The sequence below is a fragment of the Xiphophorus maculatus genome, chromosome 16 (genome assembly GCF_002775205.1).
Source record: "Xiphophorus maculatus strain JP 163 A chromosome 16, X_maculatus-5.0-male, whole genome shotgun sequence".
Lineage (NCBI taxonomy): Eukaryota > Metazoa > Chordata > Actinopteri > Cyprinodontiformes > Poeciliidae > Xiphophorus > Xiphophorus maculatus.
Genome location: NC_036458.1, coordinates 229,219 through 299,271, shown reverse-complemented (window position 1 = coordinate 299,271; position 70,053 = coordinate 229,219). Strand labels below are relative to the sequence as shown.

The window sequence follows — 70,053 nt, the reverse complement described above, 5'->3', positions numbered from 1 at the left end:
CCATGCTGGGGAGGAGGAGACCATCAGAACCAGAACCTGGACCGGGACCAGGACCATGACCAGAACCTCACCTTGTATAGCCGCTTCCATGAAACTCGGTGCTGTTAAAGCTCTTGATGACCGTTTGCTGCAAACACAAAGAGGAGGAGCTTCAGCTGCTGATCCAGAACCAGAACCAGAACCAGAACCGACCCACCTCAATGTTTCCACATGTCTGGAAAGCTGTGAACATGAACATGAAGCCGAAGCCGAGGATGACGATGTTCAGCAGCTTCTTCCCGTCTGGACCCATCCTGGAGGATCTTCCAAGCCCAAATTAGGAAAACTTCCTGCAGAGGACAGGAAGTAGAGACAAACAGGCTGCATCAGAACCATCAGAAAGGTGGGCCGGGTCGTTAATGGTAGGTTCAGAACTGGGCTGCAGCCTCACTGCTCTCACCTTACAAGCTAGCGATGGAAGTAGCATCAGGCTCTCCATGCCGTAACAAAGCTACAGTTTGATGCCGCTGGCTACAGCTTTGATGCCGCTGGCTACAGCTTTGATGCCGCTGGCTACAGCTTTGATGCCGTTGGCTACAGCTTTGATGCCGCTGGCTACAGCTTTGATGCCACTGGCTACAGCTTTTATGCCGCTGGCTACAGCTTTTATGCCGCTGGCTACAGCTTTGATGCCGCTGGCTACAGCTTTGATGCCACTGGCTACAGCTTTGATGCCGCTGGCTACAGTTTTGATGCCACTGGCTACAGTTTTGATGCCACTGGCTACAGTTTTGATGCCGCTGGCTACAGCTTTGATGCCGCTGGCTACAGCTTTGATGCCACTGGCTACAGCTTTGATGCCACTGGCTACAGTTTTGATGCCGCTGGCTACAGTTTTGATGCCGCTGGCTACAGCTTTGATGCCGCTGGCTACAGTTTTGATGCCGCTGGCTACAGCTTTGATGCCGCTGGCTACAGCTTTGATGCCGCTGGCTACAGCTTTGATGCCGCTGGCTACAGCTTTGATGCCGCTGGCTACAGCTTTGATGCCACTGGCTACAGTTTTGATGCCGCTGGCTACAGCTTTGATGCTGCTAGCTGCAGGTTTAGAAACTGGTCATGGAGATGTTAGGAAGGCCCAGCTAGAATTCCCACCTGAAGCAGTTTCTCTAGTAGAGAGCAGGTGAGCAGGAACAACTTCCATTTACACGGAAAAAGTAGTTTTACTACAACGTACTGTAGTTTTTCTTTAATTGAAAAATATTATCTTGAAGTATCTCTACGATTACTGAATCCTCTGACCACTGGCTAACTTCACTGAATGAAGAACAAACATGCTTTGATGAATACAGCTCTCATCTGGTCTAGTTAAAGCACAATTAAAGGGACAGACCAGCAGTTGGTCCCTGAACCCACACCTGACCGAACTGGACCAACGAAGATCCTGTCTGCCTAGGGAGATATTCATAAATGTTCTGATCCATATTAGAGTCAGAGAGGTCCAAACCCCCCGGAACAGCAGAAGGTTCTGTTCAGCTAAGATGACCCAGATGGGAAACCTCTGGAGCTGCAGATGTTTCTCTTTCATCGTTTTAATAACCAGAAAAGCGGCTCTATGTCATGATTAAGGCGGATGTAGCTTCCAGTCAGGTGATCTAAAGATATAATAATAAGCAGCAGGAAATGACTCACCGCCCGAACCAGAACCAGAACCAGGCTCGGCTCGCTTGTTGAATCCAGCAGCTTCTCACTGGGTCTCCAGCTTCATGCCTCCCTGCTGCGGGTAGTTCGAGGAGAAATGGAGATACTCTCAGGTGGGAACCGGACCGACCGGGAGTCACATGATCAGTCAGCTGACCAACACGCAGCTGGAGAAGCTAATGCTGCTAGCCGCTTCCGGCCGAACCGCAGGAACCCAGTTTAAAATCTTTTTTTTTTTTTTTTTTTTTTTTTAATGGATCTTTATTGAGATACAAAATACATAACAGTACAAACACAGAAATGTCTGCCAGGTGTCACCGACACATACGGTACATCACCATGACGTTACATGAACACATTTTTTTTAAAACAAATTAATCAGAAACAAATGAGGCAATTACAGTAGTGGAATTCTGTATAAGGCACATATAGAAGAGGCATATTTAAAATGGAATACAGAGTAATATTGATAATAGAAAATTAGTATTACAATAAGTAATAGTGAAACAATAACTAAAAAAAAAAACGGCAAAGGGGGATTCATGTATTAGGATTAATATACATCAGTGGGCAATTCCATTAATATTTCAGCCAGGGATTCATACGGTTCAATACATTTCAAGGATTTCAAATATAACTGGAATTCAGATAAGAAGATGTTAAAAACTGGGGATGATCTCAGCAGTCTTTGTTTATGAATAAAGAATTTTGCCAAACAAAATATTAAGTTACAACAGAGTTCTGTAGTTTTGTTTATTAATAACACTCCAAAAGTTATCATATCTCTAGAAATAGATTCAGGAAGTGTGATTTTTAAACTGATCCACCTTTCTAAGCAATTCCAGAATGTTTTGGTTTGGTTGCATTCATAGAAGATATGGTCTATCGTTTCAATATCACGTTCACAAAATGAGCTCTTATTGTCATCGATATTAAAGCCATTTCTTAATAGTTCTTTTGCAGGGTAAATTGCATTTAAAATTTTAAAGTGTGTTTCTTTAGCTTTTGGTTGTATGGGGAGTTTAAAACAAAGAGTTCTTAAAGTTTCAATTGATTTATTATCAAACTTGGAAAGAATGTTATTTCTATTAATTTTCCCAGGGAACAGAGTTTCGTTAAGACAGTTTCTAATTGTGTGGTTATTGAATTTTTGGTCAGTCAATGAAATTCCATTAATTAATAAATTTGGTAATTGTGGGATCATCGGATTTTTTATTATCACGTTTTTTACCTGATTAATAAATTGTTTCAGAAAGGCATTAAATAATTTGGTAAATTCAGCTCTTGGGGGAAAGAATTGATATTGTGCACATAATTGTTCGTAGTTTAACAGGCAACCATTAGCATCCATTAAGTGTATAATAGACCAAATATTCTTCTCCATCCAATCTTTGTAAAATAAGGATTTATTGCGATGTAATATGAATCTGTTATTCCATATGATAGAGGAGTGAGGCGAGTAGTTATGTACATAGAGCATTTTCCAGTATAGTAATACTTGTTTATGGAACTCTGATAGTTTAATGGGCAATTTATTTATATTGAAATCAAGTTTTAAACCACCTATTTTGTTAAATACATAATTAGGGACACAATACCAAAATAACTGAGAATTTTTAACCCAGGATTTCAACCAATTAATCTTAAGGGTTCCGTTAAGACATTCAAAGTCAATTCCTTTCAGACCGCCATCTTTGAATTGTTTCACCATATGACTTTTCCGTAGGTAGTGTGGCCTGTTCCTCCAAATAAAGTTCATGTTCATTTGGTTAATAGTTTTAGTTAAACTATTTGGGATAGCAGTGCTACAAGTTGAGTAAATTAATCTTGATAAACTTTCCATTTTTGTTAAATAAATGCGTCCTAAAATAAAGAGGTCTCTTTGGAGCCATGAGTTAAGTTTGGATTTACATTCTTTGATCTTGTTTTCAATAGTTAAGGTTGATTCTTGGTTTTTGGTTATAACATTTCCTACGTATTTAATTTCAGATTTAATTGGAATGCTAGATATTTCTTTTAGGGGAGTGTCATGAATGGCTATAAGCTCACATTATTTTAAATTTAGTGTTAGTCCTGAAGCCTCAGAAAATGTTTTAATTTTATCAATTACAATTGAAACCTGCTTGTGATTTTTTAAGAAAACGGTGGTGTCATCTGCTAACTGGCTAATGATTAATTCTGTACCAAAAACATCTAATTTCTCAATGACTACACAGTTTTTAAGATAGATTGCTAACATTTCTGCAACCAAATAAAGAGATATGGGGAGATGGGACACCCTTGAGGAATTCCAACATTAATGTTAAATCTGGCTGTGGTGCCCTCAGGTAGTATTACACAACTATTAATGTTTTGATATAAACCTCTAATTAAGTTAATAAAATTGGCTCCAAAACCAAAATGTTCAAGAACTGAGAATAAGAATTGATGTTCCACCGAGTCAAAGGCTTTATAAAAGTCAAGGAAAAGAATGAAGCTGTTGTCTTGGATCATATCCCTATATTCAATCAGGTCCTTCTCCAGTCTGATATTGTTGTGGATTGACCTTCCTTTTAAGAAGCCAGATTGTGATTCTGCAATAATGTTTGAGATTCCTGTTTGGAGACGCATGGTAAATATGTATGTTAGTAATTTATAATCAGAATTTCTGAGTGTAATAGGTCTTCTATTCTCAATAAATCTAGGGTCCTTGTCTGGTTTGGGGATACATATAATAATTCCTTGATTCATTGTGGTAGGTTTAGAATAATTTTTAAAAATTTCTGTAAAAACTTGATGCAGTAATATTTTTATGTCTTCCCAAAAATGTTTATAAAAGTTTCCTGTAAGTCCATCTGGACCTGGTGCTTTATTTATTGATAAGCGATTAACAGCCTTATCAAGTTCTTCTATTGTAATTTTGTTGTCACAAGTTTTTTTGTAGTCATTCTCTATTTTAGGGATAAATGTTTCAATTTGTTTTAAAAAGTTGTGAGATTTTTGTTCTGAGAATTTGGAGGTATATAATTTGTTATAGAATTTAAAAATTTCAATTGATATTAATTTTTCATTGTTGGTTTCTACATTATTTATTATTAAGGATTTGATAGAATTTTGTTGTTGTCTTCTTCTTTCCAGATTACAAAAGTCGGCCGTGTTTTTTTCTCCTTCTTCCATCCATTTTGCTCTTGATCTAATAAAAGCTCTTTGGCTCTCTGGATATACATTTCATCCAGTTTGGGTTGGAAGATTCGTATTTTTTCTTTGTCTTCCATTGAAGAATTGGGCTTATTGCAATATAAATTTAGTTGTTGTACAATATCTAGTTCTTTTTTTGGAGTTCTTTTTTAATTTGTTTACTGAATGAGATAGAAAATTGTCTGATCTTGTACTTCAGGAATTCCCATTTTTGGACAGGGCTACTTAATTCTTCAGAGTCCTTAATATTTTGGATTAAATCTTTGATTTTTTGGCAGTAGGTATTGTGCTGCCTTTTGTAAATTAAGCTGGACCAGCAAGGTTGAAAACTAGAACGCCCCCTGGTGGATATTTTGTTATGTTTTGATGACGCTAAAAAAGAATATAGATCCAAGATGGTGGAACGCGTCACCGAACAGTTCACGATTTAAGCTGATTATCATCCTAATACGTTGTGTTTCAGACAAGATTTGTTCGTAAGTGTTGGTTAATTGTAAAAGCAATAATTGTCTCTTTGTTTTATGTAACTGGTGTAAATAATTGTACGCTGGAGTCAGTTAGGAAAAGTTTTTATTTTTAGCTAGCAGCTAGAATAGCTAATTTGCTATGTTCGTTGGCTAATACTCAGTTTTGTATGTTTCAGTTTACGATGGCCAAAGTGATGGCAGGGGTCAGAGGTCACTCTTCAATAAACAAGTAGAAAATAAACAAGTTTGGTTATTGGAGCGTCGTTGACTGGCTGTCTAGCTGCTGAAAACTGGAAATCTCAGGGCGAGGACAGCGCAGGTATCATTTTTAAGGAGACTGCAGTTAAATTTCCAATATTTACTTGTACCTGATTTCCAGTTTTGAGGTTTCATTTGTAAAGAAATAAGGCTATGGTCAGTCAAAGGTGCTGCAGAGATGTCTGAGTTAATTTTATTGGACAATAATTCATTTGTTATAAGCCAATAATCAAGTCTTGACTTGCTATTTGAACCAAACCATGAAAATTGATTACAGTTGGGATTAAGATGTCGCCATACGTCAACTAGATTTTGTTCACTGCAGAAATTGTAAAATATTTTGTTAAGGTAACTTGAGTTATGTTTAGAGGGCCATTTATCAAAAAATTCATCATGAACAAGGTTGAGATCCCCACCAATTATAATATTGTTTGTTGAATAAAAAGATATTAGGTGATCTAAGTTTAGGGTTATTTCTTCAAGTAATAATTTGTTCTGGGTTTGATTGTTATAACCATATATATTTAATAAAATAAAAATTACGTTATCCAAACATACAGTGAGAAATAGCCAGTGACCATTTTCATCCATTTTACTTGATATTATCTGACCCTGGAAGTTTTTAAGAAGAATAGCGACCCCTGCTGATCTTGAAGAGCCATGACAGAAATAAGTTTCATCTCCCCATTGTTTAGACCAAAAGATGCTATCTTCTTGTTTAGAATGAGTTTCCTGTAAGAATATTAAATTAGCATTTTTCCCTTTACAAAATAAAAAGAAAGTTTTCCTTTTAGTTAAATCTCTTAGGCCCCTTGCATTAATAGAAATTAACGAAAGTTCACTTTTCAAGTTAAACATAAAAAATTAAAAAAACAAAATAAAAGGCTGAACAGTATTTGAATAGGTTTACCTGAGAATAAATTGAACTGTAGGCAGCAAAAACTCCTGAACTGATCAAATTATCTGGAGTCAGAAATGTTGTGTAGATCTATTGTGACGTTAAGGAGCAACTCGTTGTCCATTGATAAAGGCATATGGGCCTTTGAACCGCCTTTATCCCAGCTCTCCGTGCTTGTTCTACTTTGGGCCACACAGCCAGTCGTGCTTCTCGGTCTTCTTTGCTGAGGTCCTCGGAGAACCGGATGTTGAGCTCCCTGCAGATGGGGTGTTGCTTAGTGGATCTCCAGAGTTCATCCCTGAAGATCCGACCAGTAAACTGGACAATAATCTGCAGTGGGCGGTTGGTGTCGTTCGGGCCGAGGCGGTGTACAGTGTCGAGAATGAAGTCCATCTTCTCTTTCCATTGTGGCAAAATCTGCTTAATAACATTCGCGACTTTCTGTCTTGTGTCTTCCTCCTTCTCCTCTTTTAAGCCGTTAATGCGCAGATTCCATCTTCTTTTGTAGCGCTCTGATTCTGCCGCTTTTCTTTCAATCTCTTGAATCTTCTTTGTCAGCTTGGCATTTGTGGTTTTAAGTTGTGTAATCTCATTTTCCTGCTTCTCGTTTGTATTTTTACAATCTTGAATTTCAGCGCTGTTGAACTCCACCGCTTTAGCAATATTTGCAATGGAGAGCGTGTTCCGTTTCATTTCTTCTCCAAAGTTCAGCATCATTTTCTGTAGATTTTCAACTGCTTCTAAAATCTTGGCATTGGATGCATTTAAACTAACCTCCTGGTCTCCTTTTGTCTTCTTCTGTGGTACCGGAGGCTTGCATGGTGATGATGGGGCGTTTTTAGTCCCTTTGGCATCCCAGTATGTCCAGCCCCTCTCAAGGAGACTGAGAGGGGCTGGACATACTGGGATGTCCCTATCAAAAACTAAAAGACTAAAAACGCCCTATCAATATCATCTGCCCCAAGTGGAGGAGTTTAAGTATCTCGGGATCTTGTTCACGAATGGGGGAAGAAGGGAGCGGGAGATCGACAGGCGGATTGGCGCAGCGTCTGCTGTCAAGCGGGCGCTGTACCGGTCCGTCGTGGTGAAGAGAGAGCTGAGCCAAAAAGCGAAGCTCTCGATTTACCGGTCGATCTACGTTCCCACCCTCATCTATGGTCATGAGCTTTGGGTCATGACCGAAAGAACGAGATCGCGGATACAAGCGGCCGAAATGGGTTTTCTCCGTAGGGTGGCTGGGCTCTCCCTTAGAGATAGGGTGAGAAGCTCAGTCATCCGGGAGGGACTCAGAGTAGAGCCGCTACTCCTTCACATCGAGAGGAGCCAGTTGAGGTGGCTTGGGCATCTGGTCAGGATGCCTCCTGGACGCCTCCCTGGTGAGGTGTTCCGGGCACGTCCCACCGGGAGGAGGCCCCGGGGAAGACCCAGGACACGCTGGAGAGACTATGTCTCTCGGCTGGCCTGGGAACGCCTCGGGATTCCCCCGGAAGAGCTGGAAGAAGTGGCCGGGGAGAGGGAAGTCTGGGCCTCCCTTCTGAAGCTGCTACCCCCGCGACCCGACCTCGGATAAGCGGAAGAAGATGGATGGATGGATGGATGGCATCCCAGTTTAAAATCATCCCGAGGTGACCACCAGGTGGAGACGTTTCAACTGCAGCCGGAAACTACGTCATAAAGAAGCTACAACTTTCTGTTTTTAAAGAAACACTCCATGTTCAACTGACCTTAATGTTGTTTAAAAACACTAATAATGCTTTAACTATCAAACTGAGTCATCAGTGGGAAAATCTGCTTTTCACAGGAGAAAGAAAGAGAAACGCGCTGCTGGTTCCAGGAAATGATCATTTCCTGTCCATATATAACATCTTATTAGAGCCGTTCAAAAACTGGATGATCCCCCATAAATATTTAACTGTAAACAAGGTGAACAAGGGTTCTAGTGTTCAGGTCACAAGCAGCAAAAATGTGAGAATTGGGACACAAGGATTCTGTGTCACAACTTCGATATCCATATTTGTGCTGCTAAAAAGTACAGCTACAACAAAAAGCGATTTTAAATGTGCAGTAGACATATTTTTGCTTCCCAAAGTCATTGCAAGAGATGTTTGGCTGTTCAAATGTGCTTTGTTACGACTTGTTGAATATGGAGCAAAATTAGATGGAATCACATGTTCAGTGGAGTGAAACAAAAGTTATTTTAATACTTTACATTTGAATTTTTTTTGCAGCAGCAGCAGACACAGATTGCTCTGTGAACATTGCTGTATTTCCAAGATGATAAAGAATACACACTCAAACGTTCTTCAATTTAATAGTCTTAAAGGCAATTCCCTCTGCAACTCTGCAGACATGATTACATATTCAGTCATTACTCAAACAAAACAAACAGACAAATAAAAAAGACACACAATCTCTGATTATGAATGTTGTGACTTTGTAGACCAAAAATCTACCAGAAATTCATCAGGAACTTTGACATCAATGTTCTTCCTCTATGAAGAAAACGTTTAAAAATTATGATGATCTCTAAAGAAAAAAGAAACCAAATATCTTTCTATTCCACTCCCACAAAAAATTACGGTATTAATTTTATAACTATGTGTGAAATTTTCCCTGTACCTAATGACTTTCTGGATAAAAACAAAAAAATTCAATTTATGCATTTTAATAACAATAAACATTTTTTCAAGGTTTCAGAAGTGGATCTTGTACAAGAAGTCTATTCCATCTTTAAGTTTTAATATAATAAAACTGAGTCTAACAAAGATGAAGAGTTAAATTATGATATATTTAAACCTCTGGTGACATTGCAACATCACAAAAGCCCAATATTTATACCAATATGTCATTTAAGATTTGAAGTTCCTCTTTTATTAACAGGTTTTCCTCAGTTAGCTTGTGACTTTTCTTTTTTCTGCTCAGTTTATCATATCAGACTCTTTTGATACTGATGAGTGCCTTGTCATGCTATTGTCTTTGAATTTTAAAGAAAAGTGAAAAAACACATTGCCATAATTCTGCTTTATAACTGAAAATGTCACATGCAGCAATGACTTCGGCGCCTGGATGTGGGTTTAGCAGAGGGGCGGAAATAGGACCCAAAATGTTCATTATTAAGGGTGGTTTACTGTTAGTGCGTTGCCTTAATTATTATTTTTAATACAAGAGGAATTCTGTTCAAAGTAACTCAAGTCCACTTTTTTCCTCTGTTACGTTTTCATTTTTTCTGCATTACAAATAGCATTAAAATTTAACATTATACTCAGAACTTGTAAAAACACTCCTTGAGTATATTACATTTATGTTTTGAAATTTCATATCTACATGTTTTTATCTGCAAGAACATTCTGTGGTTTTATTTTTACTTAATACAGATCACTAAACTTTTTTTACTTGTTTTTTAAACCACAAAAACAATTATATATATATATATATATATATGTATATAAAATTCCCTTCTCACCCACCGCGGGTGGTTCTTATCCTCTGAGCTCGGGTCCTCTACCAGAGGCCTGGGAGCTTGAGGGTTCTGCACATTTCTGGACTGAGATGTGTGATGTTGTTCCTGGGATCTGTTGTAGCCATTGGTCCAGTTTGGGGGTGACTGCCCCGAGGGCCCCGATGACCACAGGCACCACTGTGGTCTTCACCTTCCAGGCCCTCTCCAGTTCCTCCCTGAGGGAGGAACTCGATATATATATATATATATATATATTAGATAAATGGCTTGGTCTTAGATGAATGTATATATTTTATAAATGATATGGCTCTTTGAAATGAATGAATCCTGAAGATTCACTTCCTTTCAAACAGCAATAAGTGCCATAACTAGTAACATTAGAATATTATTTTAAGCATAAATATTCCAATGAGATGTATTTCTGTAAACATGTCAAGTATTACCAGCAGTACTTAGACTAATCAGTAATTCAGTAGTTATTGTGATCATTATATGCAGTAATCTTCATAGTTTTCAGTAGTAATAGTAACCAATAGTTACAATAATTTAAACTTATAGTAAGTAGTCAATAAGTATGTTTTTGTCTCCTTGTGATGATGACTTCACGTTCACAGAAAATGACGTCATCTTTCCAGTAATGTGGAGAAACCTTCTCGGGGCGGGGCACGACAGTTACGCGTTGACGTCAGTTTCGGGGCGTGTCTATAAAGCCTTGTTTTCGCAGCTCTTGTCTCCATTTTGTGAGAGCTGGTGAGAACGAGCCGACCGGGCGTCCCAGCGAGCAGAACCCACTAAAACAAGCAGAACAGGAGAGAAAAGAGACAGTCAGCAGCCGAACCGCCCTAGAACCAAGTTATTATCCGAAAGGAAAGCAAATCTTATCGTATGTCCGCTATCCAGAACCTCCAAACTTTTGGTGAGTGCTTTTCTGTCGACGCAGAAGGTGGGGGAAGGGCGGGAGGATTTTGTTGTTTTTTGAACCGGTTTCTTTTAATTCTGTCTTTATTAAGTTGATATGAGCGGTTTGTTAAAGAGTAGAACTCTAAAAACGTTTTGTTGTCGGGTTTTATTCTCTATGGGGATTGAGGCCTTCAGGCCAACATCCGCCATTACTGGGCCTAAAGAAGCTAACGGTCCCGGCTACTGAGGCTGTTAGCTTCCCTAACCGGGACCGCTCTGATCCCCCGGTCAATGAATAGGGCCAGTTATTATATAAATGTATAGATTCTGCGGAGTAAGTTTGAAATATGATCCCTCTCATAAAAACGGATATGTCTGTTATTGTTCCGGAAGTTGGACCAGGTCCAGACCCGATTCTGATCGTCTTGCTCTTTCAGACCCCTTTGCTGATGCAACTAAGGGTGATGACCGCCTCCCAGCCGGGACTGAGGACTACATCCACATAAGAATCCAGCAGAGGAACGGCAGGAAGACCCTCACCACTGTCCAGGGCATCTCGGCCGACTATGACAAGAAGAAGCTAGTCAAGGCCTTCAAGAAGGTAACATGTGGCAGCACATCTGGAGCAGCCTGAGCTGGAGCCGTTTCTCCCCTGATGGTGCAGTGAGCTGACCTGCAGCTTGTTTCTGTTAACAGAAGTTCGCCTGCAATGGGACAGTGATTGAGCATCCGGAGTATGGTGAAGTGATCCAACTTCAGGGAGATCAGCGCAAGAATATCTGCCAGTTCCTGATTGAGGTAGTTAGTCCCTCTGTGGAGGTATTTTGCCTCAGGTCTTCATGGCTCTCTCTCTCTGCAGATTGATCTGGCCAAGGAGGAGCAGCTCAAAGTCCACGGCTTCTAGACGCGGCCGGCGCCCCCCCACCCCCCTCTCTCCTGGACGGCCATCGCGACCCCTGCAACCCTGACCCCCTCCTCTATGTGCTGCTGTTGCCCTTCCTCCCTCTCCTCCCTCCTCTGCGACCCCACCAACTCTTAGCCAGCGTGCGAATTACCTCTGAAGAACATGGGACTCTGTACCTCCACTACCGCCCTACGACACCAGGGGGCAGCCTTGCTCTCACAAAGACACACGGCTGCAGCTCCACACATCAGGGATGAGTGGTGACGACCCTCCCTCACACACTTCCTCCTTCCATGTCCCTCTGGTTTTTCTTTTAGGTGCCACAAGGAGGCGCTGCTTCATGTAACGTTTTTGTTTTGTACTTTAAGGTGTTTCAATAAAACGATGAGTCTCCATTTGCTGGGTGGAGTGTTGTCCTGGGGGGGTCGGGTCAGAGCCGTCTGATTGACCAAAAGGTTTTAGTTTGCAGCAAATGGTTTGGCTGTAGCGATCCAAGCCGGTTCACTGTGATGGAGCGGTTCTGGTGCTGACCCGCTTTCCGGTTCGATCTTGACTAAATGTGCTTCTGGATGAGCTTCTTGTCCTCAAATGCAATAATTTATGCAGAAGTATTAAAGCCATGCTGACTGAGATGGAAGGTTTCAATAAAGCTTTTACAGCCGATTCTGTGTGGATGGTTCTGATCAATCTGGAGGGAAAACCCGATCTGCTCTACATGCTTCCTGTAACTTATCAGAACCAGGAAGATCCAATCTGGGTTTAATTCAATAGTTTTCTCATCTAATCAGAACTTTTCTGGGCCCAGTTAAAATACTGAAGTTAATTTCAATTAAACAGATCAAATATTAAACATTTTCAGACCTGATGAAAACTGGTTCTGTACCTGACAAACGGGCCTCACCAGAACCAGACTGGTGTACTGAATCTGTTTCTTTCCAGCTGTAAAAATAGGATTCAATCCTGGCAGGACTGTTAGCAGAAGGTTCTGGTTCTGGAGCCTGTTGACCTCCTGACCCCAGTTTAACTCCAGAGAGCAGAGTCTGCTTTAAGACGGTGGTTCTGGTCTGGCCGTGTTCAGAACCAGCATCTGGTTTCCTTTCAAATAAAGGTTTAAACAAAACCACTTTTTTTTTTTTTTTTTTTTACAGACCTTCTAAATTTATTACAAGTTTATGCTTTGAAAAACAAAGTAAATTAAAGGGGAATAATGCTAGATTTATGAATTGTCTGACAAATTACTTTAACTTGCTTTTTCTTCACGGAGTCTCACATATTAAATTGTTTCCAACACTTAAAATTTGGTTACATTTTAGAATATTTGCACCTATGAATAAAAATTGCCCCATTAAAATTCAAATCATTCAAAACCCCCTCTTGTTTCTGTAAAGTAGAGGGGCCCACAGTGGGCCCTGGAGGGCCGGTTTCCTGCATGGTTTAGTTCTCTCCCTGGTACCAACAACCTTTTCAGCAGGTCAATGTTCTTTGGCCATCATTTGATCCAGGTGCGTTAAACCAGGGAGAGACTAAAACGTGCAGGATGCCGGGCCTCCAGGACCCAGTCTGGGCCCCTCTGGTTTAAAGTAAAAGGGCAAAAAGGAAATTTCGCTAAATGAAATAGGGATCAAGACTGATATTTATTTAAGAAATACATATAACAATTATCTTAAAATTTATACAGATGGTTCTAAGAATTTAAAAAGATATGTGGGAATAGGAATATATATATCAGTTTAAAAAATTTATTTCTAAAAGAATATCAGATCAATTGTCGGTTTTTACAGCAGAAATGGTGGCAGTTATATTAAGCTTGCAATGGGTTGAGGAGGTCCGACCAGACAGGGTGGTGGTGTGCACAGATTCCAAAGCAGTAGTAGAAAGTATTAAGGGAGAAGGAAACGATAGAAAAGATTTAGTATTAGAAATTCATCATATTTTATTTAGATTATATAGGGGTGGCATTGATGTTTGGTTTTGTTGGGTGCCAGCACATGAAGGAGTAAAAGGCAATGAAAAGGCAGATAAATTAGCTAAAAGGGTTTTAGAGGGGGAAATAACAATTTCAATTCCTTTTGGGAAAGGGGAAGGGAAATCACTTATTAAAAGTAAAGAAATGGCAAAAAATGTGGAATGAAGATAAGAAAGGAAGATTATATGAAGTACAAAAGTCAGTTCGAATTCGAAGCATTAATGAAAGAAACAGAAGAGAAGAAATAATAATTAGTAGATTAAGAGTAGGTCATACCTACTTAAATGACATGCTTTATACAATAGGGAGGAAAAATAATGATAAATGTGAGAGATGTGGAGAGAAAGAAAATGTAGAACACATATTGATGAACTGTAAGTCATATGAACCCGAAAGGGAAGAATTAAAGAGAATAGTTAGAAATATAGGGTATGAATGGAATCTTAAAAGTATATTAGGAAATGAAGGAAACATAACAGATATTCACAAATTAAGGAAAGCATTGTTTATTTATCTTAAGAATACAAAATTAAAAAATAGAATTTAATAGATATGAAGTAATGCTGCTACACACTCATGTACAGTAGGTGGCGGTATGCACCTTAAAGTTGCTTGTGATCCGCCATAATAGAAAAGAAGAAGAAGAAGAAATTTCGCTCTCGCTTCTTCGGTCCCTCGCAGGCACCCATCGGTCTCCATGGTAACGCTTCTGATGCCGCCATTGATCGTTTGTTTTCGCTCTTCCTGCTTTTCTTCGATATTTCAGGATGAGGAAGAGGAAAAGCGACTTTACTTGGTTTCTGTTAGACTTGAAGTGTTTCACTCACTGAGCAGTGAGTCTAAATTGTTTCCAGAAAAGGTTCGGTACCTCCGGTTCTGTTCATGTGGACCAGGTCCGGTTCTTTTTAGGGTTCTAGATTAGCTTTTCATGCTAACAGACTCCGGAGTCTGGAGTTGAAGTTGGCCTCTGATTGGGAGACTAAAGGGTTATTTCTCTGAATTTAAGGTAAAACATCTAAAACAGGGGAAACATGTTGTCCCTGAATGCATCATCGATTGTGATAAATAACCAAACATTGATGATCTGGCGGTGATTGCTGTTTCAGGCTCAGGAATCTGTTGAAGGTTCTGCTCCAGACGCAGCATGCAGGTCAGCATCTAGAAAAGAAACATCTAGACTGAGCAGACCTGAGCATCTAGAATTTTTGGATCTATACTAACAGATGTGTTTGGTGCCGCCCTGCAGGTGCTGCCGCCCTGGGGCCTCGCCCTCCCTCTCCCTGCAGTGATGCTGATCGCTGTCAGTCTCTACATGATGGTTCTGGTGGTCGGGCTGTGGATCCGCTACTGCCTCAAGGTCGGTTCTGATGACCTGTTAGATCAGGGTTGGTTCTGATGGTGCCCTGCTTTAGTAGTCACACCCTGAACAACCAACGGCTTCATAAGGTTCTGTTGGGTTTTCATCTGAGGAACCAGAAAATAATTTTTGGTTTTCGACAATTTCACAAGTAAAAGCCTGAAAAGTGCGGCAGGCATGCGTCTTCTGCACTTCTCTCCCCTGGTGTTTCCATGGCAACCGTTGGTCTGAACCCATCCAGCTGGTCTGATCAGGAACGTGACTCAGGATGCAGCGCTAATGAAGAATGATCAGACATTAACTAGACACTTGTCCCTCCTGGACACCAGGGGCCTCATGTATAAAACAGCGCGCAGTTTTCACACTAAAACTTGGCCTACGGAAAAATTTAGAAAAGTGTGGCACACATATATATATATATATATAATGCGTGCGCACCGTTCCTTTATAGATCCTGGTTTAGGGGAAACAGAGCAGCTGCTGCTCCGCCTGTCGCCTCCATAAAAACATCTTAATATTAATTAGTATAAATACCAGGAAATCTGCCGCCACGTGAAGCAGTAACCATGGCAACGACCTTGTTCGTAGCAGACTAGGTATTTATGATCATTATTATTATATATTTTATTTAAAAGGTGCTTTCAGGACACATAAGGTCAGCTCATAAAACTAAAAATAATAAATTTAAAAACCTCCAAATATATCCTGTGTGTGTGTGTGTGTTAGGTTATTGTCTGAGGATAAATTAGGTTCAGTTTAATCGTTTAAACAATAAAATATTAAAATCACGATAAACACTGTAGTCAGGTTTCAGTGTGTTTAGGTGAGTTTTGACTCGTTGTAGTTTCTTATTGTCCACAGATAAAGTTTGTGTTTCTGCAGCACATTTTCACGCCAGAGAAAAAGTCTGTGTATATTTACCAAACTTTGACGAAAAGTTCATTTTTATACATGCCGACTTGTGTGTAAAATATTTCTTGTGCGTACGCCGCTTTAAGGTGAGGCCCCAGGTGTCCCTGGGACTAAATGCTTACCCCGCTCTCTGTGTGTGATGTCCCCTCAGGACTTCTGTCCCCCTTGTCCCAGCTGTCCCTGCTGTCCCAGTGTCTCCGTCTGCGACCAATGCTTCAGACTCGCTGAGATGTGTGACTGCCGTCTGCCAGGCGTCAGCGCCTTCCTGCCAGACTCATGTTCCAACGCTCCGGTGAGACGGATGGATGATGGATGAATGATGGATGGATGATGGATGGATGATGGATGGATGCAGAGGCCACAGCTGGGCCTCCAGTGTGCTCTGTGGTCAGTCTGACCTCTGACCTCTGACCTCAGTGCTTCAGCATGGACTGCGCCTGCACCTGCCAGCCTCCAGAGTGTGACTCCTGCAACTGCCTCTGCTTCGAGATCCGGATCAAGTAGAACCGAGGACCGGTTCCGACTCGCTCAGAGGAACGACATGGAGCCGGCCCAGTTCTGCTGAACAAAACCGACCCGACCCATCTGTGGTTCCGACCCGTCTTCTGAGCCGTTGTGTTTGGACGCAGCGCCAGTCTGACCACCAGATGGTGCTGCCACTCCACTCTCTGGGTTTTGAGATGAAGCGACGGCGACAGTGGGAACCGTTCCAGGAACCCGGCCGGTTCGGACCCTCCTCCGCTAAAGTCTTCACACCCTGACTTTGCCGTGTCGTCCTCAGTCTGTTATGTTGCTCATCTGGTTACTGATTGTTTGTGACGGGTCGGTAAGAAAGAAGCAAAGAAGCTTTAGCTGTTCCCACCCGGACCAGCGGTCTCCAACATGTGGCTCCTGGGCCACATGTGGCCCTTTGGCCTCTTCACTGTGGCCTTTATGAAACAGACTAAAAACAGGTTTTATTCTGAAAGCAAAAAGAAGGGCTGGTTTGACCAGTTCAGCTTTTATACATCAATGCTTTGTTTTTGAATATAATTGAATGTTTTTACGCTTCACACTGTGTGCTCCGTCTTTTGGGTGGGCTGCGAATCTTGAACAAATTTAAGCGTTAGGGTAAAACTTAATTTGTTTGGAAATCTGAACATAACATTGAATTTTGTTTAATTCCCTTGTTTATAAAGCTTTTAATGCAGAAGAGGGGCAGGAACGAGAAGGTTGCTGACCTCTGACCTGACAGGTTGGAGGACGGGAGCATCGATAAAAGAAGCAGCCTGGTGGCTCTGGAGGAGTTGCAGCTCAGGTGGGAAACGCTTTGCTCTCTCAGTATGATGTCCCTGTACTAGAAGAAGCCGTGCAACTTGGAGCGAGTCATAAAGAGAAGGTCCGTTCAGGTCGCACCACCTTTACTTCAGCAGGCGAAACCGACCACAGGAACAGCAAGCAACACGTCTTCACAGTTTAGAGAAAAACAAATTTATTTCTGAATACAGTTTTACAGTAAAGTGCAATCAAAGCATGAGAGAGCCGTTGATTGGATCAGATGAAGCTCGCTTCTTACAATCATTTCAGTGCAAACATTCATGTAAACATTAGGAAGGTCGTAGCTTCAGGTGGAAACGTCCATCGCAGCGCAGTGAGGTAGTTCAGTCCGGCTGACATCTGCTAGCAGGTTCTGCTGCATCAAACTAACCAAACATGACTCAGCAAAAACAACGTCTTCCTGAGGATGGAGAGGCTGATGGAGCTCCTCCAGAACCAGAACCAGACTGGGTGCCCCCTGAGCAGCAGCTTACATTCGATTGTGCGCCACATCATGTAAAGGTGGAGGTGGACGTCTATGAGAGGAGGTGGAGGCACGGCGCCAGGAGGAGCAGGTGCAGGCAGAGCACCGAGGCAAAGGGGTTCTGGGTCGCTCTGCTCGTCGTCATGGCGACAGTTGCAGCGGCAGTGGTGCTGTTGGTGCCGTTGATGCCGTTTCTGATGACTGGAGTCAGAAACGACCCCAGAGAGCGAATCAGAAAGTTCTGGAAGCGGTCCAGTTTCTCGAAGGACATGAAGGGAGCCTGGCGCTTATATCTGGTAGAGATTTCAGCGGACGAGAGCACGACCACCTGGAACCAAGACCCTTCCTGCTGACACATGAGCGGGTCGCCAGAATAACCCTGAATGAAAATAGCAGAGGTCAGAGGTCATTAAACACCTTTACATCAGGGTTTCCCACAGTGTATTATAAGCCTGGCGGCCCGCCATGCTTTACTAGCCCCCCCACCAGGCCAAACATTGCTTATTTTTGTTTTTCCAAAAATTAATAATCCAAAAAAAAAAGTTTTTTTTATTTATTTATTTTTTTATCTGGATTGAAAGCGTCTCTGTTGCTCTGAGCGATTCACTGGTGGAGAAAATTTATTTCTAAAAGAAGTTTATAATTGATTATTATTTAAATCCAGCAGAGCTGACCAATCACAGCGCGCAGCAGAGCTGACCAATCACAGCGCGCAGCAGAGCTGACCAATCACAGCGCGCAGCAGAGCGGACCAATCACAGCGCGCAGCAGAGCGGACCAATCACAGCGCGCAGCAGAGCTGACCAATCACAGCGCGCAGCAGAGCGGACCAATCACAGCGCGCTACAGAGCGGACCAATCACAGCGCGCAGCAGAGCGGACCAATCACAGCGCGCTGCAGAGCGGACCAATCACAGCGCGCAGCAGAGCGGACCAATCACAGCGCGCAGCAGAGCTGACCAATCACAGCGCGCAGCAGAGCGGACCAATCACAGCGCGCTACAGAGCGGACCAATCACAGCGCGCAGCAGAGCGGACCAATCACAGCGCGCAGCAGAGCTGACCAATCACAGCGCGCAGCAGAGCGGACCAATCACAGCGCGCAGCAGAGCGGACCAATCACAGCGCGCTGCGGCTGCTCGATCTTTTAAGTTGACCTCAGCAGGGGTCGCGCTCCTCCTTCCACTCAAACTGGACACAGGCTGACCTGTATGGATATTTACATCAACCTCCTGTGAGGAATCATGTTTCTTTAGAGAACTCTACATCAAGGTCAGAGTTCAAACCCGCCGTGTTAGCTCTGGTTGTGCAGCTCTATGAACCGCAGGAATAACTTGTAGTAGTGAATTCAGAGGAGCGTTGAGGAGAGGTGAGAATGATTTATCTTTGTGAACAAAGAATGATGTGGGGCTTTTCCATCTCAACTCGCTGCCCAGCGTGTGGCGCTGTCTTCCCTGTAGCGGTTATCGAACCAGCGCTAACCTCATCATGCAGGTTCAGCCGGTGAGGAGCTTTCACTCTGGTTTTATATTATTTTATTTTTATTTCTATTATTATTTTTCCGGTTACACAAAGCATCAAACCGTATCAAATACTTTGTCCACTTAGTCAGACAGAGTTAATGAGCGCAGAGATCTGAGAAACTAAAACAGTTTCTGTGACTTATTAAAAACTCAACAGAAATGTTAGAGCTGCTAAAGCCACATCAGCAGGATTAAATTAAATCTCCATTTGTTGCTCATCTCTGCTCAGTGCAGCAGATTTAACTCATGTTGCAGGGCCGGTCAAAGCCTGCATGAGGCCTGGAGCAGTTTCTGACTTAAGGGCCCCTCTTGCTGCTAAAAACATCAGCACCTCTAACAGCTTCTGTGTTTGATTTAATTTGGGAGAGGGGAGTAGTTTAATTGGCCAACCTAAAAAGCAATAAGTTATAATTATAGTTTACTCATTTGTATTTGTGAACAAACGGAGCTCAAAGGTTTTATCTGCATGTGTAATACTAATGTGAAGTTTTTCACCTGTTGCTGTGTAAACACTCCGGTACAGAAGGTGTTGTTTCCTGAATCAATCCCACAACTTAAAACTTCGGTCTGGAACTTCAGAAGAACTTTATCAGCTACATGGCAGAGAGGAAACTTTAGTTTAACAACCGTATGTTTATGTCTGACTGTTGATGTTAACATTGCTGTGTGTTTGATTCACCTCCTCCATTCACAGAGCTCCAGCCAGCAGCCCAGCAGGTGGATCCCTCTGGGAAGGTTCTTCCGTTGTCCAGGCAGATGGGCCGGACGTAGTCGGTCAGTTTGGGTTTATCTGACAGCTGAAGCAATGCGATGTTGGAACCTGTTAGGTTGCTCCGAGTGACGTTTCCCACAGCAACAGGCTGTTCAGAAGGGTTCGATCCGTTCTGCTTCAGACGACCCAACACCACGGTGTATTCAGACCCATCAGAATCTCTGATGGAGAGAATGGAGTCAAGATGAAGAACTGCTGAAATACAGCAGGTCAAGAAGCACTTCTCTAATTATTCATAGAAAAATGGGTTGGCATTACAACAGAGGCTGACATTTGAGGTTTTCAAACAAATTTTTAAATAGTGAAGAATAAATCACAATTGACCCCAAATCATGGTACAACTAGTGAGATCAGGCTGAACAGTGTCCTCAACTGGAGCTCACTCTGGAATGCAGATGGCATTGGTCAGAACCTTGTCCTCAGACACCAGCGTCCCTCCACAGACATGCTTTCCTCCCTTCTGCAAACTCGCCATCCACGGCCATTCGCCTTCTGATGACAAACTTCCATCCGGAGAACCGGAGTTTAACGGGGCTTCGCCACAGGCTACAGCTGGAGAGGGAGCGGTCAAACAGTCAATAAAACTCTGGGGTTCATCAAATGGGTTCATACTCAGTTTCTCCAAGTCTAAGGTTGAACACAAACCTTTCCAGTCTACGCGTGATCAATACTTACGCCTGGGTGTGGATGTGGTTGTTGTGGTCGTTGTAGGAGACGGTGCTGAGGTACTTGTAGCTTTTGTTGTTGGTTTGATGATGTTGGTTGTTGTGAGTTTTATTGCTGCTGAGGCCGTAGTAGTCAGTGGTTTTGTTGTTGGCTTTGTAGTGCTTGTTGTAGTGGTAGTATTAGCTGTAGTGGTAGGAGTAGTGGTAGCAGTAGTAGTAGTAGTAGTAGTAGTGGGAGTGGTAGTAGTGGTAGTAGTAGTACTGGGAGTGGTAGTAGTGGTAGTAGTGGTGGTTGGGGACACAATTGGTGGCACGCCAGTGCAGGAGACGCTGAGGTCGCTGTTGGTTCCGGTTGATGTGTAGGTCATGAAGCCCGGCTGGTTGGTGGCGATCTGGGCTTTGATCCAGCTCTCATACTGGGAGACTCTGGCATAGACTCCTGGGTAATTTGGCTGAGCACAGCCAATGCCAAAACTCACAATTCCTGACTGAATCCAGCGGCCATTTTGTTTGCTGACCATCGGACCTCCTGAGTCTCCCTTTAAAATGAGAAACATTTTGGATGATCTGCTGGATGAAGCCAGATTCTAACAAGCAAAGATAATCACCTGACAGGAGTCCTTTCCTCCCTCCAGTAATCCCGCACAGATCATGTTGTCAGTGATGTCGGTCGTTTTATAACCGCTACATTTACACCGTCTGTTGCCCACAACCGGTATCTTCACCTCCATGAGGTTTTGAGGAGATGGAAGAGAAACTGAGGAGACACACATTCACATTAGGGTTATTAAACGTGAAGCATGAAAAAGTAAACCTAAAGGCACCGGCAGTGCCATTCTGTGGAGTTTCAGTCAGGGCCTTCAATAGACGTCACACCTGAACAACACGCACGTTGTGCAGGACAATGCATCACACCAAGAACAGGCATCCAGAAATATGCAAATAAATAAAAATATACAAAGTAAAGCAACAATGCAATATATCAATGTTTAACAAAATGCACAAGCAATAGCTTGTTGTGCTCAGTGTAGCACCGGTATCACACCACTAACTGCGCCACTGGACCAGTTCCAGGCTCGAAGGAGTGGGGAGCCAGAATAATAACACCAGAGACCGCTGCTTTAAGTGAAAAAGGCCGGCAATTTACTGAACGCAAAACACACATATAAAATACAATACATGAAACCAAAAATAGCCTGCAGATTCTTAATAATGATGTAAATATAAATGGGGAGGAAAAGGGGAAAAAAGAATGTATATCACTCTTTTTGCTCTTTAGTTAGGTTATTTTAATCAGACTAATTTGAGTTAATTAGACCGGTCTCTTTTTCCTAGGTTGCACCTATTTTAAGATTTCTATTTTTCTCCTGAGTTAACTCATTTTCCTTTCTTTTACAGGTAGGGAAATACCTTCAAACACAATTAAATCACAGTGGACCACAATTACTCAAATCACATTCAGAGACATAACATATGAAAATCAAAGTATGGCACTTTAAATTCAAGTTCAGGTCCAAATGTAAATCCAGGTACTCAGTTCAATGAAAAGTCTGTTTGATTCAGTTCAAATAGATAATAATTCAATTGGTTCTCAGTTCTGTTCAGTTCAGTTCGAACTAGTTCCTGATATTCCTACCGCTCCGGCAGCGGATTACCACATGCGGGGTCTTGACAGGTTGAACACTCTTGACACCGTGTATCTCTGCTATCACAGCCTTTGGGAACAGAAAACTCACTACATCAGAAAAGATAATTTAACCAAACAGTTTGAAGATGAAGAACTGCAAGATATTGAATTTGACAGCATGAACTTTAAAAATAAACTGGCTTCGGTCATTTCTAACAAATCAAAATGAATTATGGTTCCATATTCCAAGTAAAATATTTTCAAATCTGGGTGGAGTTAATTTTCTTCTTAGATGTGACTTTGACCTTAAAAAACTGCCTGTTAAACTTTCCTTCTTTCACCAGCAAGTTTTATTATATTGGAGATTAATCTATAAACATAACTATAGCCCACACAATACTCCCTAAGGAACTGTTGTTACATAAAAATTAATAATAAATCCATCTTTGCACATAATGGGCTAAAACAAGGTGTTCGGTCTGTGATGCATTTATTAAATAATGGAGGGATTCAGTGTTAAATATAACCTGCAAATTAATAAAAGTGAATTTCAAAACATTATTAGAGCTATTCCCCCAAATATTTTATGCACAGCTAAATGTTTTAATGAGAACCGAGATTACAGAACCCCTGATCTACCTGGACTTCTGATTAATGGACCCAATATCACAGACAATAAACTAAAAAACTCAAAAATTAGGGAATGCTTTACTAGGACTTTGTTTCCTTTTGTATCAAATCCACATTTTATATCGCATTTCTTTTCAAAGGTTCAAATAGTTAAAATTACAACAAATTACTTAAATCTTCCTCTTCCTCCAAAACCCAAGGAAGTGTCAGGTTTTGTGGTGTGAGTGGTGGTGAGGCAGAGGCAGCAAACCCAGGTAGCGATAAAGTAGATGATTTAATAGATGCAAATCCAGAATCCAAAAGTCCAGAACACAGAGAAGCAGAGAGCAATGATCACAACAGGTGACAACTGGAAACTAGACAGACACGATGAGGACCTGACAAGGAACAAAGAACACAGGTGGGGTTAAATACACAGAGGGTAATCAAGGAGACAAGAAACACCTGGAAACAATCAAGGGGAGACAGGACAACAGGGAGAAACTCAAAATAAACACAGATAAGGAACAGATCCCGACAGGAAGTCCACTTAAAATCTTTTCAGGTGTTTTTCCCTCTAAGGAACCTTTAGACTTCGATTTGCTGTTGATGATAAAACTTGTTTATTTTGTGACATCGAGTCGACTGAACATCTTTTCTATTAATGTGTTTATTGCAAAGTTTTCTGTTATAATGTTCATCACTGGCTTTTCCCTAAAACTCCAAACTTACCTGAATTTTCTCAGAAACATTTTTGGGACTCTGAGAAAAGAAAAGAAATTTGAAAGGCTACTGAATGTAATAATTATCAAGTTTTTCATTCACAAATGTGGTTTTCTTAAAGCCAAACCATCTTTCCTCACTTTTCACAAGGAACTCTGCCTCCTTTTCTTATCTCTAAAATTCATGGACAGAGAACAAGATGCAGATCTGGATAATATGATAAACTATTTGAAACTGATGGAAAACCCCTGATGGGTTTTTTTGTTTCATCCTCTCTGTAAGTGGAAGCAACCTGGTTCGGCTTCTTCAAGTTTTTCAGGTTTGTGTTCATCTGATGCCGATACCAAGTTTGTTGTGTAAGATGATAATAAAATAAAAATAAAAAAAACTGACAGCCAGGCGGACCGTCACTGGACATCAGCTCTGATTGGCTGATCATTCTGTCTGTCATACCAACTGTGGCCTGTTGCTCGGCGTTTCTGACCAAAGAATAGCTGGATTAGTACAGCAGGTCCTGAGGCGGAGCTGCTCGCCAGATGCGTTTAAGGCACTTTTTAAAGTAGGAAATTAAAGTGAAACCTCAATAATACTAATAAGCAGCTAGTTTTGCAGAATAAAAATTAAATTATAGATAAAATTAAGTATGATTAAAACATTTTACAGTTTCTCTTTTCAATTTTCTAGGGCTAGCAGAGAAGGCCATGCTGGCCCTGACAGCCCACCACTGTCAGGGACACTGGTACTATGAAGTGACCATCACTGTTTACAAAGACTTTAGAAACTATTATTTCCATCTGTGTGACAATAAATCACTCTAAATGTTTCCTGTTTCAGGTCAGTTAAGATCACCACTGTTACATTTTTTGCTGAGTGTTGGAAAAGTCAAGAGTTTTACTCAGATATTAAGATAAAGCTGTAAAAAAGGAGGGACACGGCACCTTCTAATGTTTTGACAAATATTGATTTGAAATCTGCTCTACAGGATTCAGCCAGCTCTCTTTCTGCTTGTTCTGTCATGGTGCATCTGATTGTTTTACAATATCCTCCAGCTTAGGCATAAGTTGAACAGAGTAGCTCTGTTCTGTAGTGAGACCTACCACCAGATCCAATGTTGCCCCAGCCGGTGACCCAGGAGTCGACGCCGCTGTAGAAGGTGCTGTTCGCCGCCGCCAGGCAGACCGGCGAGATGTAGCTGTTGAACGTTACGGCTGAGGAGAGCTTTATCAGGGCGATGTCGTTGTCCTGAGTAGAAATGCTGAAACCAGGGTGACGGATAACCAGTGCTACTGTCCGGGTGACTTTGTTTGGATTGGTTCCTGTCAGACTCTGAAGACCCAGAACCAGTTTTGCCGAACCTATGTTGCTGGAAGAATTGCCAGAAGAGACAAACACAGAAGACTGTAAACCTTCCTGAAGCTTTGAGTTAATCCACTTAAACTTGATCCACTGGTTGTCAGATCTCTCATCCATCAAACTAATCAACCGTTTTGCCTTCTGTGCTCACCTGATAATGCAGTGAGCTGCAGTCAGCACCCATTCGCTGTTGATCAGAGATCCTCCACAGAAGTGAGACGAGGTCTGTAGACTGACCTGCCAGGGCCACGACCCTTCAGGAGCCACCGCTCCTCCAACGATCCTGGTGTTTAGTTTTGGTTGACCACAATCTGAGGACACATGGACATCTACATTCCTACATCTCACCTCCTGTCATGTGAATGCTTTTAGCTGGATCTACTTTGCATTCAGGGCCTGACTAAAACATCCCAATATGAAAAACATAATCAGATTTACTTACCAGAGAGTTGTGACTCCGACTCTGAAAAACAGGAAACAAACTATTAGAGGTAGAGCTCTGGTTCTGAGGTCCATTCCCTGCAGAGCCGTGATGGCTGGACGTTCCCATCATGTCGTTGATAGAACCTTCTGGTGTCTGGACCAGGAATGAACCAACAGGTTCTGATATCTGGGCTGATTCCTTTCTATGATGTCACTGGAAGCAATGCGCTTTAGGAGCTGCTTTAAAACAGAAGCATGTTGTGGATTAACCAATCAGAAGCGTCCAATAGAGCTCAGCCATGTTGTAGGTCATGAAGATGTTCTCATTAGGAACGTTTCGTTATCAGAACAGCAGCTGTGGCCAGATGTGAGTTTATAAATGAAGTTTTTTCCAAATACCTGGAAACACTCACTGTCTGAGTCCAGAGACCCCACAGACTTGAAAACACACTGGAATAGATTTGTCATCAATTGTTTGCTGGTGGTGGTGAGGATGACACAGTGGACCCAGGTTATGTTGAAGAAATAATTGTTTTAATGACGATCACAGGTGAGTACAGAAATCCAGGTGAACAATGAGGCTAGTTACTCAGACACACAGGTAGTGCTGCGAAAACACAGGACTACTGACATCTGGGACAGGATGTAGACGCACAACAAGAACCCGACAGGGAGCAGGAGACACAGGTGGGTATAAATACACAGGGAAGGTAATCAGGGGAAAACGAGGGACAGCTGGGAACAATCAAGGGGCAGCCGGGACAGCACAGGAACTAAATAAACACAGAAAACCCAAATCCTCACAAGATTTGCTCATCATGTTGCTATGGCAACACCACTAGCATCTTTGTGCAGACCTAAAATCCACCCAAAGTTAATAATGAAAGTAAATGGGAATATTTTCTGTTCCTTTCACCCTCTAGACCAGTTTTTCCAGTTTGAGTTTTTTCCATCAGAGCACCTGAACCTGCTGGTAGTCGGAGGCAGGGGGCGCTGCTGTTCTCCTGGGACACACTGACACAGTACCAGAGGAGTGGAGCGCAGCGTCTCAGACCGGTTTGGCTGCTTCGTCTCAAAGAAATGTAAACACACATTTTCCAGCATACTTTCAGTCTCTGACCCTGATGACAGACAGTGAACATAACGTACAAATGACTGTTTGTGTCTTTTGTTAGAATCAGTGAGTGGCTTTATAATAGAGATGCATTCACTGACTGTCTGGACAAACAAACCACTCCCTCCACACAAAGCCTTCAGTCTAAAAGCCAGAACTCTGTGTTGAGTAAACAGAATAAAAACTAGAAGTAGAGTCTGTATTTATAAATGTTTTTCTCATCCAGGAGTCTCTGGAGTCAAATGACGTTAGAAACACGGTGAGTGTTCCTAACACTGTCGGCGTCCAGAAACAGCGACTGTGAACGCAGTGCTAGCTGGTTTAACCTCCGACCTCTGGCTAAGGTTTCAGTTCATTCTGATCCTTAGCAGTTTGTACCTCAGAGTTTAATCAGCCGTCTGTTTAGTCCTCGCCCGCCCGCCCACCGGCCCTGTGGAGAGTCTCTGCTAAAGGTCTTTTTGTTTCTATAGCACATTTTCAGCAACAAGGCAATACGAAGAGCTTTACAGGAATTAAAAGGAAATACACTGCTCAAAAAAATAAAGGGAACACTTAAACAACACAATATAACTCCAAGTAAATCAAACTTCTGTGAAATCAAACTGTCCACTTAGGAAGCAACACTGATTGACAATCAATTTCACCTGCTGTTGTGCAAATGGAATAGACAACAGGTGGAAATTATTGGCTATTAGCAAGACACACTCAATAAAGGAGTGGTTCTGCAGTTGGGACCACAGACCACATCTCAGTACCTATGCTGTCTGGCTGATGTTTTGGTCAGTTTTGAATGTTGGTGGTGCTTTCACACTCGTGGTAGCATGAGACAGACTCCACAACCCACACAAGTGGCTCAGGTAGTGCAGCTCATCCAGGATGGCACATCAATGCGAGCTGTGGCAAGAAGGTTTGCTGTGTCTGTCAGCGTAGTGTCCAGAGGCTGGAGGCGCTACCAGGAGGGTTGTGCTCACAGCCCAACACCGTGCAGGACGCTTGGCATTTGCCAGAGAACACCAGGATTGGCAAATTCGCCACTGGCGCCTTGTGCTCTTCACAGATGAAAGCAGGTTCACACTGAGCACATGTGACAGATGTGACAGAGTCTGGAGACGCCGTGGAGAGCGGTCTGCTGCCTGCAACATCCTTCAGCATGACCGGTTTGGCAGTGGGTCAGTAATGGTGTGGGGTGGCATTTCTTTGGAGGGCCGCACAACCCTCCATGTGCTCACCAGAGGTAGCCTGACTGCCATTAGGTACCGAGATGAGATCCTCAGACCCCTTGTGAGACCATATGCTGGTGCGGTTGGCCCTGGGTTCCTCCTAATGCAGGACAATGCTAGACCTCATGTGGCTGGAGTGTGTCAGCAGTTCCTGCAAGATGAAGGCATTGAAGCTATGGACTGGCCAGCCCGTTCCCCAGACCTGAATCCGATTGAGCACATCTGGGACATCATGTCTCGCTCCATCCACCAACGTCACGTTGCACCACAGACTGTCCAGGAGTTGGCGGATGCTTTAGTCCAGGTCTGGGAGGAGATCCCTCAGGAGACCATCCGCCACCTCATCAGGAGCATGCCCAGGCGTTGTAGGGAGGTCATACAGGCACGTGGAGGCCACACACAATACTGAGCCTCATTTTGACTTGTTTTAAGGACATTACATTAAAGTTGGATCAGCGTGTAGTGTTATTTCACTTTAATTTTGTGTGTGGCTCCAAATCCAGGCCTCCATTGGTTAATACATTTGATTTCCATTGATGATTTTTGTGTGATTTTGTTGTCAGCACATTCAACTTTGTACAGAACAAAGTATTCAATGAGAATATTTCTTTCATTCAGATCTAGGATGTGTTATTTGAGTGTTCCCTTTATTTTTTTTAGCAGTGTACAAACAAAATAACAAACCAAAGGAAAGAGCAGAAGAAGAAAAATAATCTAATGTTGATCTAAAGCACAGGTGTCAAACTCCAGTCCTGGAGGCCCGCTGTCCTGAAACTTGTAGACGAGCCTCTGCTGCAGCACCTGAACAGAATAATCAGGTCATTAAGGCTCTGGAGAACTGATCCACACCAGGAGGAGGTCAAGAAGCCGTTTCATTCCAGTGTTTTGTACCTGTGGCACATCTAAAACCTGCAGGACAGCGCCCCTACAGGCCTGGAGTTTTATACCCCTGGTCTAAAGATTGTTGGTGCTTCTGTTCTGGGATGCTAGATAAGTAGAAGTCAGTATTCTCTGTACACCCTAAATTTGTAAAAGTAATGAGTACTCCTCAGTTTCTAAGTAATAATAAAAACTAAATGTTCCTGTTCTGGAATTATTTTTCTGGATTCTAAGTTTGTTCTAATTCTAAGGCCCTGTTGACGCGACAGTTTCTGGTGAAAATGGAAGTTTTGTTGGGTGTGTTCTGTACATTTACATGAAACCACCGAAAGTTTCCTCTGAAACGGCACAGATTGAAAACGGGTTCCAGAGTGCCATGGTTCTGAAACGTACCGGTACCGTTGTCTTGTAAACGGAGTAAATGGATCTTTTCTTCCAGGGAATCTCTAGCTCATGCATAGCATGACGCAAAACACGGCTGCTTTCTACAATCCACAGAAGAAGAAGAAACTACTGACAATGCTGGTGTTACTACAATTAATGTTCCCCCATCAGATACGGTTTGTTCCCTCAGTGTCTCTTTACCGCTCCTCACCGCCCAGGTGGTAAAATACACACCTGCTTGTTCAGCTCTTCTCTAGAGAACTACAGACACCATGAAAACTCAAACAACGTGTTTCAGCGAAGTTATTTTTTCCATCTGCGCCAATATCTGGGGGAACACGAATCCACGTGCCTTCAAGTAGAACTTTTTTTTTTTAAACACATGCGCACTTACAGTAGTTTCAAAGAACCTAGCACCAACTAGTGGCGCGGCGAGAGCATTACACCTTTCCGATGTACTGTTACTGTGTGAACAAAGATTGTAATTAGAACGTCTTCATGTAAATGTAATAACAGAAACGGAGCAAAACTCCATTCTCGTTGGATCATTATTGTGTAAATAATAATGATCCAACAGCAGCAGATTGTCTGAGAGCAAGAGAATCTGTTTTGGTGCTGGAACCAGGAAGACGTGGAGAGAGAAACTCTGGATTGAAGGGTTATTCTTCGGGGACTGGAACCAGAATGGGACCAGTAAACTGTGGCCCAATCGAGCTCTGGTTCCCAACCAGATTTTAAATTTCAGTCTTTAAAATACGTAACTGTTGGCATCTGGATCTCCCTGTTCATTCATCTCACTAGAACCTTTATCTGTTTGTGAGTCGCACAGAAATTCCCCATGGTTGGAAAAAGCAAAGGACGTTTCTATTTCTATATTTCTATCTCCATGCAGCTGAGCATTTCAGACGGTTTGGTTTGATCTGAAGGATCTGGGTTTGAGGTTTAGCCGCTTCTCCAACTTTGATTATTCGATTAATGAAGCCGTGAAATTACATTTTCATCTATATTTTTTCACTAGTTTCTCTGAAGATTTTCTCCTTTCTATTACTGTCTGAATTGTTTTTTATGATGCCATTATTTAACTGTTATGATCAAATCTAAACTCACCAGCAAGAAAACAGCTTTCAAGTTTGTTTCTGTCCAGAGATCAAGAATAAAACCTGCAGAGGAATGAATCTTATAGAGTATCAACTATTAGTCATTAATCTCATGTATTTAGTTTCCCTTCGTTGCATCTTTATATGTAATTATTTTCAACATGAGAGTTTGGACCTGATATTAACCTCACCATGTTTGGATTTTGAAGATCTAACCTTATTTTCTTTCTTCAGATCATAATTTCCCTCCTAATAACCAGATGCAGCCCAAATTAGACCTGATATTAACTTTAATATAAACACTTTAAAGTCAAAATAATCACAGCAATTTTTTTTAGCTTCTGTAATATAAATAAACAAAAAAATAAAGATCTGATTCACCCTGAACATCTCTGTGTTTCATATCTGAATAAGTTTGACCTTTGACCCTGCAGGTGATAAAGGTCAGCAGGTTCCTACCTGGAGTCATCAGAGTCAGCAGAACCGACGCACCGATCAGCTGGTAGAGACCCATCGCTCAGAAACCATCTGCCTCTTCCAGCTGCTGCTCCAGCATATACCTGGCTGAGGCCACGCCCACTCTCCACCTGGCTGAGGCCACGCCCATTCTCCGACTGGCTGAGGCCACGCCCACTTTCCGACTGGCTGAGGCCACGCCCACTCTCCGGCTGGCTGAGGCTACGCCATCTGACACACTTATCACCCTCCTGTCTGTGTGTGTGTGTGCGTGTGTGTGTGTGTGTGTGTGTGCGTGTGTGTGTGCATAATCCTGTGTATTTGACATGAATTAAAATGTTCCAAATCCGTCTGGATCTGAGGGGAGATTAGAACCAGCCCAGTTCTGCTGCTGGGTCAGAACAGAACCAGCTGGTCCAGTGGCTCTTTCTCACTGGACCTGGAGACAGTTGGATGCTGGTATGGTTGGATGCTGGTTCAGTTGGACGCTGGTTCGGTTGGATGCTGGTATGTTTGGATGCTGGTTCGGTTGGATGCTGGTTCGGTTGGATGCTGGTTCGGTTGGATGCTGGTATGGTTGGATGCTGGTTCAGTTGGACGCTGGTTCGGTTGGATGCTGGTATGTTTGGATGCTGGTTCGGTTGGATGCTGGTTCGGTTGGATGCTGGTTCGGTTGGATGCTGGTATGGTTGGATGCTGGTTCAGTTGGACGCTGGTTCGGTTGGATGCTGGTATGTTTGGATGCTGGTTCGGTTGGATGCTGGTTCGGTTGGATGCTGGTATGTTTGAATGCTGGTTCGGTTGGATGCTGGTTCGGTTGGATGCTGGTTCGGTTGGACGCTGGTTCGGTTGGATGCTGGTATGTTTGGATGCTGATTCGGTTGGATGCTGGTTCGGTTGGACGCTGGTTCGGTTGGATGCTGGTATGGTTGGATGCTGGTTCGGTTGGATGCTGGTTCGGTTGGATGCTGGTATGTTTGGATGCTGGTTCGGTTGGATGCTGGTTCGGTTGGACGCTGGTTCGGTTGGATGCTGGTATGTTTGGATGCTGATTCAGTTGGATGCTGGTTCGGTTGGACGCTGGTTCGGTTGGATGCTGGTTCGATTGGATGCTGGTTCGGTTGGATGCTGGTTCGGTTGGATGCTGGTATGGTTGGATGCTGGTATGTTTGGATGCTGGTTCGGTTGGATGCTGGTTCGGTTGGATGCTGGTATGTTTGGATGCTGGTTCGGTTGGATGCTGGTTCGATTGGATGCTGGTTCGGTTGGATGCTGGTTCGATTGGATGCTGGTTTGGTTGGATGCTGGTATGTTTGGATGCTGGTTCGGTTGGATGCTGGTTCGGTTGGATGCTGGTTCGGTTGGATGCTGGTATGGTTGGATGCTGGTTCGGTTGGATGCTGGTATGGTTGGATGCTGGTATGGTTGGATGCTGGTTTGGTTGAATGCTGGTTCGGTTGGATGCTGGTTCGGTTGGATGCTGGTATGGTTGGATGCTGGTATGTTTGAATGCTGGTTCGGTTGGATGCTGGTTCGGTTGGATGCTGGTTCGGTTGGATGCTGGTTCGGTTGGATGCTGGTTCGCTTGGATGCTGATTCGGTTGGATGCTGGTATGTTTGAATGCTGGTTCGGTTGGATGCTGGTTCGGTTGGACGCTGGTTCGGTTGGATGCTGGTATGTTTGAATGCTGGTTCGGTTGGATGCTGGTATGTTTGAATGCTGGTTCGGTTGGATGCTGGTTCGGTTGGATGCTGGTTCGGTTGGATGCTGGTTCGGTTGGATGCTGGTTCGATTGGATGCTGGTTCGGTTGGATGCTGGTTCGGTTGGATGCTGGTTCGATTGGATGCTGGTATGTTTGGATGCTGGTTCGGTTGGATGCTGGTTCGGTTGGATGCTGGTTCGATTGGATGCTGGTATGGTTGGATGCTGGTTCGGTTGGACGCTGGTATGTTTGGATGCTGGTTCGGTTGGATGCTGGTATGTTTGGATGCTGGTTCGGTTGGATGCTGGTATGGTTGGATGCTGGTTCGATTGGATGCTGGTATGGTTGGATGCTGGTTCGGTTGGATGCTGGTATGTTTGGATGCTGGTTCGGTTGGATGCTGGTTTGGTTGGATGCTGGTATGGTTGGACGCTGGTTCGGTTGGATGCTGGTATGTTTGGATGCTGGTTCGGTTGGATGCTGGTATGGTTGGATGCTGGTTCGGTTGGATGCTGGTATGGTTGGATGCTGGTTCGATTGGATGCTGGTATGTTTGGATGCTGGTTCGGTTGGATGCTGGTTCGATTGGATGCTGGTTCGGTTGGATGCTGGTTCGGTTGGATGCTGGTTCGATTGGATGCTGGTATGTTTGGATGCTGGTTCGGTTGGATGCTGGTTCGATTGGATGCTGGTATGGTTGGATGCTGGTTCGGTTGGACGCTGGTTCGGTTGGATGCTGGTTCGGTTGGATGCTGGTTCGGTTGGATGCTGGTTCGGTTGGATGCTGGTTCGATTGGATGCTGGTATGTTTGGATGCTGGTTCGGTTGGATGCTGGTTCGATTGGATGCTGGTATGGTTGGATGCTGGTTCGGTTGGACGCTGGTTCGGTTGGATGCTGGTTCGGTTGGATACTGGTATGTTTGGATGCTGGTTCGGTTGGATGCTGGTATGTTTGGATGCTGGTTCGGTTGGATGCTGGTTCGGTTGGATGCTGGTTTGGTTGGATGCTGGTTTGGTTGGATGCTGGTTCGGTTGGATGCTGGTATGGTTGGACGCTGGTTCGGTTGGATGCTGGTATGTTTGGATGCTGGTTCGGTTGGATGCTGGTATGGTTGGATGCTGGTTCGGTTGGATGCTGGTATGGTTGGATGCTGGTTCGGTTGGATGCTGGTATGGTTGGATGCTGGTTCGGTTGGATGCTGGTATGTTTGGATGCTGGTTCGGTTGGATGCTGGTATGGTTGGATGCTGGTTCGGTTGGATGCTGGTATGGTTGGATGCTGGTTCGGTTGGATGCTGGTTCGGTTGGATGCTGGTTCGGTTGGATGCTGGTTCGGTTGGATGCTGGTTCGGTTGGATGCTGGTATGTTTGGATGCTGGTTCGGTTGGATGCTGGTATGTTTGGATGCTGGTTCGGTTGGATGCTGGTTCGGTTGGATGCTGGTATGTTTGGATGCTGGTTCGGTTGGATGCTGGTTCGGTTGGATGCTGGTTCGGTTGGATGCTGGTATGTTTGGATGCTGGTTCGGTTGGATGCTGGTTCGGTTGGATGCTGGTATGTTTGGATGCTGGTTCGGTTGGATGCTGGTTCGGTTGGATGCTGGTTCGGTTGGATGCTGGTTCGGTTGGATGCTGGTTCGGTTGGATGCTGGTATGGTTGGATGCTGGTTCGGTTGGATGCTGGTATGTTTGGATGCTGGTTCGGTTGGATGCTGGTTCGGTTGGATGCTGGTTCGGTTGGATGCTGGTTCGGTTGGATGCTGGTTCGATTGGATGCTGGTTCGGTTGGATGCTGGTTCGGTTGGATGCTGGTTCGATTGGATGCTGGTATGTTGGATGCTGGTTCGGTTGGATGCTGGTTCGGTTGGATGCTGGTTCGATTGGATGCTGGTATGGTTGGATGCTGGTTCGGTTGGACGCTGGTATGTTTGGATGCTGGTTCGGTTGGATGCTGGTATGTTTGGATGCTGGTTCGGTTGGATGCTGGTATGGTTGGATGCTGGTTCGATTGGATGCTGGTATGGTTGGATGCTGGTTCGGTTGGACGCTGGTATGTTTGGATGCTGGTTCGATTGGATGCTGGTATGTTTGGATGCTGGTTCGGTTGGATGCTGGTTCGATTGGATGCTGGTTCGGTTGGATGCTGGTTCGGTTGGATGCTGGTTCGATTGGATGCTGGTATGTTTGGATGCTGGTTCGGTTGGATGCTGGTTCGATTGGATGCTGGTATGGTTGGATGCTGGTTCGGTTGGACGCTGGTTCGGTTGGATGCTGGTTCGGTTGGATACTGGTATGTTTGGATGCTGGTTCGGTTGGATGCTGGTATGTTTGGATGCTGGTTCGGTTGGATGCTGGTTCGGTTGGATGCTGGTTTGGTTGGATGCTGGTTTGGTTGGATGCTGGTTCGGTTGGATGCTGGTATGGTTGGACGCTGGTTCGGTTGGATGCTGGTATGTTTGGATGCTGGTTCGGTTGGATGCTGGTATGGTTGGACGCTGGTTCGGTTGGATGCTGGTATGTTTGGACGCTGGTTCGGTTGGATGCTGGTATGTTTGGATGCTGGTTCGGTTGGATGCTGGTATGGTTGGATGCTGGTTCGGTTGGATGCTGGTATGGTTGGATGCTGGTTCGGTTGGATGCTGGTATGGTTGGATGCTGGTTCGGTTGGATGCTGGTATGTTTGGATGCTGGTTCGGTTGGATGCTGGTATGGTTGGATGCTGGTTCGGTTGGATGCTGGTATGGTTGGATGCTGGTTCGGTTGGATGCTGGTTCGGTTGGATGCTGGTTCGGTTGGATGCTGGTTCGGTTGGATGCTGGTTCGGTTGGATGCTGGTATGTTTGGATGCTGGTTCGGTTGGATGCTGGTATGTTTGGATGCTGGTTCGGTTGGATGCTGGTTCGGTTGGATGCTGGTATGTTTGGATGCTGGTTCGGTTGGATGCTGGTTCGGTTGGATGCTGGTTCGGTTGGATGCTGGTATGTTTGGATGCTGGTTCGGTTGGATGCTGGTTCGGTTGGATGCTGGTATGTTTGGATGCTGGTTCGGTTGGATGCTGGTTCGGTTGGATGCTGGTTCGGTTGGATGCTGGTTCGGTTGGATGCTGGTTCGGTTGGATGCTGGTTCGGTTGGATGCTGGTTCGGTTGGATGCTGGTATGGTTGGATGCTGGTTCGGTTGGATGCTGGTATGTTTGGATGTTGGTTCGGTTGGATGCTGGTTCGGTTGGATGCTGGTTCGGTTGGATGCTGGTTCGGTTGGATGCTGGCCCATCTACAGATTGCTTAATAAATCAAATTATTATTGAAAGTTTATTTCCCTGTTGGACGTTTTCCAGCTTTTATTTCTATTTCTGTGATTTTCTGCTTACAGTTCATAAATGATGACATGAAAATATCAGATAAATAAAAACCTATTTTTTTGTGGGTTGGGGTTTTATTCCTGGAAATGGTTCTTCAGGACGATTCTTCTGATTTATTGGATCTGACTATCAGGTCGGTTGGGACTCAAAGGTTTCTCCTCCAGAACTTTGTTATCTGGACTTTATCTTCTTCCTGTTCCATCAGCAGGAAAATGATTCTGATTGTTTTTTCCTCCAGAAATGAAGACAAACATATCAGATGACTGGATTTAGTTTCCTGAAGGGTTCTGGCCCGGAAAACCGGTTCCAGCTGTCGGTAAACGGATCTCCATGAAGAAACTTAAACCTGAGTTACATCACAGACCAATAATCCTCTGAAGGAGGTCTCACTCTGACTCATATTCCAGAGACCAAATATTTAACTCTGTCGGTCCTCTGAGTCCACTTCTGGTTCTTTATCTGAGTTAAAGATAAATTCTACTTTCTAAAATCCTTATATGGTGCCGCTTTAAAGAGAAAAACATTGAATTGAGTGTTGTTGAAATAATACCAGACAAACAATAATAGATTATAGAAATAAGCTGAGTGACGAGTGGAAACTACAGAAGACAAAGCAGAAGCAGGAAGTGGAGTAAATCCGACCCGACGACATTCCTCAGCGTTTGATCTGCCGCACTCATCAGTTTTAAAAAGTTTCTGTGAAGTTTTTCTCTCTGGTTCATCTCAACCCACAGAACCTTCATGGACGACTTCTGAAACAAAGTTCTGACCCAAAGCTTCAGAGAAAACAAGCAACTGGAACCAGATGCTTCCATCCACTCCAGCTTTTATTTCTGTCTGACCTGAAATCGGACCAAATGGTTCCTGTTTTGGTTCTGTTTGGATCTGCTAGATTTGTTCTGCTGAACTCTAGACTAGTTTCCAGTTCCTTAATAATGATTAAACTGACCTGGATCCGATGTTCTGGGTTCAATCAGCTTCTTTCAACAGTCAGATGGAGTTCTGATGTCTTAGTCCTGACAGTACCAGTAGAACCGGGTCAGACTTCCTCACTCACACAGAACCTATTAGCTGTGGGACTGAGATCAGAACTTTTGGATAAACCCTCCAGAACTCGGACCTTGTTGTCCTGAAGACACTTCAGAACCACTGTGGCTGCTGAGGGACATCAACCATCTGGACCAATCCGGACCAGTCTGGACCCTTTTGGACCTGAGCTTCAACTTCCTTTAGCTGTCTTTAGATGTTGCCAGACCTAACCCGTAAAGACGGCAGGACGATGAAGATCTTGGTCCCTGTGGATTTCTGGAAACTTATGTGACTTTATTGTTTCCGGTGAGTCGTGGCTTCCTCCTCGCTGAGCGGCCTTTCAGTCCCAGTCGGTTCAGGAAACGTTTCTCTGTGGCAACGTGGCAGCCACGACACCATGCTGCCATGTTGCCACATTGCCATCCTCACCAGATTCAGCGGCCCGAAAGAGTCCGGAAACCCCAATCTTGAAAAAGTCTATAATTGCCCCCAGAGAAATCATGAAGGAAACCCTTGTATTTAAACAATATCAATAAGAAAAGGCAAAAGAAAGAAAAAATAAGAATGAGTTTTTTAGGTCACCCCCATTATTAGAACAATGGTTCAGTCCAAAGTGTGGGAGGAGCAACAGCAGCTGAACGGTACCGGCTCCGTCAGAGAGGAGCTAGCTGTTAGCTGCTAGCTGCTAGCATGGCTCTGCAGCACAAACATAAACCCTCCAGTAAAAATACTTAAAGCAAAAGACATGAAGCACATTTGATTTCCTTTCACTGCTCAATAGGAAGAAACACATTAACAACAAAAATCAGCCCAGTTTGTTATTTCATTAATTTGACTGAATCTTGATAAACTGCCTCGTTACGCCTTAAATCAAAACTAGCCGAACTGCTACATTGCTTTGGTAGACTTAGTTTTTTTTGTTAAAGGCAGCAAATACCTAATTACCTTTAGCTCTTTAACTCTTACATTAAGAAGAAGAGATTGAAACGGGAGCTGCTGAGCGTTAGCGCTAGCCCACAGCGGAGAGGCTACTGCAGAGCAGCTGGCAGTAAAAAAAGAAACTATGCCTTTATTTCTTATCATCTTCAACGTAGAGCCTTTAAAACCACTAAACCAATAAAATCTGAATATGTTTCCATAAAGTCCCTGGTGCTCTGAACGTTGAGCTGAAGTTATGATTCTCCCAGATATTCACCTTCCAGGTTCTCAGCCACCAGGATAGGAAAACCAGAACAGGTTTAAAATCAAGCAACTTAATAGAATAGAATAGAATAGAAGTACTTTATTCATCCCAGCAGGGAAATTACTTCACAGTTACAGCATAGAGACAAGACACAATAACAACCACCACTGAGTAATAGTTGTAGATAAAATAAAAATAAAATATAAAATGCTATAAATTGTAAAAATATGAATGCTGTTAATATAAAAAGCAGCTTAGAGCAGTCCTTGCAAAGATTCAAAAAATGCAGATATGTATATGTAAATATATGTACAGCAAGTGTGCCACAGTGCAGTTGTGCAAAATCAGACTGATTAGAGCAGAACAATGATTTAGCTTTTATTGTACAGTGAGATGGCATGTGGCAGGAAGGATTTCCTGTATCTGTCCCTACGACAGCGGAGCTGCAGATACAGATCTCTAACAAGTTATAACTTAAATAACACATAACTTGTATTGAGAGCCACTGCAATAAATCAATGTTTATGAGGAATTTTATTAAGCGGAGTCACTCATTAAAACTTGTTTTTATTTAGTCTTAATTTTTGTGAAGGTGTAGCAGAGATTAGATCAGTGACTCTGAACCAAATCAAATCTAAACAACATTTGATTCTTAGTTTGACTCTCCGGGTCTCAACAGTTAATTTACTGAGAAAAACTCGTTTGTTGGTCATTTTGGTCCTGCAGCTTGAACTCATTAAGAACTTTTTAAACATCGTTACCTTTCACTGTAACCTTTCTGACCCCCAAATTTTAAAAGTCAATGTGGCCCCTGAGCCTAAAGGTTTGCCCACTGCTGCTCCACACGGTCACTGATGTTCTGATGATGACATAATGAGTGGACCCAAACCAGGCAGCAGAGGTTCTGGTTCTGGTTCCTTTCTTTTCATTCAGGGATGAGAACTGACTGTGTTCTGCAGTTCTACCATCTGTTAACCCTTTTAAAGGTTTAATGTTTTATTATGAACCATAAAAATGGCGTCTGATGCTGATTTTTGTTGCCAGTGGGTATTTCTAGGCAGTTTTTGACGACAATGCCATAGTTTCCCCTGAATGCGTCAGAGCTGAGCTATCAGGTAATCTAGACAGATTTGGTGCCAGCAGCTTACAGTAAGGAAGAGAAACTTTCTGAAAACTGGCTGGACAAGGAGCAGGAAATGCTCTCAACACAAAAGGTTCAGCGATGTGTTAAATGAAACTGTCTGCATGTCACAAGACGGGAACTGAAGATCATTTTTTCACCTTTTCTTTAAAGTTTAGATATAACTGGAAGAAAACAAATTCCTGTAAACATGAAGAAAGCTAAACGTTCTCAGGTTTTCCATCAACAAACTGCTGGTGCTTCATTTATTCGCTGTGATTCATCCTGAGATGGAAGTTGCCAGATCTGTCAGTTTCCTGCCAGAGCCCGTCGACCAGACAGGTCGGACAGCGTCTCATAAAAACCGACTCGTTGTTTCACCGTCGATGACGTCAGGCGGCTCAAATCCGATCTGACAGACGGGTCGGACAGTTCGCCTGATAAATGATCAACAAGATTAAATCAGCCAATCAGGAGGCTGGAGCATCTGGAGGCCTGCTAGAGTTCAACGTGAGCATTAGAGGGAGAGCCATGTTGCCACGTTGCCATAATTCATAGGAATGGGGAAACTGATTGATGTAATGTGGCAGTAAATGGATAAAATGATATTTAAACACATTGTTATCTTGACTGTATTTATGTTTCCCTTCAGAGTCTGGATCGATCTATCTATCTATCTATCTATCTATCTATCTATCTATCTATCTATCTATCTATCTATCTATCTATCTATCTATCTATCTATCTATCTATCTATCTATCTTCATATATTTGTCACTTTTGATGTGCATTTCATTAGAGGAAATCTGAGTTTGGTTTGGAGGTCTATGTGTTTTCTGCTTTGTTTTAGCTGGAAACTGTCAGTCAGATCTGGCAACCTCGCTCTGGAAATAAAAGAAATAACCTTTGACCTTTACTGTTCCTCAGTGGTCAGGAGGTGTCTAGTATGGAAAGCCGAAAGGGTCACATTCCTACTGGTGAAATACCGGACACAGCCTCACAGTGCCACCTGGTGGTGTAGCAGGCTCATTGCAGGTCCATTATTTTACAGCAGCCAGTTTAGTAAGTAAAGTTTATTAATAACACGCTTTATACAGACATAAAACCACAAAAATAAAAATCAACATTAAATGACACAAAGAATAGAACAAAGCATAAGAATCATGACATAAAAATAAGTTTATTCAGAACCAACATTTCAGTTTTCATTTATTTCTCAGTCCTGAGGAGCTTCTATTGCTGTGTGGTGGAGAGCGTTCTCTGCACCTGCATCAGCGTGTGGCACAGGACGGCTCTGCAGAGGTTAGGGTCAAGGCTGCACAGAGGACTGTGGGGAGCTGCCTTCCCTCCACCTCTGACCTCCAATCAGCACGATGCAGGAGGAAGGCGTTCCTCATCATGAAGGACTGAGACTGAATTTCGTACCACAATCAAGGCTGGTATGAAAATAAAGAAATCCTTGAATCCTTTAATAAAAATAAACCCTTCCACTAATCACTGTGTGTGGAGATGACATGAAATAATCGGTGGGTCACCATGACGACAGGAATGCTGTGGTCCAAACCTGGTAAGTGTCATTGGATGTGATCAGCTGATCGGCAGCAGAGCAGCTGTACGATCTGCCGTAGTAATGACGAAAAGCGGCTCTCGACTTCCTGGAAGGTTTCAAACTTGATTTATTAAAAACTTTCTGCGAACGACGGCGATCTTCCAGAAACTCTGCCACAGGCGGTCCACTCACTGGACGGAAATTCATTTATTTCACATTTTTAATTCAAAAAGGTGAAATCCAGTATAATGTTCAGTTTGTTAGAACATCACAAACGGATAAAATGAGTTTAATACAGAAATGTTCTACTGTGTCCAAGTCCTGACCCCTGACCTCTGACCCCCAATGGTTCTGAGTCCAGAGGACATTAGTGGGTGGAGCTTCAAGGTTCTGTGAGGAGGAACGGGTCAGAACTCCAACTGACTGTTGGAGAAGCTGGCTGAACACAAAACAGTTCAAAGGTCAATTCTAGCAAATCCTGAAGGTTTTTTCAGGCTTCATAGAAAGAAAAAATAATTTGAACAAATAAGAAATAATTTATTGAATCAGAGAACCTGACCCGTCTGCGACCCGTTACTGAGCAGCACACGGACAGGTGCCGGTCCACGCCCCAGTGTTTGGGGATGTTACACAGTAAATACTGTTGAGAAAAAATGATTATTTTTAGTGCTTAATACAGTTAATCTTATGGCATGTGTAAAAGGTATAGTCAACACTCTTAGTCTGAACAGGGTTGTGTTAAGCATTCAAAAATTAAGCCAGATGGGCAAGCACCCACAGCACAGGAGGCCATAAAATTAGCATTTTCCTGCAGGGCAATAAATTGAGCTTGGGAGAGAGACTTTAGATTTCACAGGTATCTGTGAGATTTATCTCAGGTTGTTCTGTACCCAGAATGACCGTGGGAGCCACAGGGGGTCAGGGCGCAGCGGTTCGCTCTTTTGTTTTACCAGAGACCAGATGGCCCTTTGATCTCTGCAGTAAATTAGGGGGAGTTCCAAGTTTCTCTGAGTGCTTAAGGGAGTTTCCAGTTGGTCAACTAGAGGAACGCCTTGAGTGCATATATTAAATAGAAAAAACACCCCCTTACTATAAGATTTCGTGTCAGCACAAAAAATTCAGAGAGCGTCCAACATTTTGCTTTTTTCCATCGGCTCTCTCCAAAGACGCGTCTTTGCTTTTTGTTCGTCTTTGTTTTGTTTTTTTGTCTGTCTTTGTTTCTATAAGGTAAACAATGCATATCTCTGTTCCTCTGCAGCTTTGTTGTTGATTCATGCGTTGCTGTGTATGGAATTAAACTCTGTGATTCTGTGACGTCAACACGCATTGTTGTTGTTTCACTTTAGCAGCACGCCGCCCACTGAGAGGATCCGGGAGTTTTAAGGAAGAAAGAGCCAAACGTTTTGTCCAAAGTTAATTTTAAATTATACTTCCTTTAATAATACTCAACATATATTTATTTTCATTTTATAGATAATTATGTAAACAACTGTAATATGAAACAGAAACAGACATAAAATCAATCAGTTAATTTAAAACATTTTCCTGTGAAGACAAAGAATCAACACAGAATAATAATAATTATTATTATGATTATTATCAATACTATTATTAGTTATTAGTGCAGATACTGGTTGTGAATGATACGTGTTAATAGGTAGATAATAATAATAGATAGATAATAATAGGTTTCTGAGATAAAGACTTCTAAACAATAAAACAATCTGATCTGGTTGGTTTCAGACAAAAATATCAGCAGCTGTTAAAATTCTTCATTCTGACTCCTTCAATCAGCTCCAGCTGGACCGGGTCGCAAACAGAACCAGAGAATCCAGACTTCCTCCAGGTGAAACCAAGAAAGAGTTTGAGGAACCTTCAGGAGATCTGGAGAACTTTTGATCAAGACACATTTAATTCTGTCTCCTTGGAAGGGAAACCTGAAGGTTCAGCCGATAAATCCTCAGAAAGACTTGATTCATCAACCAGCACCTCCTTCCACCTTCAACCCAAAGAACCACAGAGAAACCGCTCAGAGAACCCGTTTAAACATGTAGAAAGGGGAAGATCTGGTCAGACTTTAGGCTCCCAAACCCAGCCTTTCTATGAGAAGAGCTGCAGACACAAGAGCAGGATGAGGAGGTGGAAGAAGAGGAAGAGGAAGTGAGCCTCAGGGAGTCCGCTGGAGGCAGTGGGGACGGTGGCATTAGCGGAGGGTTCTGGAGTCAAGAAGACCCCGAGTATCCGAGTCAGGAAGTCGTTAAATTTACTGAGTTTGACAAAGACATTCGTGTTGGCTCGAGTTTGGCTGGTAGAGGAGTTCAAGGTCAGAACCACGGCGGCCTGGAACCAAGAACCGTCCTGCTGGCACATGAGCGGACCACCAAGGTCACCCTGAGGAGCAGAGGGAGACAGTCCATCAGAACCATATTCAGAACCAGCTACAAACATCACAGTGAGCAGACATTCACATTGTTCCCCACAGCACACAGTCTGGAGACTCGAGCCTAGCACAACGTGACGCAGGAAGGAAAATAAGCCACATTCAGCCTGGTTCTGGTTGTTCTGGTTCTGCTGGAGACCCTTCTACGTTTTTGGATGTGAACCTGATCTGGTGGTCGAGTCACCTCCATGAGGTAAACTTGCGCAGTGGGGAGCTTCAAAGAGAGTTCCCTTTGGCCATAAGTCTGAGACATTAATGATCTTTCCTCGGGTTCACCTACAGAAACTTTGTCACGATTTTTATTTCCTCCAGACAGTTAAGTTTGATTGTCTTCTCAGTGCTGACTTTTGAGCTTCTGACCCGCGCTTACTGGGAATTCCTCGTTGATGGGAAACAATTGTAATCCCGTATACCTATCACAAGAGGAGTTCAGTGGGTGACCCGCGCCTCTCGGCGAAGGGTAGACACGCCGATCCACTCAGTGTGGACATGTAAGGGCATCAGAGACCTGGCGCAATCCAGATCTTTATCGGAATTAACCAGACAAATCGCTCCACCAACTAAGAACGGCCATGCACCAACACCCACAGAATCGAGAAAGAGCTATCAATCCGTCAATCCTTTCTGTGTCCGGGCCGAAAGAGGTTTCCTGTTTTGAGTCAAATTAAGCCGCGGGCTCCACTCCTGGTGGTGCCAAGGACTAGATCTTCAACATCGGGTTAGTGGAGTTCACATCTATTGCTGTTTTCTAGACCTGAGCTGAGGATCACTGCAGCTCCTCCAGAGTTTCCATGGACCAACTTCTGTGATCAATGCTCTCCTTTAGGTGGACGTCCATGTCAAGGCGATCCGTCTTGTCTCCATGTCTCTGTTAGATGTTCTACGCTGGAGTGCTGTCGAACCGGACCCCGTTTTAAACAGAACCAGCACCTCCACCACCTGTTGCTGGGTTCCTCCATGATGCTGCTTCATCTCTGATGGTCTCAGCAGAACCTCTGGAGCCAGGCAGCACTGGGTTTTATTTTGGGCCAACAGATTAAAGTGGCAGTGCATCACACTTAAGATTATGAACTATTTTCCTTCCACAGAAAATCACGACTTTGTGTTTCCTCTCATAAAATCACAACTAATCTACTTGAAGTTTGTTGTTAAATTAAAATGAAATGTAAAAATGTGAAATAGGTGTTAATACTTTGGTAAACTTGTTGGAAACACATTTTATATGAAATATTACAGAGATTATGTTCTCAGACTGCTAAAGAAGATACTGGTGCAACCCTCAGAAACACCATGCAGACAGAGCTTCACAAACCTGAACCATTGACAAGGTCAAAGGTCAAGGTTTGACGGGTAGTTTTGCTACCCGTGGGATCTTTTGTGGCTCACTCTGAGAAGCAGGCAGCGTTGCTCAGACCTTATAGAACCTTCAAAGAGATGAAGTCTTTGTTCCCTGAGGGACGTTCTGTCCCTGTGGACACTCTGTGTCCCTGCAGATCAACAGGACAGAGGTCAAGCCGCCACTGACCTTCTCCAGAGTGAACTCTGAGGTGCAGATGTTCTCCGTGGAGGAAACATTTTCACAGGTTAGCACCGACGTCTGAAACTCCTGCAGAAGCTCCTCGACTGAAGTTGTGGGACATAAAATGTTATTTCAGACGAGAGCTCTAGAAATCTAGTGTCTGAATCTGGCAGACTCGCAGCCTCACCTCCTCCTCGCCCAGAGCTCCAGCCAGCAGCCCAACAGCTGGATCCGACCGGGAAGGTTCTGCCGTTGTCCAGGCAGATGGGCTGGATGTAGTTGCTCAGGGTGGGGCTCGTGGACAGCTGAACCAATGCGATGTTGGACCCGGTCAGGTTGCTCATGGTGATATTCGACACATTGAACGATGACTCAAACGAGTTGGACCCATTCTGCTTCAGACGACCCAAAACCACCATCCACTGAGACACATTAGGAGATCTAAGGCAAGAAGATCAACTGACTTGGCACTGAAACTTAAAAACATTGGATTTATACTACTAAATCTAAAGGGAATGCAGAAAACATGTAGGTGTAGCTTCTATCATCCAGAAAAATAAAATCCAGAAGCTTCAGCAGAAAGAAGCTGGACTTTTTCTCTTGCCACTACAGGAGGCTGTTTGTTCATCGTTAATTATAACTCACACAACTTCCTGAACATGAATTATAAGCAGATTTTTACAAATCCTGATCATGTGAGGTGTTAAGATGAGCTGATCCAACAGAACCAGCTCCATGGTTCTTTTGCAGTCTATGTTTATATGTCATTGATCAACTCTTTGACTAGGCCAGTCTCAGTACTGTGATAACCATGGAAACCAGACTGAAAGTTGTCAGAGCAGTTGGTCATTGTTAAACTGTTTAACTGTTGAAACACTTTTCTCAATAATTTTCTGGCCGGCCCAAATGGAACCACAGCTCTCGGCAGGCTGGGTCCTGGACATGAGGACCAATGGAAACACATCGGTACCAGACCCGTCCATCAGAACAAACACCGGTACCAGACCGGCCCATCACTGTATCAGAGCAGAACTACCTGTGGGATCTTTCGTGACTCACTCTGAGAAGCAGGCAGCGTTGCTCAGAACGTACTCCCTGGACACCAGAGTTCCTCCACACTCATGCTGTCCGTTCTTCTGCAGACTCGCCATGGACGGCCACTCACCAGCTGCCGCCACAGAACTACTGCCCAGAATACCAGAGTTCAGTGGGGCCCGGCCGCAGTATATCGCTGGGAGATTAAAGCACAGTCACACTTCAGAGCACATTTTAGATAATGTCTTTAATTATAACTCTCACAACTTCCTGGACATGACTGATAAGCTGATTTTTACAAATCCTGGACATGTGAGGTGTTCATGTTAAGATGAGCTAGCTGAAATGTTTTGGATAGAGGAGGAATTACTTGGTGTGGGGGTCGTGATTGGTGGCACGCCACTGCAGGAGACGCTGAGGTCGCTGTTGGTTCCGGTTGATGTGTAGGTCATGAAGCCCGGCTGGTTGGTGGCGATCTGGGCTTTGATCCAGCTCTCATACTGGGAGACTCTGGCATAGACTCCTGGGTAATTTGGCTGAGCACAGCCAATGCCAAAACTCACAATTCCTGACTGAATCCAGCGGCCATTTTGTTTGCTGACCATCGGACCTCCTGAGTCTCCCTTTAAAATGAGAAACATTTTGGATGATCTGCTGGATGAAGCCAGATTCTAACAAGCAAAGATAATCACCTGACAGGAGTCCTTTCCTCCCTCCAGTAATCCCGCACAGATCATGTTGTCAGTGATGTCGGTCGTTTTATAACCGCTACATTTACACCGTCTGTTGCCCACAACCGGTATCTTCACCTCCATGAGGTTTTGAGGAGATGGAAGAGAAACTGAGGAGACACACATTCAGAGTACAACAATTTAAAGACTGCGGTAAAGCTAACCACCTCTTTAGAAAAGGCGGCCCGCACACGATATGCGCGTGCACCACAGCTCAAGACGTTACGGTACCCCCATTTACGTGCTGCTTTCACAATAAAAGCGCACATCCGGTTCATCTTTGATCTACTGCAAGAAATTAAACATCAGATGTGGTTGATATTTGCTGGTTTTGTTCTAGAGGTAACCCCCTGTCACCCAGAAGTGAGAGAAGTGGCTGGAAACAGAGAATTTTCAGCTTTGCTTAATGTCCCCAATTATTTCCGATACATAATTTCTTTTTGAAACTGCATAAATACAAAGTCTAAACTTGAAGCTGCTAGAAATCTACTTGCAGTAGGTCAAACATGAATCGGATGTGAGCTTTTATTGTGAAAGAAGCTAATAAATTAGGGTGCCGTAATGTCTTGTGCCGTGGCGCACGTGAAAATCAAGTGCGGGCTTTACTGTCATTTTCGAAGAGGCGGCTAGCTTTACCGCAGTGTTTAAAGGTTCAGTCCTTGAAAAAGTTTCCAAACCAGGGAAGAAATACGGTTCGAACTGTCAGTTTGGTAAACAGGAAAGACAGCATTAAGTTTTATTAGTGAGGAACGTCCTCCATTAGGGTGTGAAAAACAAACGCACAGGAAATGTTGCCAAGGAAACGCAGGTGCACTTTAACCGAGTGGTCAGAGGAGAGACTACTATGGCGTTAATCAGTCATTTAAAATCTCACCATCAGATCCAATGTTGCCCCAGCCGGTGACCCAGGAGTCGACGCCGCTGTAGAAGGTGCTGTTCGCCGCCGCCAGGCAGACCGGCGAGATGTAGTCGTTGAACGTTACGGCTGAGGAGAGCTTTATCAGGGCGATGTCGTTGTCATTAGAGACAGGAGAGTTGTAGTCAGGATGAACAATGATCTGCACCGCTGTCCGACGCTGTTCGTTTGGGTTGCTTCCCTTCTGACTCTGACGGCCCAGATACACGGCGCTGATAACGGACGGGTTGCCACTGAGCCCATCATGTTCAGAAACAGAAAAGTCAGCAGTTTCAAAAACAAACCACATAGCAAGTGATAGTAATTCAACGTTGAATTATGGTCAGAAAGGTTGATTTTTGGTTGAGGTTGACGATTGATGGTGAATCAAACAATCATCCAATTCGAGCCAAGTAACCAATGTTGACGAGATTCATTAAATCAATGTGGTCAAATTCTAACGACTGAAACTTCAACATCTGATCAATGTTGAATCAATGGCCCGGTCCAAAGCTCAGTGCCCTCTATGAAGTGTGGACTCAGTCAAAGTCACATCAGGGGTCAGGGGTCAGGGTTGGGACAGAACGGTCGTAACTTCACATCCAAAATGGCGGGCCGGTCCCTGTTTAGCATCCTGCTGCTAAAAACTACAACTAAACAGAACCTTTTAAAGGTTCAGTTCAGGTATTTCTGTTGGAGATATTTATTCTGTTGTGACTTGTTGAATACAGAAAATTCAATATATCCTCATGTTCAGTGAAACCAAAATTATTTCCATACTTTACTTTTGAAAACTGATTTATTCTGTATTTTTGCGACAGACAGCTCGCTCTGTGAACTTTGCCATATTTCCAAAATGACAAAAAAACACATTAAAACATTTTAATAATCAATTTATCAATCTATTTGACTAATAGAGACATGATTTTTACCCATAAAACCATCTGTTTTATGCAGCTAACAGTTAGTTTGGTATAAAGTGGAGCTAAGAAAGATCAAGTTCAGGACAAACATACAGCATATATCGAAAATAATAAAAATGCCTGATGCTACATGTGAAAAATAAAAAGACTAATGGAACTAAAATGAACTTTTCATAATGAACTATGAATGTTGTGACTTTATGAACCAAAATGTTACAATAAATTCATCAGTTTTCTGCTCTAGTCTGAGAAAACATTTTAAAAATCATGATAATAAAACCAAGCAGCTTTCTATTCCACTCAATAAAAAAGATATTAATTTCATAATTATGTATAGTTTTCCCTGTAATGACTTTCTGCAAAAGAAATTCAAAATAAATATCAATTCCTGCGTTTTGTGACTGAGATTTTAAGACAATAAACATTTTTTAAATTGTGACTTTTCATGATTGTTTTTAGAAAGTTTTCAAAAGTGGGTATTGTGTAAGAAATCTAATATATCTTTAAGTTTTAATATAATAAAATTTGGTCTTCTAACAGGGATGAAGAGTTAAATTATGTTACATTTAATCCTAAGTTTCATTCACAAATACTGCTTTCTAAAAATCACCTCCATTTTTAAAGTGAAGTAATTTGACATCACAAAAGGCCAATCTTTTTACCAACATGTTAATATCTTAATTTAAGATTTGTCTTGTATTTGTGACATTTTGTTTTTCTTTCCACAGTTTGTGATTATTATTTTTATTTCTTCTTTTTCTGCTCAGTTTATCAAATCAAACTTTTTATTACTAATGTTCCTACGGTCAAGATATTTTCTTTGAATTTTCTATAAAGACCAAAAAACAGAACATTGCTATAAATCCGCCTTTTAACTCAAAACGCCATATGCAGCAATGAATTGTGGGTAATACACTTCGCCAAAGTCCATAAAAATGGAGAATGTGGGACACACTGCGACCTTTAACCTCCAACATGAACGAGGGAGGGAGAGGTCTGGGACCGGCCCATCTATGCTGTTCGCAGCCCTTCTCCTCGTTGAGCTCTGGGTCAGAACATTTTATTATCGAGCATCACGTCTTCAATTCAGCTCTATATGTTGAGGACAGTGGGTTGTGATTCCTTTCTGTACATTTTCCCCATGATGTGTCTCTGTTCCAAAACATCTGATTCAGATGATTGCATGACCTTCTGCAGAGGCTGTTAATCACCACTGATTGAATCCAGGTGTGGCAGAAGGGAAACATCTGGCCCAACTTGTCCTGTTTCCTGGTTCATACAGAACCAAGCTGAAGCTCATGGATGCTGATCTTCATGGACAACAGACTGATGTTCTGTCAAAAGGAGTCTTTGTATGTTTACAGATCTAATCCTGTTTTCTTAAATAAAATGTTATATTATTGCCATGTTGTCATTTTTAACCTTTTGCACACACATTTTTGGAAATGTGTTAATGTACGATAATTCTGAACGACATGTACCCATGATACCCAACATCTGCAAATAAAACCGTGTGTTTAACACCAGTTAAGAAACTTTTAATGGTATGTTATGATGTAGACCTAAAAATGTACACGAATCAACATTGATTCCTTAACTTTCATTCAATATAAATCAACACAAATGTGCATGTAGCTCCACAATCAGATGATGGTTAAATCAACATTGATATAGTGTCAGTGATGGTTGAAACAATAACGTTGATTCAACATGTGAGTCACCGACAGCTAACCCTAACCCTGCTTCGTTTCAATGTCAGGCTTCAACATTGTTTCAATGTTGATTCTGTCATATTTTGCTCTCTGGGAAACCAGTTTGAACAGTAAAGTTGTTTTCTTCAGACAGAAGACTCCTGCTCAGATCAGATGGATTAGATTGCTTACTTTGGGACGCAGTGAGCTGCAGTCAGAACCCACAGGTTGTTGATCAGAGATCCTCCACAGAAGTGGCCTGAGGAGCCGTGCAGACTGACCTGCCAGGGCCAGCTGCCTGCAGGAGCTACCTCTCCTCCAACAATCCTGGTGTTTAGTGCTGGTTGACCACAATCTGAAGACACATGGACATCTCATCACTTCTGGAGGACCTGCAGACTAGGACAGTCACAAATCGACTGAAATGTCCTGACAACCTGACATGAATGCAGAGCCGGGTGACTATGTACGTTCACAAGGAACCTTTTAAAATAATGGAGTAGATTTACTGTAATGTACTTTTTACTTCTGCTTGAGTCCGATGTCTTACTCCTCCACCAACCTGGACTTACTGCACTGAATGAAGAACCAGTGATGTAGCAGAAGTTTACTGGAAGTACTGGGTTCAAAGTAACCTCAGTTGTGATTAACTGAGATTAGTTTCTTCTGCCTGAATTTGTTATTTAATATTGATGTGATATTTATTTATTCACAAGAATCTAAAGATCATGTAATATTTTGTCTGAGTTACACACTAATACTGAAGTACTCAGTACATCAGTAGCTTTGGTACCAAATACAATTTTTCTCGAGTATTTTCTCGGTTTGTCACGTTTAACGTGAAAGTATTGCTGGTCTAGGCTTAGTCGCCTCTGCATGAATGTCAGAGTTTGAATCTGGTTTCACTTGAAGCAATAGATCAGAAAACACCAAGAAGACCCGGACAGGAAAGTTAGGATGGAGGAACTGAGAGAAAATTTCTCCTACCTGATAACTGAGAAGAAGATTCTGAAAAATGAAACACAGCAGCAAGTTAGACACACGGGGAGTTATTTTTATTTAATTCTTGTTCCTACAGAAATATTATTACTCAACATGGTTTATCTGAACTCAGCTGTTAGATATTCTGGTACCAGTTCCTGCAGAACCAAAGATCCATCCGAAGATCGGACTGGGTCATGGCCCGTTACCCGACCCAGTCAGGCAGTTCAGTATCTTAAACACGACGGAGGAACGTTGTGCCGCCGAATGCTCAGGACGTTTTTAACTAGCAAACACGTCAAAAGGTCGAGACATTGGATGGATTAACTTTGACCTTTAACCCTCTAACTAAGGCCTGTATAGGGTGACCAGACGTCCTCTTTTTCCCGGACATGTCCTACTTTTCAGACCTAAAAAGATGTCCGGGGGGAATTTAAAAATCGTCCGGGATTTTGGTCAACTGCCTCAAAACACATTACATAGCTTACATTGCATTGTAGGGCACTGCGCACGGCGCTGCGTGTCACGTAATCCCTGAGCCGCGTCAGTGCGGGCAGCACGCACCCCCCCCCCCCCTCCACCCCGCTCTAAGGTGTTCTGGTTTCCCCCCCCCGCAGGTTGTCCGGGTTTTCACAAAGTCAAATATGGTCACCCTAGGCCTGTAGAGACTTTGGTCATTTCTCTGAGCTTCATACTCTGACCTTTGACCTTGGGTTGAATCTGGTGGGATATCTGAGATGTTTTCCTCTGTGGAGGATGATGGACCTCAGACGTCTGGAGGTTCCCTTGCAGTGAATAGAACCTTAAGATCCACCAAGTAACTTCAAACTAGCATCATTTAAGTCTGGGAACCAAAACCATCAGGACCGGCGGGCCCCAGGGCTGGGTCCTCTCCACGCCCTTCCTGTCCCTCTAGGCACTAACGACTGGACCTCAGCGAGGTTCAGACATGACTCCACCGCTCGGATCCAGGACGGTCTGAAGACAGACAGAAGGTGGATCGGCCGGTCCACGGGTCAGAACCACCTGGGAACACCACCTCTCCTCTCTGCAGCGAACCATCGGGACTGCAGAGAGGAGAGGATCAGTCCTCCATCCAGGACGTACAGGTCAAAGGTCAGGAAAAGGTCAGCTAGCACCTCTGCAGACCCCACACATCCTGGACATGAACTTGTTTAGACTTTTGCCTTCAGGGAGTGCTAAAAACTTTAACAAATGTCATTAACGATCAGTTTTAAATGTTGATTTTGTGACCAAATCTAAAATCATCCTTAACTTTTATCTACAGCGACAGTTTGATTTCACTCTAACCAATGTGATAAACACAAACATTACATGATCTATTCCTCTGACTAGAATGGTACAGCTTTATCCAAGCTCTCTTCCTATTGGCTGGTCAGACCCTCATGGTGGCTCCTTCTCCAACAATAAACTTATGATAAAAGTTAAACCTTTAATCTACTTCAATTTCTTTTGCATTGAAATTTAGCATTTTACCCCTAGTAATGGTCTTTAGAATCAATTTAATTCTACTTTAATCTTTAGAAAATAAACTAATAATAATAAAATAATGGATCCAATTAATCATTAATTTAAAGTGAAGTGAAAGAGTGATCTCAGCTGAGGCTGATTGTGGTGTTGAATATCGAAGTAAATTATGTATTTTAACATTAACTGCTGCGACCAATCCCAGATTAATGAGCAGATAATTAACCATTAATTAATCATTAATCATCTTTGTTATTGTTGATGTTTTTCCATCCTGGCATTTTGTTCAGTTGCAGCATCTTTGAAGGGTTAACCTGTTTGACTTGAGCTAAAACTCAGGAATGTTTCTTTGTGTGAGGCACATTCTGTACTTGCTCTAGGACAAATGTTTGTTTTAGTCACTTGGTTTATGAATAGAAACCAGTTCCTGACAAACCAACAGAACTGGGTTTATATCTGACTTTGGATCTGTGAGCTGGTCTCTGTAATAATTTGGTTTAAACAAACAGTCGTGTATTTAGAGCATAATAAGCGTCATATCTGGTGGTCATGGAGACAAATGTTCACTAAACTCTTGGAGTTTCTACTTCGGCTTGAAATGTCAAAAAACAGCAGAAACTTTCATATCCTGACTAAATCAATCTTAGCACATTTATAAAATGAAGTATCTTCACATTCATGTTAAAATAAAAAGCAGTCAATCCAACTTTATTTATAAAGCAAAGAATAAAAATTTAAGCAAGTAAAACATTTCAATATACAACTAATGTGATCAAAAGTTCAAATAAAATAGAAAACAGCAACAACAACAAAACAACAAACATGAAGAAAATCCAAACAGTTTTATAATATTATTACCAACAGATGATTTTTATTCTAATTTTCGGTCAGAGAAACTTTTTTCAGATTCTTTCAGGAACTTTTGATGCATTTTCAGACAAATTTTTAGCAAAAACATTTTTTTCTCTGTTATGCAGAGCTGCTAGTTAAAAACTACCTTTTTACACAAAATCAAAATTTTAGCTCCAACCTAATTTAGAAACCAGAAAATTGTTTCTCTACATGTTTGTGGATGGAAAATTCATTCAGTGGGAAAAAAATTTAACTTATTTATAACCAGGAAAATCCTTTTTCTGTTTGATAAAACCAGAATCATTTGAAGACGGTTAAAAGTCATTTTTCTGACATGTTGTCACAGCTGAAGCTGATTGGTGGAGTCAATGCAGGTGAGATTCCTACCTTGAGTAAACAGAGTCAGCAGCGCCGCCACGCAGATCGCCTTGTAGAGTGCCATCTCTGGAAGTTAGCGTCTGCTGCTCTGCTGTAGCTTTAAGAACACCTGGCCAACAACACGCCCTCACCTGTCCCTCCTCCCAGCACACGCCTCAGCCACTTCCTGTCTGCAGTCGTACTTCCCCTGAGCTCCAGACTACATGTTGGTGATTTATTGACAGGTTAAACACACCGGCCTCTCAGTGTTTTATTTACACATCAGAAGGAGGGTCAACGTAGGCAAGTCTAAATGTGACCGACTTCATCAGCCTGATCTCAGACCAGCTGAACGCAGCAGAGGGATTCATTCTAGAAAACACTGCATGGCCTCAGCAGAACCTCCAGAGTTTCTCCCAGAGAAATACAACCTTTATTTTAGTTCTTTAAATGTTTGCCTTCATTAAGACTGTAGAGTTGGTTTTCAGGTATTAATCTTCCGATAATTATCAAGTGACATTTTCAAACTTTCTCTCAACTTAAAAACATTTGAACTCAGAACCATGAGGGGGCGCTGGCTGACCACCGGGTCAGGAACCCAGAACATGGTGGTGGCAGCTTCATGCTGCAGGGAGGGAAGATGTTAGAAGTAAAGGAAAAATAAATGAGCCAAATTCAGAACCAACCTAAATGAAAACCTGCTGGAGGTTAAAGACTCAGTCAGAAGTTCATCTTCCAAAAGAAAAACAAACGTTAATTTTAGCTTCTGAGTGTCAGTCAGAGTGACGCAGCATTTTGGTGCTGCAGAACCACAACGTCATTCACTGAGAGGGTTGTAAATCCTGCTCATTACACACACACACACACGCACACACACACACACAAACACACACACACACACACACACACGCACACACGCACACACACACACACACACACACACACACACAGTTAGAGCATGAAGAAACATGGCCGCCTGCTGAGTCACCAGTTGTTAATTGATCATTTAACCTCCTGACGGACTGATTCCCTCTCTTGTTCTGGTTACGTTTTTTTCTTCTGCTGTGTGAAAACATCTGAAGATGATTCAGACCGGGTCGGTTTAGCAACCGACTATAAAGAACAGCCGAGTACCGGTACAGAACCAAGGCGTGAAGAGAAAATCAGAAAGAATCAGAAAGATGGCGGCGCCCAAAATGGCTGCGGTTGCATGGGCTCTCGACAACTTGCGAGTATTTGAGCAAAATACGCCGCCTAAAACGCTACAAACTTTGCATCCACTCAGTAAGTTAGCATATGATTGCCAGCGTCTGCTGGAATTACGATCATCAAGTGATTTTGGACTCATAAATACGACTACTCTGGAGTGTTTACGTGATCTCGGAGTGCTACGGAGGCAAGACCCAGCGGCCCAGCATTCCGCGCAGACAGGAGCAGCGCTCTCAGCGGTAAAACCCGAGGGGGGGGGGCTGTGTATTTACATCAACAACAACTGGTGTAAAAATGCCATGACTGTCGCCAGTTACTGCTCCCCGGACATCGAGCTTCTGACTGTTAACTGCAGACCATTCTACCTGCCCAGGGAGTTTACTGTGGTTAGCATCACTGCTGTGTATGTGCCCCCCAGTGCTAACACTAAAGAGGCTATGAGTGTTCTCTACCGGACCATCAGTGAGTTGCAATCCTCACACACAGAGGGCATTTTCATTATTGCTGGGGATTTTAACCAGGCCAACATGAAGACTGTTCTCCCTCACTTCAACCAGTATGTGGATTTTCCAACCAGGGGAGGAAATACTCTAGACTTGGCCTACACCAACATCAAAGAAGCATTCAGAGCAGCCCCCCGCCCCCACCTTGGCTCTTCAGACCACCTATCTGTTATGCTAATTCCTGCATACAAGCCCCTGCTGATCAGAACAAAACCTACAGTGAGGCAGGTGAGAGTGTGGACTGAGGGGGCCATGGAGGCACTTCAGGACTGTTTTGAGTGCTCTGACTGGGAGATGTTCAAGGCAGCAGCCACTTACAACGACCAGATCAACATCGATGAGTACGCCATGACTATGTACAGCCTACATCAACAAGTGCACAGAGGACGTCAGCATCACTACGAACATTATCACCCGGGCCAACCAACAACCCTGGATGACTAAGGAGGTACGGGAAATGCTAAAAGCACGGAACTCAGCCTTCAAGTCTGGCGACAAGGAGGCACTGAGGACAGCGAGAGCCAACTTGAACCGTGCTATCAGGTTAGCAAAGCGAACCCACAGTCGGAAAATACAGGAGTTCTTCCACGACACCAGCAACACCAGGAGTATGTGGCAAGGCATAAAGGCGATCACAGATTACAATCCATCCTCCCCCCTAGTGGGCGAAGTTGATGCTGACTTTCTCAATGGACTCAATAACTTTCAACGATTACCGGCCTGTGGCACTGACTCCCATCATGATGAAGTGCTTTGAAAGGCTGGTAAAAGAACACATCGTCTCCAGACTCCCCCCCACATTCGACCCGTTCCAGTTTGCCTACCGCCGAAACCGCTCCACTGAGGACTCTATCTCCTCCGCCCTACACCTGAGCCTGGCTCACCTGGAGGAGAAGAACACTCATGTGCAGATGTTGTTCCTGGACTTCAGCTCAGCGTTCAACACAATCATCCCACAGCATCTGGCAGGAAAACTGGGACACCTGGGCTTCAGCACCCCCCTGCGCAACTGGCTGCTAGACTTCCTCACCGACAGACCTCAGTCAGTCCGGATCGGACAACACACCTCCGATGTCATCACCCTCAGCACAGGCTCCCCTCAGGGCTGCGTCCTGAGCCCTCTGCTGTTCACTCTGATGACACACGACTGCGTCCCCAGGTTCGCCACCAACCACATCGTGAAGTTCGCGGACGACACAACGGTGGTGGGCCTCATCAGAGACGACAACGACCTGGACTACAGAGAGGAGGTGGAGCAGCTGGTGGACTGGTGCAGAGACAACAGCCTGATCCTGAACGTTGACAAGACGAAGGAGATGATCGTCGACTTCAGGAAGAACCGGCCCAGCCACGCTCCACTGCTCATCAACAGCTCGGCTGTGGAGGTGGTCAGCAGCACCAAATTCCTGGGGGTGCACATCACAAACGACCTCACCTGGACTGTGAACACCACGTCTCTGGTCAAGAGGGCACAGAAACGCTTGTATTTCCTGCGGAGGATGAGAAGAGCACACCTGCCCCCGCCCATCCTCAAGACGTTCTACAGAAGCACCATAGAGAGCATTCTGACCAGCTGCCTCTCTGTGTGGTGGAGGCTGCAGCGCCTCCTACTGGAAGAACGTGAGGAGAGTGGTGCGGACAGCAGAGAGGATCATCGGGGCCCCCCTTCCCTCCATTCAGGACATTTCATCCCAGCGCTGCGTGTCCCGAGGCCGAAACATCGTCAGTGACCCCTCACACCCCCACCATGGACTGTTCTCCCTGCTGCCCTCTGGAAAGAGGTTCCGCAGCATCCGGTGCAGGTCCACCAGGTTCAGAAACAGCTTTTTCCCACTTGCCATCAGACTGCTGAACTCTTAACTGGACTGCACTCAAAAAACTGGTCTCCACTTCATACCTTGCACATGTACAGAGCTAAATAACTTCTATTTTACTGTCAGTCCTGCACTTTATATTTTATATTCATATTTATATTCATATTTTCGTACTTTATTTTCGTATTTTATTTTATTCTGGAGTAACCTCACAACATTGGAACCTCAAAACACTGTCCTGAGCTGTATGCAACAAAATTTCCTTCTGTATTCACCCTGTGCATGCAAAATGACAATAAAGTCAGTCTAAGTCTAAGTCTAAGAAAAGACCCGACTTCTCTGGTTCCTGGCAACAAATCAAACATCTTCCCGTTTGAGCCGAAGCTCTGAAAGCAAAAACGTTTTTCTGATGATTCATCCAGGTTATCTGATATGAATGGAAACCAGTTTGTCTGTGACCAACTGAACCAACCAGCTGAACTGGTTCAACACGGCTGACAATGAACTGTTCTTTGTTCAGAACATTTGATAATAAAGCTGATTATATCTCCACCACACAGAGTATTTGTGCGTAAATAACAGGTCAGCATCTGAAAACTTTTTACCTCACAGAATCATTTCAGACCAAACTTCACCTTCATGTCACATCATTACATAAAAACAGCAACTTTCATTGGCTAAAATCAGGCGTTTCCACCTGTAGAGAAATAATTATTAGTATCATAATTATTTCTACTAAAGTCACAAGTTTACTCAGTAAAACTTTATTTCCTTCAAGCTTCTTTGGCTCATTTCTCCTGGCAGAATTATGAATTAGTGGAGTTTAATCCCGATTAAAGAGAGAATAAATTATCCATGTCATTAAAAATAAAAAAGATGATATCAAATAAATCATTAGAAATAGAAATTTTGAATAAAAACATCTTGATCCTCTGGAAACGACCCGCTCCAGGTTTTATCCGCTCTTCTGGACCGGGCCTTAATTAATATTTATTTTATGGGATACAAAAACCCATTAAGATTAAAAACCTCTTTTCTCTTGGGAACAAGGAGCTGCAGCTGAAATGGATTCAAATAGAAACCAGTTAACCAGTAACTGGTAACCAGTAGCCTTTGGGCTTCTGGACCCGGACCGGCTTCGAGGGTTCTGGTTCTGATCTCTGGGATGATGTTTCATGTTTTCCATGATGTCACACGAGGAAGCAGCAGCTGCAGATTTCGTAATTGAACCAATCAGAGGCTTTCAGTCATGACATCATCATCTGGGTTTTCCCCGGTTGGTGTATGTAAACTTGTGACTTCGCTGTGACGCTGAGTTCTCAGAACCTTTAACCGGGTCACGATTCCTGTAAACATGTAATTATTCTGAATAAACTAATTCTGAGTCTGTTTAGTCTGGAGTTTAACCTTTAACCTTTATCTAGTGGAAACGTTCTTCAGAAACCAAATGGTCCAGATCACAGAACCGGTTCTGAGCCGACTGGTTTATGCTGAAACCAGTTCATTATAAAACCAGAATAATATCTGAACCATCATGTTAATGTTTTAAACTCCCAACATGATTTATGACCCAGAAGATCAAACCCTGACCTCTGACCTCCCACAGCTACATTTCAGTCATTATTCAGAGCAGCTGCAGAATCATGGCTGAATACAAATGCACACCACACTTTTCAGATTCTGTTATTTAAAACCAGGAATCATTTTCCTTCACATTTTATGTATTTATTCTTCATGCCGTTCTGTCACATAAAACCCAGAACTATAAACTACTTTTGCAGGACTGAGGACAGCAGGAAGCTCAGGTACAGTCTAGAGTGCCCCCTGCTGGACATGACCAGGTATTAACCATAAACAGGAGATCTTTTAAATGAATTTAAAACATTTTAAATGTTTAAGTTTTAAACCAGAGATCTGCCTGGTGAGGAAGGGGTTAACGCCTCTGCAGGGCCTCCATGTTGGGATCCAAGATGGCCGACGCCCTTCATCACCAGAGGGCGGTGTCCCAGGGTCTGGTTCTGGAGGTCCGGTTCTGGGTGTTTTGCTGTAACCAGACAGCAAAACACCCAACTTGGAACTGGAAAAAGTTCCAGTTCCAAAAAAACTGGAAAGTTTTTTTATTTCCAGTTTTTAATAATTAATGTGAAGTAAACAAACATTAAATTTTTGTCTGAAACGCGTCAATAAATGAAGAACGAACTTTTATTCTGAAGCTTGAAGGAACCAGAACAGAGTTTTACCTGAGAACATTTATTCTATGAAAATATTAACAGATTAATAACATTTATTTACAGTCCGGGTGATGAAGACGAGCAGCTCCTCTTCCTCACTTCTTCGACAGCTTGGCCTGTTTGTTCTTGGGAGGCGCCCACTTCAGACACAGGGTGTCCACTGCGGACAGAGACAGAGGACTTCAGGAAACCGTTGAAGACATTTTACTGTCTGTCCATGTCTCTGCTGGACGGACAGAGAGGACAAGGTGTCCCCCTGCTGGACGTCATCAGGTCAAGAAATGCGTAGAAACATATCTAGATGGTTCTATGCGTTTCTCCCAGCAGACACTGTCCATGCTCTTATTGTCAAGGTCAGAGGGCAGTCTTCCTGTAGGGGGCCGTCCCGTCCCGTCCCATCCTGTCTCCCACCCCTCGTCCCCCCGGCTCACCTGTGATGGGCGGCTTCTTGTACTGGGCGCTCTTCAGGTGCTCCTCCACCAGTTTGGGCGTGACGCAGATGACGTGTTGCCCCTTCCAGTACTTCACCATGTTGAGCGACTGCAGGGTGCTGATGATGTCACTCTGAGTGATGCTGGTCATCTGGCTGGAAGACAGCAGCGGGTCAGCCGGTTCTGGTTCTGCCGGGAACCTGGTCGCTCGGACCAGAACGGAAACTATTTTAAATGTAAACATTAAATCGCAGCAAACAGCCATGTGATGGTCTCATCTCTGAGCTCCTCTCAGGGGTGCGCTAACTTTCTGAAAGTCTCCGTCTGCACAAAGACGGTCCCCGGGCCGCGTCCCGGACCCCCCTACCGGAGCGGGACCGACCTGAGGTCCTTGATGGACAGTGTTCCCCTGAAGTCCCGCAGGATCTCCAGCAGAACCCAGGACCAGTAGCTCCGGTAGCTCAGCTTGCCCAGATCCGACAGCGGCTTCTCTGGTGAGCCGACCGCGTTCTCCAGCTTGGACAGCTCGTAGCCTGCAGAACCAGAACCAGAACCAATCAGAACCAGAGGGTAGAGTCCTACCCGGCCCTTAATGGACCCCAAACCAAAGGTGGGTTCTGTGATGGGAGAAGCTGAACCTCAACATCAATATTTCATGTTTATCTTCATTTCCTTCCAGAGTGGAGCAGTTCAGCAGCAGGTTGACCTGATGTCATTAATGAAACCACGACCTTTGACCCAGATCGCATGGTTGGAGACAGGACTCCAGTTAAATGTAGCAGCGCTAGCAGTAGCAGCGCTAGCATCAGGTCAGTAGTGGTTGGTTTTAGGGTTAACCCTAACCCAAGCCTAAAACCTTCAGAACTATAAACTTTACATTTCTGAGGTACAGAAGTTAAACTGTAAATATATTTTACTATTAGGGAGGCTCTGTAGCACCAGGTAGACAGACCCCTAAAGCCAGCCCTGACCCTTGACCCCTGACTCACTGAAAGCTATGAGGAACTTCCCGTAGCCTCTGCGTTGGTACGGCGGCAGCGTCAGAATACATGCCACGTTGTTCCCATCTGGAGATTCTTTTTCCTGCAGAAACAAAACAATCAGACCTGATCATTACCATAATGGTGTTTTAATGATTCAAAGCCCTGAGCAGAACCACTGGACCCGTCGGTACCAGAACCCCTGCAGAGCCTTCAGGTTGGCGTGTTGAATCTTAAACCGGCTGACTGTTGGATTTCACATCATAATTCAGATTTTATTCATTAAATCATCCGTTCGCTGCAGCGGCGTACCTTAGAGAAGTAGCCGACGATGTGCGCTCCCTGCTTGGTGACTTCGGTCAGGATGTAGAAGATGAATGGCTCCACGTCAAAGTAAAGCGTCTTATGGTCCAGGAACAGTTTGGCCAGCAGGCATAGATTCTGGCAGTAGATCTGAGGACAACAGTCCAGTAAGACACCGCCGTCCCCAGGACAACCACCAGAGGGCGAGCTCACCTTGTGGTCCCGGCCATCCACCTCGTAGACGGAGATGTTGCTCCTGCGGTAGATCTCCTTCCCTGGAGGCTGCCTCCACTGGCAGTGAGACTGGGGAGGAGAAGATCAAAGGTCAGCTGTGCTGATGAAACTGCAGCTTCTCCAGGCTGAACTTACTTTGACCCCAACAAGGTCATGTGACCAGGGTCAAAGCAACGGCTGGACTCACCAGGTGGTGTCTGAACGTTTTCTCGTACTTCATGTACTTCAGGCAGAACTCGCAAATCCAGAGCTTGGGCTGCTTCCCATAATCCTCTGGGAACGGAGAGAAGTACCAGGCGTCGATCTCAAAGTTCCCAATCTGGATCTTATCCACGTACTTCACCTTGGTGATCTGAGGAGATGGAGGAGTGAGGAGGAGACCTCCACCCTAGCAGCTTATCGGGGCAGCACAGGTAGTGGGAGGTACGCACCGCCTCATGCTCCTTCTCCAGAGCAGCTGTAGTCGGGTCCATCTCGGCGTAGGTCTGGGTGGAGGAGAAAATTCATGTTAGGTGAAACCGACACTGGCATCTCTGCAGACAGCAGGAGGCGCCACCTTCTGCACGTGGTTGATCTCATCGTGTTTCCTCTTCTGGTTGCGCGTGATCTTCCTCTCGGGCTGATCGCCGAGGTCACCGACTCCTCCAACCTCAGAGTTTTTCCTCACGGCGTCCTTCACCGTCTTGGTGAGTGCCAGCCGATTTTTTCCCACCCACTCGTCCAGGCGCCGGTTAACTGCAGTCCAAACGGCAAACTCTCAGTCCATCTGAAGGACAGGTGCTGGTTCTGGTTCTGCTGAGATACTCACATCCTACATAGTGGACATAGAACTCCTCCCGGGCCTCCTGCTCGTTGAGGCGGAACTGGATCACCTCAGCCATGTCTACAACAGCAACACAGTCAGTCAGCTCCACCTCAACGCAGGAGCAACATCAGAGAACATCAGACACTCCCCACATCTGGACACACTCCATAACTGAAATAAATATAGCTTTTCTTTAAAAAGAACCCTTTGATATTTAAATTTGTTATTTAAAGAGGTAGATTTAATTATGTCAAGGCACATTTAATTATTTATTTGCATATTCCAAAATTTCTTGATACATTTAATTTATTGGTCAAATTTACTATTTAATGATGTATATACATTTAAATAATGGGACATTTACACATGTAGTTATTAGGTGTGGTTATTTAATTTAGTCACCCCTAACTCTATAACTAAGCACCATTTTAAATCTTTTTGCAGATTTATGGTCCAGATTTATTAGAAGCAGCGGAACAGCTCTTCAGCAAGACTACGAATCGGACGCCAACTTCGGCCTCATAAACAAAAACAATTTATTTCAACAAAGACATTTTTTTTTCGTCACCAACTAATATCCAAACCGTTATATGTTTGAAATAAGCTTATTGTTCAGAGCGAGGTTTCTATGAAAGCAGAAACACCTCTAGCTTCGGATAACATAAATATATATTATTGTCGTTTTACATATTTCTGTCTCAAACAATGAAAGGTTTTCAGCAAAACTAAATCAGGGAAAGATTAAGCCGTGTTTTCACTTACGCCATGTTTTATCGGTTCTTTGACACAAATACGTCTCTCCAATTTCCACCGACACTTCTTGCTCCTTGCCGATGCCTATCTCTGCGCCTTCATCCGGTGTGAGCTGGTCACTCGAGCCCCCGGCTTCTCGGGGCCTCCCCAGGCCCTCCGCCTCGTCCTCCTCCCCGCCGCTTCCGTTGGACGAACACGCAACGGGAACGCTGCTGTCCAGGTCTCCCCGCTCGCTCTCCGTCCGGCTGGAATCCACGTCCACATCCATGCTGGGCTCCGAGTCCTTGTTGTTGCTGCAGCTCTTCCCGCCAGTCATATTACTTGGACTACTGGAGCTTCGACTCCGCGCAGCCGCAGATGTTGCTCCGCCCACAACCTAAACAAGGGAGGTTTTTCTTCTTCGTTGATGTTTTTGTGGTGGTTGGTAACCAGGGAAAAGCATCTTTACCGCCACCTATTGAACTGGAAAGTGTAACGGGGGACACACACTTTTTTTTTATTAAACATTTTGAACAAGTGTACAATATCACGTGGCATGTACATACATGAAGAAACAAGTCTTACAGGCTTAAGGCACACATATAATTATGACAATAAAAAAAATTAAAAAATTAAAACAGGTAAAATAAAATTATAAATAAATAAAATTTATCAGACATCAGAGGGATAGCATAATTAAAAAAACAAACCGAAAAAACAGAAACAAAGGGGCTTTAGTTTTCAAATAAATTCACACCATTATAGGTGTCCAAAAGCTGTATTTATTCCATGCTTGTTTTTCATCAGATTTAAGGTTCTGTAGTGATTGTCCATTAAAAGGTTTTTAAAAGCTGAAAAGTTAGGATTTCTAATGCGGGCAAACAAGTCAGAATTTTCTTTTAGCTGTTTTCCAAAGTCATCAACCTGCTATCCAGACTTTTAATGGCTGCTAAGACAGCAGCTAAGGAGACCTCAGTCTCAGTGGCTTGTTTTGTAGCAGGTGGGAGTTTGGTTGGAGTTGCATTCAGTTGCCGTCTAATACTGGAGGCATTTCTTGACGTCTCCATTGGTGTTTCCGCGCTAGCAGCAGCAGCGTAGTTATGCATGTTTAGCTTAGCAGCGTTAGCATTCTTCAGACTAGGAAAATCTTTCTCATTAACGGCCATCTTTTATAAAACTCTTATTTTCTTTCCTTACTCTAGAGCGTGGATGTTCCGGGTCCGCCTTGGGGATGAAATGATGTGTAAAGGGCCAGTTTAAGTAACTGGTTGAGTGCTGCACGGATGGAGCTCAGAATAATACGTGTGCCCACATTGCCATCTTGCCGGAAGTCCGGGACACACACACATATATACACACAGATATTCGTGCAGTGAGGTTCATGGCCGCTGAGGCACTGACTTAATCAAAATCATAAGACCCCCGGCATGTTATTGTTTACATAAGGACATTTCGCGCATATGGACAACATTGAAAGGCAAAAAGATTATACTTTCACATGTCATCCATAGCCGTGCTGCCACTGTAGAATAATTCTGTTAATTCAATGAAACTTGGAAATATAGATATTATTTTAGTGCTACATGAGAAGGACGTTGCTGCAGCAAACAGGAAGGGGAGGGACAGACCACTCTCAGTCTCATACCTTATTTGGAAATGGGACCATTGCACTCCGGAAGTGAAGGGGGCGCTATTTCCCATATTATTTGCGATCTCCCGCTTTTTTTTTTTTTTTAAATCTGTGATATATCTTCACCTTTAGGAAGGAGTTTCACTCTCAGCATGTATTTGAACGTGTCTCTTTTATTTACTTCAGCGCAGCTCACAGTTTTTAACAAATTCTGTAGCTTTCGGTGTGCTACTAAATCTGCTTTTTAGTCGCATCTTTTTATGCCTGATACTCCCTCTAGTGGGATGGGGGTTGTTGAGGAAAAATGATTATTTTTAGTGCTTAATACAGTTAATCTTACGGCATGTGTAAAAGGTATATTCAGCACTCTTATTTTGAACAAATTTCTTTATTTTGAACAGGTTTGTGTTGAGCATTCGGGATTGGGCCAGATGAGCAGGCATTCAGACAAACAGGGGCCAAATGCAGATCTCTCAATGGGGCCTCCCGCTGTGCGGCCAGAGCACACGAAGCCATAAAATTAGCATTTCCTGCAGGGCAATAAATTGAGCTTGGGGGAGAGAAGCCTGTTTTGTTCACAGAAGATCAAAAAAGTCTTCCAGAAACCAACATCTGGGGTGGTGTGAAATCTTATCTCATGTTTTTTCTTTGCTCAAATCACCGTAGAACCACAGGGGTCAGGACGCAGCGGTTCGCTCTTTTGTTTTACCAGAGACCAGATGGCCCTTTGATCTTTGCCGTAAATTAGGGGGAGTTCCTAAGTTTCTCTGAGTGCCTAAGGGAGTTTCCAGTTGGTCAACTAAAGGAACGCCTTAATTGAATATATTATACAGGAAAGACACACCTTTGGTATAAGACTTCGTGTCAGGAGTAAAAAATTCAGAGAGCTGCCACTATTTTGCTTTTTTCCATCGGCTCTCTCCAAGGACGCGACTTTGTTTTGTTTTTTGTCTGTCTTTGTCTTGTCTGTCTTTGTTTGTATAAGGTAAAGAATGCATATCTCTGTTCCTCTGCAGCTTTGTTGTTGATTCATGCGTTGCTTTGTATGGAATTAGGCTCTGTGATTCTGTGATGTCAACGCGCAGTGTTGTTGTTTTCACTCTGGCTGCACGCCGCCCGCTGAGGACCCGGGAGTTTAAGGAAGAGAGAGCTGAACGTTTTGTCCAAAGTTAATTTGAAATTGTTCTTCCTTAATAGGGTGATAACACAACTAATATATGTTACTCCTGTTGAGGAAAAATGATTATATATAGTGCTTGATACAGTTAATCTTAAAAGATATATGGAACACTCTTATTTTGAACAGGTTTGTGTTAAGCATTTAAAACTAAACCAGATGGGTAAGCATTCAGAGACACAGGAACCAAATGCAGATTAAGGGAGATCTCTCAATGGGACCCCCACTGTGAGGCCGGGCCACAGGTGAGGCCATAAAATTAGCATTTTCCTTGGGAGACAGAGACTTTAGATTTCACAGGTATCTGTGAGATTGTATCTCAGGATCGTTCTGTACTCAGAATGACCGTGGGAGCCACGGGGGGTCAGGCCCAGCAATCCGCTTCTTTGTCTCGGTAGAAGGCAGATGGTCCTTTGATGTTTGCGTAGATCAGGGGGAGTTTCCAAGTTTCTCTGAGTGCTTAAGGGAGTTTCCAGTTGGTCAACAAGAGGAACGCCTAGAATGCATAAATTAAATAGAAAAACACCCACTCAGTATAAAATTTAGTGTCACCACTAAATTTTCAGAGTTGCCACTATTTTGCTTTTTTGCCGCAGCTCTCTCCAAAGACGTCTTTGCTTTTTGTTTTGTCTTTGTTTTTCGTGTTTTGTCTGTCTTCCCTTTGTCTGTCTTTATTTTTATGAGAAATTGCATATCTCTGTTCCTCTGCAGCTTTGTTGTTCATTGCTTTGTATGGAATTAAACTCTGTGATCTGTGATGTCAACACGCTTTGTTGTTGTTTCGTTTTAGCAGCACGCCGCCACTCGTCGAGGATCCCGGGAAAATTAAAGAGGAAAGAGCCAAACGTTTTGTCCAAAGTTAACGTTAAATTACCTCTCTTTTTTAACACTCCTCTCGAGTTTAATCAAGGGTTAATGCAGTTCTTGGTTTCAACAGCCATTTATTGTGGACACATCTGACAAAGTCCCCCAAAAATGCCGTCAGAACTAAAAACAAAAGGTAACACAAACCCAAATCAGTTCACAATAAATGGAGTATTTACATGAATAAAAGATATAAATAAACAAAACTGTACCTCATTAGCTGCATTGACTCCAGAGGAATAAAGATTAATTTCTAACGATCAGCTTTTTCAGCTTGAATGCCCCATGTGGCTCTAAGTGCGCCAGCCAATGTTTCCCTGGGCAACACATGGTCTGCGGACCATGTGTTGCCCAAACTTCTTCCCCATGTTAGTGCCCTTGATCTGAAGGAAAAAATGATTCCCCTAATTGATTTGTAAAAGTTGGAGTAGCTCCTTATCTGTTTTTCTACAGATAAGGAGGAAATATTTATAGAAAATATTTTCAATGGACTTAATGCCCTCAGATATATCAATATTAGTATTGATAGAATCTTCTGGTGAACAGAAGACATTTCTCCAGTTAGGGTCAAGCATATAGGAAGAAAACCAGAAAATGAGTTTTCTCAGTTAAAGTAACTCAAACAATATAAGTGGAAGTGATCTATGGCAGGGGCCCCACATGCCCACCAAGTTTGGTGGGCGTAGCTTGTTCCCTTGATGTAGCTACCATTGATTCCCATTCATTTGAACAATTTCTCATTTAAAATATCTCAAAAATTATTTTATGGATTCTATCTTTTATCTGCTTACACACACACTGCTGCTTACATAACCATATCACATAAGACTGACAATCACACACAAACTGAAACTGAATAATTATAGAAGGAACAGAATGAGAATAAAAGCAGAACTTGCTCTACAATCTGCTTCACTTACTGTCACCCATAAGGTGAGCTATGTGTCACTCAGTGCTGGATGGTGAACATCTCTCTGTTTCTGTTCCATTTCTATGACTTGCATGGTTTGTAACATTTGATCATTTTTGGCATTAAAGCCCGTTTTATACTTAACCAAATCTCATTATTTCTCAAGCAAATGATGCTGAGGGGTGCTGGTCAGGTCCTGAAACTGTTAAACGGACCTCGGTGGTGCACAGAAGGGAAAATGAGTGAAGTACAAAAAGTGCTCATTTGACCAAACTTGATTCGTATTCTCCCTCCAACCCTCTGCAGGTCCCCGCCATGTTTGGTAGTCTTAGCCAATTCCTTTCATGTAGCTGCCATAGACTCCCGTTCATTTTTCGACCTAGTCAAAGTCTGGCTAGGAACGTCCTATCGAGCTGGGACTTAACCCTATCCTCAGTGGCCTCTTACCTCAACCTCAACCAGATATGAATACATTTTGATTTGTTTTTGAGCTCAATTTTTTAAATAAATCAGCTGAGCTTTAAAAACTCGTCTGAGTTTCTGTTGAATGAAGGAGTTTTGCCTCACTGCTGTTCGGCTACAGATTTTATCTCCTTTTACTTTTTAAGGAATAAAAAGTAAAAGATGAACTCATGTTCATTCATGTTATTGGATTCTCATTTAATTGTTGTGCTGTTGCTAGGTGCCAGAAATGTATATTATCACGGTTCTCAACATCAGAAATGGACTTTGAAAGAACCCAGAATGCATTGCACGGTGGGGCTACATATTTTAGCTTCTAGTTCAACTGTTTTTGCTGCAACCCCTTACAAACCATATACTGTTTTCATCAAAATGAACTCCTCTATCAAACTAGATGGCTTAGAATGAATTTGGAAACTTGTAGAAAATCAGCACCATGAGTCAGAATTGGGTGTTTATTGTTGAACTGCTGCCTGCTGCAAGCTTCAACACAGAACCCCCCCCCACCCCCTGCTGGCTGCTTTCGGTAAGTCTCCTTACTTATTAATGTGGTCATGAACTTAAAACTGAGCATTCTAGAGGTCTTGCGGTGTATGATGGCACTAGAATTGCTCTTTGCTCTCATTTCAGGGATGATGGTTTAAACCCCAGCAAGTGTCTACAGATCTGGAAGGCAGCAGCTGGTCCAGGTTCTTCTTCCTTGGGAGAATGGCTGGGTGATGATGACTTGCTATCACTGCCAATGCTCATCCTCCTGCTTGGCATTATGGCACGGGGAGCCATACCAATCTGCTGCAGAACTGCTGGTGCACAGTTCACTTTGGCTAGTTTGACAAAGGTGAGTCAGCGCCCCACCAAGCAGACTCCCAGTACTCAACACAGACCAGACCAGCAAAGAATCTACGGAGAACGCTTCTGCTTCCTGGGCATGCTAGTTCCACCTTGCGGTGTTAACGGATAGCGTGTTTTTGAAACCAGGGGCCCGGTACGTATCAGCCTTCCCAGGTTCCGCCTATAGGAACAGCACGTGGGAAAGGTGACTCTAGGACTCGGGAGTCTTAAATGCAGTCCAGTCTTCTATGAGGAATAGCCTCACACACACAGCAACATACACACCAACTGGTATTCTGTCTTCAATTCTACAGCTCCACTGCTTCTAACTGCAAAAGGAATGAATGTTAGGAGATCTTCAGCTTAAAGGTCTGCTAAACAGCATTAACCTCCTAAGACCTGAGCTCTTGCATGGCATGTATTATTAAATCCTCTTTGATTTTTGCAATCATTAGGTCCCAATCACCCCAAATATAATTTTTTTTTACATGATTTAGTTGCTGAAACAAATTATGTCCACATATGAGGACATTCATTTTAAATGTAGAAACATTAACAATTTATTGATGAAATCCAAAACACTTTCTTTAGCATTATTTCTGAGTTCAAAAACAAAATGCTACACATTAGTTGTGACTGTTTCCATCATGTGGCCCATTCAATGTACTGCTAATGGGTACAGGAAGACACATGTCCCTAAAACGTAAAATCCCTCAAAGTAAATTGCGTTGTTGCTGTTCTAAACAGTTAATTTCAAACATTTAGTTTAGTTTAATCTACTTCAAACTATTTTTCCCGTTATGGGATCATACTTACACTTATGTGTAAACAGCTTTGTAACAATTGCAATCTGCCTGTTAGCAGAGCACCTTGCAAATAAAACAGCACTCAAATTTTTTCTGATGTGCTTTTACTTGGCGCCATATTGCATTCTTCAAGTTTGCTGCCTTTGGCATATGGGTATTAGCCCTTTCATGCACTGAGACATGGAGCAAATGCCTTGACTGGGTGCTTTTTCCATTGCAGTAAAATTTCTGGGTCAAATCCCACTCTGAAAAGTCAGTTAGCAAGCTAAACCAAGACCGTTTTGGCAACTTCCATGCAGAAAAGCATGATGCTCTTCTTTGTGTGTCACACATTGGTCTTTGCAGTACAACAGCCAGCTATTGGCTATAGCAAGATCCTTAATTAGTACCCTCAATTTCCATTTTTGCCACTTGTGTGGTAGCAACTCATAAGGTCAATTACACCCATCTTGGAGTTTTATATATGGACAATACTGGGTTGTGAGATGGTCACTTATTTCAGTTTGATGTCTTTGTTAGGTGTCTTCTTGCAGGGTTAGGTAATTATGCAAGTAGTTGCACACTAACCCTGTGCCACTAATTTTTTTTTTTTTACCAGAATACTGTTTGGATCAAATGCTTCCATGGGAATTTGGGTTCTTTAATCATCCATCTTGGCTCTCCCCTGTAA

At 43.3% G+C, this 70,053-nt stretch overlaps 5 protein-coding genes across 6 annotated transcripts in view; 1 reads left to right on the top strand and 4 right to left on the bottom strand.

Moving 5' to 3' along the window:
- Nucleotides 1–1,895, bottom strand: part of mfsd11 (major facilitator superfamily domain containing 11) — a 6,324-nt gene extending 4,429 nt beyond the window's left edge. The window contains exons 1-4 of the mRNA XM_023349566.1: nt 1,672–1,895; nt 197–329; nt 72–127; nt 1–5 (exon numbers count right to left, since the gene is read on the bottom strand). The exon at nt 1–5 is cut by the window's left edge and continues 103 nt beyond it. Coding sequence (XP_023205334.1) covers nt 1–5; nt 72–127; nt 197–292 — 157 coding nt within the window. The 5' untranslated portion in view covers nt 293–329; nt 1,672–1,895. The remainder of the gene's footprint in view (nt 6–71; nt 128–196; nt 330–1,671) is intronic.
- Nucleotides 1,896–10,661: 8,766 nt separating this feature from the next.
- On the top strand, nt 10,662–12,407 carry LOC102230088 (eukaryotic translation initiation factor 1b). Of its 2 annotated transcripts, none has more exons than XM_023349530.1 (4): nt 10,662–10,856; nt 11,278–11,441; nt 11,537–11,641; nt 11,700–12,407. In XM_023349530.1, the coding sequence occupies exons 1-4, from the start codon at nt 10,826–10,828 to the stop codon at nt 11,742–11,744; spliced, it is 345 nt and encodes a 114-aa protein (XP_023205298.1). In that variant the 5' UTR covers nt 10,662–10,825; the 3' UTR covers nt 11,745–12,407. The 2 variants fall into 2 exon arrangements, with proteins under 2 accessions (XP_023205298.1, XP_005816977.1); XM_005816920.2 differs by having other exon boundaries at nt 10,664–10,856; nt 11,537–11,638.
- A 5,019-nt stretch (nt 12,408–17,426) lies between these two features.
- LOC102228691 (transmembrane protease serine 9-like) lies at nt 17,427–30,698 on the bottom strand. Its single transcript, XM_023349528.1, has 10 exons — nt 30,608–30,698; nt 25,474–25,494; nt 25,183–25,342; nt 24,776–25,041; nt 21,328–21,476; nt 20,730–21,258; nt 20,438–20,606; nt 19,962–20,215; nt 19,778–19,875; nt 17,427–18,138 (listed from the first exon to the last, which is right to left on the bottom strand). The coding sequence occupies exons 1-10, from the start codon at nt 30,660–30,662 to the stop codon at nt 17,812–17,814; spliced, it is 2,028 nt and encodes a 675-aa protein (XP_023205296.1). The 5' UTR covers nt 30,663–30,698; the 3' UTR covers nt 17,427–17,811.
- Nucleotides 30,699–41,962: 11,264 nt separating this feature from the next.
- On the bottom strand, nt 41,963–55,255 carry LOC102223066 (polyserase-2-like). Its single transcript, XM_023349529.1, has 10 exons — nt 53,492–55,255; nt 50,771–50,791; nt 49,976–50,138; nt 47,149–47,423; nt 46,236–46,384; nt 45,914–46,166; nt 45,568–45,739; nt 44,696–44,949; nt 44,515–44,612; nt 41,963–42,940 (listed from the first exon to the last, which is right to left on the bottom strand). Exons 1-10 carry the CDS (start codon nt 53,544–53,546, stop codon nt 42,650–42,652), a joined length of 1,731 nt encoding a protein of 576 aa, XP_023205297.1. The 5' UTR covers nt 53,547–55,255; the 3' UTR covers nt 41,963–42,649.
- A 3,916-nt stretch (nt 55,256–59,171) lies between these two features.
- On the bottom strand, nt 59,172–63,089 carry kat8 (lysine acetyltransferase 8). Its single transcript, XM_005814978.3, has 11 exons — nt 62,734–63,089; nt 61,975–62,049; nt 61,723–61,901; nt 61,598–61,651; nt 61,354–61,518; nt 61,146–61,235; nt 60,942–61,082; nt 60,639–60,732; nt 60,032–60,182; nt 59,650–59,804; nt 59,172–59,378 (listed from the first exon to the last, which is right to left on the bottom strand). Exons 1-11 carry the CDS (start codon nt 63,038–63,040, stop codon nt 59,314–59,316), a joined length of 1,476 nt encoding a protein of 491 aa, XP_005815035.2. The 5' UTR covers nt 63,041–63,089; the 3' UTR covers nt 59,172–59,313.
- Nucleotides 63,090–70,053: the final 6,964 nt, after the last annotated feature.

Excerpts from the sequence above, each read along its gene's own strand:
- LOC102230088 (XM_023349530.1), top strand. The coding sequence starts at position 10,826 with ATGTCCGCTATCCAGAACCTCCAAACTTTTG. Across the intron at positions 10,857-11,277 it reads CCAGAACCTCCAAACTTTTG|ACCCCTTTGCTGATGCAACT; the intron begins GTGAGTGCTTTT and ends TTGCTCTTTCAG. Across the intron at positions 11,642-11,699 it reads GCCAGTTCCTGATTGAGGTA|ATTGATCTGGCCAAGGAGGA; the intron begins GTTAGTCCCTCT and ends CTCTCTCTGCAG.
- LOC102228691 (XM_023349528.1), bottom strand. The coding sequence starts at position 30,662 with ATGGGTCTCTACCAGCTGATCGGTGCGTCGGTTCTGCTGACTCTGATG. Across the intron at positions 21,477-24,775 it reads GGGCAACATTGGATCTGGTG|TTTCTCTTCCATCTCCTCAA; the intron begins GTAGGTCTCACT and ends GTGTCTCCTCAG. Across the intron at positions 21,259-21,327 it reads GAGGAAAGGACTCCTGTCAG|GGAGACTCAGGAGGTCCGAT; the intron begins GTGATTATCTTT and ends CTCATTTTAAAG.
- LOC102223066 (XM_023349529.1), bottom strand. The coding sequence starts at position 53,546 with ATGGCACTCTACAAGGCGATCTGCGTGGCGGCGCTGCTGACTCTGTTT. Across the intron at positions 50,139-50,770 it reads ATCTTCTTCTCAGTTATCAG|ATTGTGGTCAACCAGCACTA; the intron begins GTAGGAGAAATT and ends ATGTGTCTTCAG. Across the intron at positions 46,385-47,148 it reads GGGCAACATTGGATCTGATG|TTTCTCTTCCATCTCCTCAA; the intron begins GTGAGATTTTAA and ends GTGTCTCCTCAG.
- kat8 (XM_005814978.3), bottom strand. The coding sequence starts at position 63,040 with ATGACTGGCGGGAAGAGCTGCAGCAACAACAAGGACTCGGAGCCCAGC. Across the intron at positions 62,050-62,733 it reads AAGAACCGATAAAACATGGC|ACATGGCTGAGGTGATCCAG; the intron begins GTAAGTGAAAAC and ends TTGCTGTTGTAG. Across the intron at positions 60,183-60,638 it reads GAAGTTCCTCATAGCTTTCA|GCTACGAGCTGTCCAAGCTG; the intron begins GTGAGTCAGGGG and ends CTGGTTCTGCAG.